We start from the raw sequence: 69,859 nt of genomic DNA, 5'->3' as shown, positions 1-69,859 counted from the left end.
AAAAAGCTTTGATCTTTATATTGGATTTTGATTATTGAACACCAATGAATGTGTTGCCTTTTGTTCATGATCCTTTTTTGGGTGTATTTGTTTCTCCGTTGCTTTTTATGGTCTTCTTTATTGGACGGTTTGCTTTTACAGTCTTTTTTTTTTTTTGGCTTCTGATGCAACTGTTGCCAGAAAAATAGGCTTTCTTGGTGCCCTGCCTTATGATTTTAGATGATTATCTGTTTGCTTGCCTTTTGGCTAGAAAAATAGGCATGTTATTGTTGCTTCCTTTCAGAATCATCATATGTATATCTTGCACAAACATGCCCACATATTCACTTGTTTGATGATGCAGTACATTTTGGAGACCCATTTTATGTTGTCACCATGGCCTCACACGTTTCAACAACAATGGAATTTAGAAAAAAAAGAAGATGTTTTATCCATGGATTGCATGATGTTGATCATGCATTGAATGCCTTCTGTTTACTCGTGAGTCATTCATTCTGTATGAATTGGACAACCAGATGTGTGTGGGGCATGTGATCCAATTTGGAGTTTCATTAAAAAGGGTTTGCTTTACCAGTAGATGATTCCAACTTGTTGTAGTGGTAAACATAATATAGATGGAGATGCCAGGTCATGAGTCTGTGTGTTGGCACATAAATGACATTATGTGCCTTGGTGTCTTTTGTACCTGTCTTTATCTTCATTTTGTTTCAAGGCTTTATTTGCATTGGCCTTGGTCAACTTTGACTCTTTCACTTTGCTTCCAATTGGAGAACCATGAGTGCTCAACATGTTATGCTAGCAATTAATAGGTTAAACATGGGAAAAATGGAACATAACCTGGAGCACCTAAATTGGATCTATGGTCCTGCATCGAAACAGATTTTACTATTACTGTAATCATTGGGGTTCAATGCGAGGCATATGGTTTAGCTAACAAAAGATGAAGGCAAAGATGCAGTGTCGCTGTCCTCTCCACCTTCCTATTGAGTGTTATATATATATGGATTACTGATGATTGCAATGTATGAGTATGATACTATGATTACTCTTAATAAATGAAAAGAGCTATGATTTATTAACCTCACAAACCTTCCAAATCATTTTACATTATTCTAAGCTCTTAACTTTTCATAAATTGGTGCAACAGGCTGAGGGAGTTCTGGTTGAGCAAAATATGTCCGCCTGTTATGCACTGACTGAGAACTTTCTTGACTGTATCGCAAATCATCTTTCTCTCATGCAAAATCAGAGGTATGCATGGCTTCCAAAATAATGCTTTTTGCTTTTATTGGCGGAGTAAAGTAGTAGACTATGAATACCATACATGTCTACTGATTGTATGCAGTTTGTTCAACTTTTAGTTTCTCCTGTTCTTATTTGTTTTATCTGTTTTTATAGGGAATGTCCTGAAGAATGCAAGGAAGCTGTTGCATCTGTGATATATGCTGCAGCAAGATTTTCTGATTTGCCAGAACTGCGTGACCTCAGAAACATATTTACTCAAAAGTATGGAGATTCCCTACAATCTTTTGTAAATAAAGAGGTAATAAGTCATAACTTGCTCTCTGAAGTCATACCTACGCTATAGGTTTGTTTCTGGTCTGATCCAATTAGTTGTTTATGCTTAGTTTGCGGATAAATTCAAGTCAAAGCCCCCTACAAAGGAGATGAAGGTACAATTAATGCATGACATAGCAAGAGAATACTCAATCGAATGGGACTCCAAGGCTCTGGAACAGAAGCTGTTTACTCCACCTCCAACAAACAAGGTAAGCATCAGTAAGATTTCACCTTCATGAAAAGATCTTGAAGAATGATCTTTTGAACCTGCAAATGTGCTTAGATGCCAACATTTTCCTAGTATCCTGCAAAATCCATGTTCTGAAATATGTATGACATTTGTGCAGGGGCAGCCTACGTATGGGTCTCCGTGTGACAGTGATGATGATATGTACAGATCACAGAAGAAGGATAACGCTCTTCTGAAGAGAAAAAATAAGGGTGATGGAGACAAACGGAGCTATGTAACTGATGATACTGCATCAGTAGGAAGTGATGATGAAGCAACAGATATGTCCCATGATGGCCGAATGACTGCTTCAAGTTCAGTAGGAAGTAGATCCGAGGATGAAGCAGAAAACAAGGTGCCCTCTTCCTATAAGTTCACTGCACCCCCTTACTACAAACCAAAGCCTCAGAAAAAAGAAAGTGTCTTTGAGGAACCCAGGAAGGTGAATGGTCATGCTGAACGAAGGTCAGTTAGGAGAACCTCGAAACCACCAGCAGGTGGTGACAATCATGGAAGTGATCCGAGGGATGAAGAAGAGAGGGTAATGGATGGGCTTTTGATGCATTACAGTCATAAACAGTCACCCTATGACTCAAGCAAGATGAAGGGAAATCTAAAACCTTGCTACAACCAGTCAGATGATAATACTAATGAATCCACAAGGCACAGAAGCAGCAGGTCTGAAAGAGCAGCATCTCTGCCACCACCAGAGCAATCAACTTCACCAGAGCCAACAAAAAGGCATGCTCGAGGCAATTCCTTACAACCAGATGCCCATGTGCACCCGAACCTACCGGAGTATGATGAATTGGCAGCCCGAATTGCAGCTCTTAGAGGAACATGATGGATTGATAGCTTGAATTGCAGCTCTTGAAAGGAACATAGAAGAAGGCTGACATTAGAAGTGTCTTGTAAAAATTTACTTAGGTGTATGTCCATTATCATATCATATCTACTATAGGGACTTCTAGTCCTTCATTAGCTTACTCATCACATTTGATTGTATACATCCTCAAAGTTCATGATTTGAACAAATTAGATATACATACACGTCACATTCAATTAATATACTTGGTTTTTTAGTTCATTATCATGGAATTAACCTTTGCTAATATCTAGTAGTCTGAATTATTAAAAAAAAAAAAAAAAAACTTAATACAAAAGAAGAAGAAAAGACTGTGTCACAAAAAACGCACCGTTTTGGATAGTACAAAATAAAATACACACCAAGCTTCTGAGAGTCCGAGGAACAGAACAACACTGGAATTACAATGGAAGAAGAGTCAGTGGAGACACGGGGGCAATCAGAGGTGGAGAAGGTGATGAGTGAAGTACACTTGGGGTGCCCACCTGGTTTCTCTGGCCCTCATATTTCCTACTTCACCTTCTCCATCCCACAACCTGGACCTGGTACGTAATCTCTCTAACCTTTGCTCTCTCTGTGTTTTGTGTTCATTGAAACATGCAAGCTCTAAGCCTCTAACACTGTCACTTATGAATAGGATTGATTGAGCCCAGAAGCTCCAATGACGTTTCCCAAGTTGAAGACGCAACTACTTCCATTTCCACACAGCAAAACATAAGTTTTGATGAGGATGGCGATCTCATTCTTCCTAGACGAAAAACCAGTAAGTTGTCATTCATACGTATTCATTCTGTTAGTGTTATTACTTTTGTAATGTTGTATTGCGTGTGCTTATGTTTTTGATCTTGAAGACTTGTATATGGGAGATGGGATTAAGAAACCAAACAAAGATAAGTGTCTATGAGAAACTAGCTAATTCAGCTAGAGGCTGTGAGTCCAACTAGCTAATATGTCTATGTCTTAGTTCACAAACCTCCATTAGACTTTAGAGTTCTGCAATTGCCAACGAGTATAGCTAAGGGATGGCAGCTATCAACATTTTCAATCATGATGAGGCTTACAAGTTACAGCTAAGGCATTATCTGTTTTTTTTTACAACAGCTCGATTTGTAATACATTACTAATACCTTTGTCAATGTAAGTTTATGGCCAAAGTGGAGGCGCTGTATTTCTGCATCCAAGACCTTACAAAACTTATCCAAACTTGCAGAAAACCTCCAATTCATACTCCTTTGCATTCTATAATCCCCTTCATCCCCCATCTTATTCATGGTAGTTGTCCACTTATAAGGTAGTATGGAGATTAGCAATGATCTAAGATTTACATTCCCAATTACGAGTATGCCTAACTAACTAGTTGCCAAATCCCTCTAGCTCTTTCACAATCTCACATAATAGGCTGTTTTCCAAAGACCAAGAGAAAAGATTGCAATATTATTTCAAGGTAAGGTGCCTCTTGAGTCATTGTCCATTAGTGAGAAATCTTCCCTTTCTTGAGTTATTGTTCATTAGTGATAAATCCTCCCTTATATGTTAACCACAGAAAAATCCATCAATTTAGGAGGGGTATTGAATCCAGAAGAAACTCCAGCATAAATTACCCACATGCATCACACCCCTCCAAGTGTTTGAATAGTCAGATTTAAACCTAAAATTATTGCTGAATGTAAACTCATCTTTCATATTATTTTCTTTCTATTATGCCCAAAGCCCTTATCCTTTTGGTGGAGTCTATAGCTATTTTTGCAAGAAGGCTTGGTTCATTTGAGCAGCAATTTTGTACAACTCTTCCATTCCAATATTTCAGTTTCTCTTCAGTAATGTTTAAAACCAAAGTTTTTCCTAAGGTGAGGGTAGTTTGGATAATTGCTCATTGAAAGGTCAACAATTGTGAGTTGTGACATGGGTGAGAGAAAAACACCTGCTTTTTGTCTTTCCGCTAATTGGTTATAATGTGTAAACATAGTTCTGAAATTGACAACCATTTGCTTTAGATTGTCCAGTTGCATTAACTGTATGGAAAAGGCCTTTGAGGGAGTCTAATATGAGTGAAGACAATCCAGTTGATTGTGTGGCCTTAGTGAAAGATAGATGTCTTTGGAGGGGATAAAAGGGATTGGTGCTGGGAAAATGTGAAGGGGGACGAGCTGGAGGTTTTTTAGAAAAGAGTTTGTTTTTGGGCAGCTCTATGGTCATCAGTTATTCTCAGAATTCATACATAGTTCATTCCATGCTATTCTTTAAAATTGGAATTCTGTTGGGGTGTAGCTATTTTGAGTTCTACTGCTGTTTGTTTGATGCTATTTTTCGATTTAGTCTAGAACTAGCTTTGCAATGTCAGTCGACATCCTGTCCTACTTTGATTGTCCTTTTAATCGAACTTTGATCTTATAAAAGATTCATAAGAAATTTCTGTTTTTGCTGCATCAAAAGTATTATGAGTCAACTTCTCAAGTTATAACACAGAGATATTAAGACAGGGGATCTCCAACCCTTATACCTGTTGCAGGCTTAAAAGCATCAGTCAATTTCTGATTGACAGTTTATGATGATCAACTTGTTTGGGAGGCCAATATCTTAAAGAACTCTTTCAATATAATCCCTGTTCCATCTGTCATAAGCTTTGGAGAGATCAATCTTCCTCACTATATAGTCTTGCTTACATTTTGAGATGTGAATTAACGCATCAGCTTCGGAGCAACAAGAATGTTAGCTGTAATATGAATACCAGGCACAGACTTAACCTGGTTAGGACTTAATAAGCCACATAGTAACTTCCTGAGCCTAGCAACTATACTCTGTGAGACAATGTATATAGTGGGAAACACAAGCTTGCAGGTCTGAATTGGACCATCGATTGGGAGCTCTCATGTTAAAGATAATCAATCTTCCTCAATCACTAGCCATTGATATGACTATAATGCTGTGCATTAATCTAGGATCAGTTTTGCTATTGTTTTAAATGTAGTTATTACAGCATTGCAAAACTGATGCTGTTTCTCCTATATATTGTAAACATTGTAAATGTACAAATCAATGAATTACAATTTCTACATGGTATCAGTAGTCTAAGGTGTCAGATTTACCTCCTGTGTTTTTCCTGTGTCTTCTTCCTCCTTCCCTATCTCCATGGCCTCTTCCTCGTCCAACCCTCCCTCCCAAAACACTGCTCAGTTCACCAAACTTAGAGAAACCAATTATCTTGTATGGCTTCGTCAGCTAAAACCATATCTTCATGGTGCGAAACTCTGGGGATATATAGATGGGTCTATCCCTGAACCTTCTGCCACCAAAACACAACCTGCTAGTGAAGGCACACCTGCCACAACCATTCCCAATCCTGAGCATGAAACCTGGTTCACTACTGACCAGCAAATCGTTAGCATCCTCACCACTTCCCTTTCTGAAAATGTGGCGCGTCTCACCATTGGCTTTGATACATCAAAAGGGATATGGGACTGCCTCACCCGCCATTTCTCCCAAAAATCTGTTGCCAGTGCCACAAGCCTCAAACTTCAACTCTTTGATCTTCAAAAAGGTTCTCAATCTGTTGATGAATACCTCCAACAAGCCAAGTCCATTGCTGATTCCCTAGCCTCTATTAATCAACCCGTCTCTGATGCTGATCTGGTTGTGGCCACACTTCATGGACTTGGACCAGATTACCTGATGCTTCGTACTGCCCTTGCTCAGTCTTCCTCTCTTCCAGATTTCTCTGACCTCCGAGCCCAATCAATCTTCCTCAATCACTAGCCATTGATATGACTATAATGCTGTGCATTAATCTAGGATCAGTTTTGCTATTGTTACAAATATAGATAGCTGTAGCCTATACTGCTGTGCATCAATCTAGGATCAGTTTTGATATTGTTTTAAATGTAGTTATTACAGCATTGCAAAACTGATGCTGTTTCTCCTATATATTGTAAACATTGTAAATGTACAAATCAATGAATTACAATTTCTACATCTCAAATGCAGTCAGGGTATAGTGTAAACCATATGGAATACTGTGAATATGAGAAATATCCACCACCAAATTAGAGTTATACTGAGCGCATCTTGACCACTGAATTTGATTGAAACAAACTAGGTACCCATCAACGCCTTGGGCTTTGAGTGCGCCAATATTAGATTAACTGTTCTTCACATCTATCATTAGGTCTTCCAAACAGCTACCACTATTGTAGCTAGGTTGTCAATTTCAACAATATCCTTACTCATGATTATTTTCAGCCCATCTATTCAGTCTCTTCTCCTTGTAATAACTTGTGTAAGATTAGCATATTTATATTCCTTCTCCCTCTTGTAACCATTTCAATATGGACTCTTGATGCCGAGATAGATTCCTGATCTGAAACTTAATTAAATTCCTTGTTAGGCTCATTTCCAGTTGAGGGAGAAAAGGGTTAGGATCCTTCCTGAGAGTGGCCTTCTAAGTTCCTAGAGGTCTGGCAAGGAACTTACTCTTTCTTCTGCTTAAGTTGACCAAAAATCAATTCCATTCGTGCTGTTTCAGAGCTATTATTTTTTGAGTCAATAGCTTGATTAAAGCCATGGGATTTAGATAATGCATAACCTTCCAAGTACTCCTGAGTCTAAAAAATATTAATGAAGTCTTTATGCCATACAGCTCCAAGTCTAAAAGGTCTCACTTGAGGACTAGGATTATGCTTAGAAGTTCAGCAGATTTTAATAAAGGTAGTGATTTGATTATGTTGTAGTACGATTCTTAATGCCCATCTCCTTCTCAAAGTTATTCTAGGTGGAATCAAGTTGGTTACTAGGCTAGTCTAGTCTCTTTTTTTCTTTTTTCTTTTTTTTCTCTGAGCTACCTATCTGTTGGCAGTTGGTGCTTCAATTTTGACTCCATTCTCAAGTTCGTGGAAGCCTTTTACTTGAAGCTCAAGTCCAACCTTAATCATAGTTGATAAGACCTCATTGTTAACAAACTCAGCATTTCCATAATTATGACTAGAGGTTGGAGTATACTTGGTCTCAGATTGGCTCCCTACATCTGTGTTTTCCAAAATATCATTTAGTTCCAAAATATCATTTAGTGCCTTCCCATTAGTTATATTCACAGTTCTCCTTGAACTATCACTAGCTTTCTCCCTAGTTGTCATCTTCTCCTTTTTTTTATTTATTTTTTATTCTGTGTTTTGGCCCTAACCAAAACCAGCATAAGACCCTTTTTTTTTTTAGGTTATTTCAGTGCTGTTCTCTTAGTTTTGACAATTTTTTCCACGAGATTGTGCAGAATTATCTAATCAAAGCTATAGCGTGACCATCCAGCATAGTATCACATCAACACTACCAAGTGTTGGTTTGCAGGTAACACTGGTTCTTGTTGTTGTAATTGGTTTCACCTTTTCAGTTGTAGTTTATTTAAGGATTCTTACATACTCGTTTTCCCCCTCAGGTGTGGAGAGCAGAACTTGTCTTATCTGATTTTTTATTGCATAAGATGTTTACATCATCTGAGCTTGATGGAGTTGTATCACTAGAACTTGGTGCTGGTACAGGTACATTGATCAATATTTGCTGTCCTTACTTAATATAAGAACGGTGTATCTCTCTGAAGAACAAACTGAACTTATTTGATTACATGTGGTCTGGCATTGACCGTACACTATAGTTAAATCAGTGGGTTAATCAATATTCCATTAGTGCTCATTCCATTATTTTTTCTAGATATATAGAGATTGTCTGTACCAAATCTAATGTTAGAGTACTAACATGAGCCATACAAATTTTCAATTGTGGATCAAATTCAAATGTTTGTAGACATATGAGGAAAGTAAGTGCCCTTTTCAAGAACCATATTTAGGGTTGGAAAATGCTCTATTCCTAAAGATGCGTGTTTCATAACATACCTTCTTTTTGTGGAGTCAATACTGCAAAGTACAGAGTCATTCAAAATTGTATCGACAATTTTTTTGTGACATTACATTCTCTTTACCAGGGTTGGTGGGTATACTACTAGCACGTGTTGCTAAAACAGTGTTTATAACAGGTACAATGGTTACAACTGGATATTTATAAGTTATGAATTCAATATTAATGGTTTCATATTGCAAGAGTTTGTCAGCAAGTTCCATGAATAGTTAGATTAGGTATCCAATTCAGATTTCTGATTATATAAGGATGCCCTCTGTATCAGACCATGGGAATGAGATCCTTGGCAACTGTGCTAAAAATGTTGGGCTTAATCCTGAACTCATCAGTCCTGGAACTACAGTCTATGTACGTGAACTTGATTGGATGAATCCCTGGCCCCCAAGATTAACCATAGAAGAATCCTCCTTGGGTAAAACTAAAAGGTGATAATTGCTTTGATTGTTTATAATTCTTCAGTTCTTTACAATTAACATATTTCCTAACATAATCTACTTGATTACATAAATAAGAATTTTGGATGTTGTCAGGTATTCTTGGACCTTTTCAGAAATTGAAATAGCCCATGAAGCTTCTTTGCTTGTAGCTGCAGATGTAATCTACAGTGATGACTTGACAGATGCATTTTTCAGCACTTTAGAGAGACTAATGTCTCTCGGTTCCGAAAAGGTGAGTTTGAGAATTTGTCCTTTTGTCTCTGATAATACCAGAAGTAAATTTTAAATAAAAAAATGGATACCTAAAGAGAGCTTAACTACATTCTATCTTGTTATTAATCTCTCGCCAGTTTAATAACTCATTTTTGTCCTCAGGTGTTATTCTTAGCTTTGGAAAAACGCTACAACTTTAGTCTTCATGATCTTGATGTTGTTGCAAATGGTTATTTACATTTCCGAAGTTATTTGCAGTCGGGAGGGGGTAAGCATACTCATGAAGAATGCTCATCACATAAGTTCGTTATTATTTCAGTGCATAATTTGTGTTTTTAATGGATAGTGCAGATTGTGAAGGCCTGAAATGTGGTCCAATGCCTTGCTTTGTAGGCAAATGCATAGACATTACAGAGATTCCGCAATATTTGAAAGAGTATGTCAGAGGAAGTGATGTTGAGATTTGGGAAATTAAGTATAGCAAAAGAAAATTCTAATGTCTTTTCTGTGAAGTGAGGCCGGGTTGATGTAAACTGAACTTTGAGGTTTTTTTTTTTTTTTTTTTTTTTTTTTAGCGCATTTTACATATGCTTTTCCAAAACAAAAATGGTACCCAACTTAGGCCTCCATTCGTTTTCTGTCACTCCTCAATCAAAAAATATCACGTGCTACGTGTATGACTAAATAAGGGATTTTATCCTTCTTTTTTTTTCAGAAGAGAAAAATCCATTAATAAATGTAATTAGGAATGATAACATATATTTTGAACTCTAGTCGAACAGAAGAATAACTCACATCCCCAATAATGTATCAGCGGTTACAACTGCCATGAGCCAAGGAGGTCATAACAATCTCTTCTTTACTTCTTCCTCATCGCCATCAATTCCAATTGAAGCATCCGGAGGTTTTGGAACAAGAAGCAATTTATATCAAGACAATCATGGTGACATGGTGGAGTGGTGGTGGTGGAGGGAGGGAGAGTGAAGAAGATAATTTTGGAGGAGGCAGCAGCTGTTGGGGATGGAGCCAGAGGAAGAATAAAAGGATTTTAGATGTTGGAAAATAAGAATAAAAAAGGAGAAATTTATTAGGTTATGATTGGAAATGTCCGGCAAAAAAAAAGATTAGAAATAATGAGTGGCCGAACATACGTGGTCAGCCAAATATTGTACTTTTTTCTTGATGGTTCATGTGATTAGAATGAACTCTAGCTACCTTTTGGTGAAGTATTTTGTGAGGAAAACTTATTAGTGAGATGTGATCCAAACTGTGGCTCCATCTAGAAATTTCTAATGGAGATGAATGATGCTCTTAAGGCTTTACTCTTTCTTTTTTTTGACGACCAACTCTTCGTAATTTGAAACGCTGCTTAATGGTGGTGCTTACCAACAATGATGATTATGTGACAACTCTGTTGCTACATTGTCATCATTCGGTGGAGCATCATTCAACAAGAATGCGAATTCTTATGAAAATAATCCCTATGGTCGACAATATGTCTTTCAATTCCTCAACCACTCACAATATAGATACCGACCACATATACATTGTTGGCAATTCCAACAAATTTGCTCAATTTGATGAGGTGACAAGAACTCAAAATGATTTCCAGCAGAGCGTTTTTGACCTTCTTAGAAATACTTGCCTCAGAATCTAAGAGAGAAGATATTACACTTCATAGGCTTAACAACAAGCTGTTCAAGGTAACTTGTTTGAAATTTCTCCGTATTCTTTTGTTATTTGTAAATGTTTAAGCTAACATGTTTATTTACTTGTTTTTGTATGAATGCATAGAGCAATTTCTATTTTATAGGTTCCATCCAGGAATTTTCAATGCAGATGAACGGTGCTCTTTAAGACTTCACTCGTTTGAAACAACATAAATTCAAGTACTTGATTTGGCACACAATATTTTTATCAAAGCTCTACACCATCGTTATAATCCAATTATGACAGCTAGGTATAAAAATTGGATGCCAAGGATTACCTCATCGAGGTTAAAAGCTTAGGATATCCAATTACAATCTTTATATACTCAGAACAATAATTTTTGCAAATTATAGTCATATTGGTGGATAATTGAGTCGGTTGAATTCGGTTCATAAAAATTTATTTATAGTTGATTGAGTTGTATCTTATGAAAAACGCACAAAAATATTTATGGTCTTATTGAGCGTGCCAAAAGATATTGCCTACAAAAATCATCTCGATCAAATAGCCAAAGATTTAAGAACAAACGTCCTTGATGATGACTTGCGAAGCAAAATTCTATAAGTTCGCATTGCAAACCATGTGTGAAATGATACTTAAATCATATGCTATTGTTGAATATAAGAAGATTTTTTTTTTTTCCTATTGTATGAGAGAACTTCTTTGCCACTTTGAAAAGTTGGATCAACACCCGCCCAAAAACAATAGAAAACTACAATGTTGTTATTGAGTGAGTACTTTAAACTTAATAAAGTACTCACCGGCCCAAGGATCAGCATCACCACCAATATTCGCCTTGGTTACAGAATCCTTCAATTGTACATGGGCCACTTGGTTTTAAAACAACTTAAATATGATTACAACAACAATTGATGATAAAATAACACTTCGAAAAGCTACTCTTCTTATCATGTTTCTGTTAGTTGCATGTTTCTTACTCATTAATGCAATGTAGCTTTGTTTCTGATTATCTAACAATTATTATTATTATAATTCATGAGTTTGATCTATGGAGCCGATGATTTGCTTTTCAATTCCTCAACCTCTCACAGTATGGACCCTAACCACATATACATTGTTGGCAATTCTGTTAAATTTGCTCACTTTGATGAGGTAACAAGATCTCAAAATGATCAATAACAGAACATCTTTGACCTTCTGAGAGCTTATTTGCCACAGAATCTGATAGAGGAGCTGTTACACTTCATTGACTTAACAATAAACTGTTTAAAGTAACTCCTCAGTATTATTTTGTCATTTGTAAATGCTTAAGTTAGCTAGCATAGTTACTCACTTGTTTTTCACTTTTTCTATGAATGCAAAGAGCAATTCTTATTCTATAGGCTCCATCCAGGAATTTCCAATGGAGATGAACGGTGCTCCTTACGGCTTCATTCATTTGAAACAGCAAACGTTCGAGCACTTTATCACACTCGTGCAAGACTTTGTGAATATTAGCTGGGCTGCTGTTGAGCATGCCAATGATCAAAGAACTAAGGTATGTCACATGGTGTTAATAAATTTCATTTATTTTTCAATAAATTATTACTAACTTAAGTATTGATAGATAATTACTGAAATGTGATGTTGTGTTCAAGGATAATGATGCTAACTCTCAAAATCGAATCATTAGTTATGTGGAAGTGGATGAGGAGCTAAACAATGCATGGCCTTTGTTTATGACACTCTGGTTTGATTGTTGCCTTGATGATGTGGTATGCTGCTCTACACAATCAATTTATCGAATTATGCAAGTAAAAGAATCCGAAGTATATATAGAGGACACCATTGATAGTATTGAAGTAGATCAACATGGCAAGATGGTAAACCCTTAATGAAAAGCAAAAATACGTATGGAATATAATAACTTGAATGATTTTTGCCAAAATAAAAAATATTTAAGAACAAACGTCCTATGGTATTGAATAAGTATATAATTTGCATTACAAACCACAAGTGAAATGATACTTAAATACTATAGTATTGTTGAACATAAGGCGATTTTTATGTTGCATAGGAGAATTTCTCTACCACTTTGAAAAATTGGATGAACACCCAGCTAAAAATAATAGAATACTTCAATGTTGTTATTGGATGACTACTTAAACTTAATAAATTTTTTTTTCTTACCTCACATGTAACTATGTGTTTTATACTAATACTTTACATGATGCAATGATATGATTGAAGAGGTTGAAGAATTTCACAACTATTCTAAAGTTGTGCATCAAATATTAATTCCGAGAGTATGTTTATTGTGGAAAACAATACACCTAGACAACCATATATGATAATACTTGGAAACGTGTTTAGTCTGCGCTTTGATGACATGTAACTGAATTACTACAAGAAGAACGATCATGAGTCGTTATGAAATGTTCTCCCAAAGTCATCTTAATGCTAATGACAATTGTTTTATTATGTAAAGCTCGAAAAGAGATGTAGTTGGTAAATATCTAATAATCTTGGTCAATTATTTATTCTTTATTATTGTTATTTGGTTAGTTTTTAAATTTTTTATCTTATTGCAACGAGTAATTTCAATTTTACCATTATCATTCAGTAAAAATGGATGTGGATAAAAAATGTAGTATACTGTTCTACATAATCAATTCATCAAATTACGTGAGTGAGAGAATCCAAAGTATAGAGAAGAGTATTGATAATATTGAAACAGATAAATAGGGTAAACGGGAAAAACCTTTATTGCAAGCAAGTGTACCTACGGAGTACGTAAAAATGAAGGTACAACAAAATATTTTACTCGAACATCAGGATTTCTAACTTTTTATAGAGATAATATTGGACATATGAGTAAAGTAAGTATGTTATCATTTATCAAACATTGCATTCTCTATTCATGGTGTTAAGTTGCTAACTATGTGCTCTTTTGGCATTCTAGGTCGATAAAAAATCTCCAGCAAAGAGTTATCAGGACTTTTGTAATGATTTTTATCGTATGTGACCAGAATTTATGTGCTTATTATTTGATGACTTTATTTGTTTGAATGTGTGGTCCTTGTATGCATTGCAAAGAGGTAAGGTTTAGCAATTTTATTTATGTTGCACCCTAAATGAAAACACATATATGTTATTTCAAAACTTATTGTATAGTTTATCTCAATATTTGATATTATCTAAATATTAGTAGTGTTTCCAGATGACGTTAATGAAATATCCATGTTTATAGGTTGGAGGTAGAAACGAATAGATGCAAAGATGGAGCTACACTACTAATGAATCGGAGTATGCATCAAGATTAGAGATGGTATCGCAATATATATCAAGAAATTGCACTTTAAGCTTAACTTTAAATTGATTAAGCCAACAACATAAAGTATTGGATTTTGTGGGATGATATTGGCTCTTGATAGGTGTGACTATGAAATGATTTGTATTTTGTATTTTCTACATTATCCTTTATTGTTTTTCTGAAATATTTTCATTTGAATTCACTTTTTTCAATTTCTCTAAGCTATCATATATATATATATATATATATATATATATATTTTTACTAAAAGTTGGGTGAAACTTAACATATATGGTTATTGAAAGAAACGGATGATCTAGATCTAGTTATGGTGAGGATTGTAGAAAAATAACAAGAGTTATATGTAAATAACAAGATCATTGTTCAACATGAATTAATAAAGGAAAATGATCATGTTCTTCCACAGAGATAGTTTGAACCACATCCATGCGTGTGTGAAATAGGCGGTTAGATTTTGAAATTATCATGTTCTTCCACAGAGATAGTTTGAACCACATCCATGAAATCAAAAAATGAGTGTCTTATAGGTGTAGAACAACACAAGGACAATTAACAGAAAATGAAGAAAGACAATAAGAGAATATGAATGGAGTACAAAAATAATTGTAAAATAAGTACCGGTCCCAATTCCAATAAACTTGGTCCCATTTCTGTCCAGTTCATCTCCGCCTCTCGATCTGAAAAGATTTTGAAATAAGTTAAAAATAAGGTGATAATAACAACAAGCTATGCAAATTATCATATTTTAAATTTTTGAATTTTACACGAATGCTTATGTAGTTCTTGTCAAGGATAGACTTAAAATATAAAAATTGCATCTACAAGATGACATCTATAAGATTGTTGGTAACAAGTGAAAAGATTCTTGTTAGTGAGGCCATGTCGAATTCTCAGCTCATCAAATAGAGCTTATTTTAAACAAGTGTCATATATAGAAGCAAAAAAAAATTGCTCTAATTTTGGAGGTTAAAAGAATGAGAAAAGAAATGATATGATTAAGAACGTGGTTTGTATTTAAGAGTATTATACATATCAAAGTTTTGGACAAGCACATGAATGAACATTCAAATAAAGACTTGACATGCATTCCACAAGTCTATGCCTAATAAGACAAGACTAGTACCATAAGTCTTGTACAATCTGTTTCTCATTCATATCAATCAATCATCGACGGAGAATGGAAAAATGTAGTGATATTCATAGACAAAATATATCAACCCACAATATGCGCCTCAGTAGAACTAAATGATCGAAACCAAGAGAAGCACATTAACAAAAGCAGTCGAACATACATGCCTTACATGAACCCACAATATACGCCTCGGTAGAACTGGATGACCAAACTAAAACCAAGAGGAGCTTAAAACCCAACATTAACAAAAGCAGTCGACTGTGCATGCCTTATATCTGCTCACAATATAAGCATCATTGGAACTAGAGGACCAAAACCAGGGATAAATAAAGCAGTCAGGGGAGGGAAGCTTAAAACCTACCAAAGAAATACTTATCGGGGGAGGGAAACTTAGAGTTTCTGTTCAACTGGTTAAGTTGCTCTTGTATACAGTAGATTGCCATTAGGCGCAAAGAAGTAACCCACTAACCCTTTAGCAGTATAGCCAACGGCTAGTACCCATTTTTCTGCTTTTGCAAAGCATATAGAATGATAGGGCCAAGCCGGTATCACAGGCAGTGAGTAGTCATCAATCTTGTTGTTTTCCATTTCCTCTTCCTCTTCCAATTCATATAAGGCTTGCCGATTAAATTCTCATTTTGCTTCTTCTATGAATTCCCATTCAGGTGGGGATTGATTGATTGACGTTGTAACAGTAGAAACAATCACTACAAGAGAAAATTGCAAAAGCGAAAAATTTCATTGTGACAAATTTTGAAACTTGACAAATACGAGGACATTTTAGTTGTCGCCCATAATCTTATCGGCGACAACCAGTTTGTCGCATGAGGTAGGTATTTGCGAGACATTGACAGTTGTCGCCCATATGACATTATGTGACACCTAATTCCTCACAAAATGTCAATTAGGTGACAATTTCTACCAATTGTCGGTTAATGTTCATGTGACAACTTTAGCTTCCTCGCAAAAGATTAATTGGGTGACGACTTATGTGGATTGTTGCTTAATATTTATGTGACAACTAGATTTTTGTTGCTGAAGACTGATTTAGTGACCACTTCTGTGAGTTGTCGATTAATGTTTATGTGACAACCTTAACTTCCTCGCTGAAAATCAATTTAGCGATAACTTTAACGGGTTGTCGCTTAATTTTAATGTGACAATTTGAATTTTCTCACTTAAAACTAATTAGGCGACGACTTTTACTAGTTGTCAATTAATGTTTATGTGACAACTTTAATTTTCTCGCAAAAGACCAATTAGGCGATGACTTCTATCAATTGTTGGTTAATGTTTGTGTGACAACTTTAACTTCCTCGCAAAAAATTAAGTAGGCAATGACTTCTGCGGATTGTCACTTGATGTTTATGTGACAATTAGGTTTTCATTGCTAAAGATTAATTTAGCAACAACTCTTGTGAGTTATTGGTTAATGTTTATGTAACAACCTAAATTTCTTCGCAAAAGACCAATTTAACGATAACTTTTGCGGGTTGTCACTTAATGTTTATGTGAGAACTAAAACATCCTCGCCGAAGACCAATTAGGCGACGACTTTTGTAAGTTGTTGGTTAATCTTTATGGGACAATTATAATTTTCTCGCAACAGACCAATTAGGCGACAACTTTTATGAGTTGTCGGTTAATATTTATGTGACAACTTTAACTTATTTGAAAAGACAAATTAGGTGACGACCTAAACAGGTTGCCGCTTAATATTTACGTGGCAACTTAAACTTTCTTGTCGGATGAGACTTTTAGGTACAAGTTTCTAACATGTGAAACTTTTAGGTTTTTATTAATTGTTATTATTTTTTCTTGGTACATTATTATGTTCCTTTTTGTTTAGGCTAACACCCATTTAATTGGCTGAAATTAATTGTTTTAGATGGGTGGCCAAGATTCATTTAATATTAGGGTTATTAAAAGTCTTTAGTGGGTTAGATTTAGGGGAAGAGAGGGGAAAATGAGAGAATAAGAAATGGGGGCTGGTGAAGATGAAGGAGGGATAATTGACAACATATTGACAAATTATATTAATCATTTGTGGACTGTCCAGATCAAGAAAAAAGCTGAAATCGCCGAGTCCTCTCGTCATTCCCTGTGCCTCTAGATCAATAAGCCGAATGCAAGAAGAAAAAAAAAAGAAAAAAAAAGAAAGGAGAACGTACTTATAGCCGTGCGAGGAGATAATATCAGACGAGTATGAAAAGGGTGAAAGAAGACTCATCATGTCACCTTAGTGAATGTTAAGAGTTGACGCTAATGTACGTATATGTAAATTGTTCTAATCTAAAACTTATGGTTCTATATGTTCTTCTTATTGTCATGACTGTCACTTTGGATTTGAGGCTCTAGTATTATTTTTTCAATCTTTAAGTTTTGGGGTGCTGCATTATGTTTCTCAGTTTTCGAATGGGTATTTCATGATGTTTCCTTTTCTTTGGGTCTTTGTTGTTCTGGTGGTATCAATTACACACACACACACACTTGGTTTGCATTATTCAAATGGATGATTGGTGTGCTTGTTTTGTCTTAGATTGCATCTTATTAATTTGGGCATTGATTGAATTTTTGGAGGTCTCTAAATTACACTAGGTCTTTTGGTATTGTTTCTTTTGGACCCACTAAACTTTCTTAGCACTTGGCACCTAGCAGACTATCATTGCTGCTAATATTAAGTACTATTTGGAGGGCTGCCATAGAGCTTTAATTCTGCCAATGCATGGTAGTGTTCATATAGTTTCCTTGGTGATTGAAAATCTATTTGATTATCTGTGTTTGACTAGTGAATGAATTCGAGAGCCAAAGAAGTTCACAACAAGCTTTTTCTCTTCAACTAGAAAGGTATGTTGGTTTACATGCTGGGAGCAAGTCTTGATTCTTTTGGTCCTATTCTTTCAGAGATGCATCATTATATATGAATATGGTTTTTTAGTATGTCATGAAGATTGACTTATTTGTACTTTATAATATGAGGAGTAGACATTTCATTATCTCTCTTTGCATCTCTTAAGTTCTATGCCTTTTGTAATGCTTTAGGAGTTATGCAATGATATTGGAGGATTGACTACTATTTATTGTCAAGTATACTCGGTAATAGGATCCCTTAGCGTTAACCATATGGTGTGATATTTCTCAAGTACAGAGAATATATATTGCTAATGTATTTCATTTGTAACCTTCTATTTAGTATTTCTGTATGTATCTGCTTAAAACTTTGTGGTCTGCTTTATCCTTTTCAAATGTTGTTGTCATCAGGCTGGTGGTAGTGTACGTTCAAATGGACGAGTATAGGGTTGCCTTGGAACACTAATCCAATTGCATATAAGACACAAACACATATATTGCACTCACATACAAAGATGCATGTATAATTATAGAGAAACAAATACGTTGATTCTTGGAACAAGATGAATACCTGCTGGAACTGATGAAGCCATCTCAAATACAGATCTTCTGTACTTCTCTTTGTGTGTTGTCTATCTATGGGGCAAGAACTGGATTAGCTCGTATCAAAGAGAGTACAGGGACCTAGTATTTATAGTGAAAACATCCTAATACAATGCCCTCCCATAAAGGATAATTGTAATCACAATAATGTCTATAATCACTATGATATATGTATTTCGACATCTTAGTGTTTGATTCAAGCTATTTAGGTTTCCCAATATATTCATTTGATTCATATAATAAATATATTTAACAGGGAATATGAATTACTTAATATCTCTAATTACTTGCTCTATTGGTAACAGTTGTAATTGTTCAATTTCAACTTACATGAAACCCATATATAAGTAGTAGTAGAATACGTACAATAGTAACCAAGCGGCGCAGACAACTCCTTCCATGACTGTTTTGCAGAATCATAGCACTCAATGGCCAGAGATGGAAGCATACCTTGAAAGTAATATGGCAGAAAACTCATTATGTATACCTTGTCATCTGATGGTGGCCAAAGCTTTGGCATTGATCTTTGGTTCTTTTGGTTTTGGAAAACTAGGAGCAGCAGAGATTTTTCTGTTGGAAGAATCCAACACAAAAACATCACAATTGAAGGCATCAGAGGGCTCAAGTTCATTGTCAGAATTAAGAACTTCTTCCCACCAATAGTATCTAGCTCTTTCACTCTTTCGAGTCATTTCTCCCCCAACCATGTACAATTTATTCGAATCTTTCAAAAAAAAAAACACACATTCCATGGGGGAGTTTCTCCTTCTGAAAATCTGCCACTAGTTCCAACTTAGGAGATTCCTTTTCCTCATTGAGCTTGTTAGGATTTACCCGGTTAATATATTCCTTAAATTGCAAGTACTACAAATAGTTTTCGACCTTCTCTCCCATGCTGAGTCACCCCTAATCAACCTATCACACAGTTAAGTAGAATAATGACACAACCATGTGCATACCAAAACCCAAGAAACAAATCCCTAACCCTAACCCAAACTAGGACTTAGAATACAAAGAGCAAATTAGAATCAAACGCTATCGTAGTTGACGAGCATGAACTACATATAAATTCAATCTCGACGGGAATTCCAGCTGAATGAATTGTACCAACAAGAACAAAAAAAAGTAAGAAGCAATTTTTAAAGGGTCTAATGGTTTCCTGGACCGACCAGTTTCCCCACTGAAAGCTTTGTGGAGATTAAGATGGTTTTGCTCTGCCTTTTGGGTTGCCGCTGAAGTCCCATTTCTCTTTAATATATACTAGGAAATATGGCTTCACCGACTGTATCTCATTTGTCTCATAATTCCATATTTACTTGAAATATTTTCGATAGATATATATTGTTGCACTTGAATTTGGGACCTTGAGTGCATTTTTCGTTGTCAAAATTGAGGATGTAGATATTTTTCTTTTAGAGAGAAAATGTCAATTCCGATTAGATTAAGAGGAATTCACTACATTAACACAAAAACTGAAAATGCCAAAACTTGAAATGTGGTAGTTTATTAATACCTCCACTACATTAACACAATAATTGAAGACCGAAAGTAGAGCTCCGCATTAAGGAGACTGGTGCTTGAACCTAACTTCAATTGTAGGGAGATTGAATTCAATTCTGAGATACACATGCCAGTTAAGAAAAACGAAATCACCTACACATTATAGTCAACAACAAAGAAAATTCAACAAAATCTAAACTCAGAACTGTACATTACCTATCGATTCGGTTCTTGAGCCTCAACAAAAATTTCTCATGATCCTCCTCAGTAACTCCCACTAGCCTCTCAATATCAAGTCTTTCTTTTCTTGCAGCCCAAGGTGATGCACATTGACTTCATTGGCATGGCCTTAGAGTAGTAGTGAGCAACCCTTTTTTCAAATGAATGAAGGTAGGACCTCTCTGCATAGCTGCCCATTTGAGAGCTTCCTCATCGTCCTATCCACATGAGGATGCTGAGAAAACCGCCCTGCCATTGTCAGTCCAAAACAAACCGCTTCTTGTGAAATTAAGACCGGCTTTTTTAAGGTATAGGAGTTAAGGGGACCCACATCAAGAACCTTGTTTGAACAGAACAAGTAACAAAGAGTATAAGGTCTTCTCCAACTCAAAGGGTTAAAGGGCCGAATGACTAAAATTGGACCAAATTCATGTCCAACCCAAATAATTAAGGGTTAAATGACCATTTTTTAGGGCTAAAGTGCAAGATTAAGGGCTAAATATATCCCTTCATTTAGCCCTATAGCTCTTAAAAAAAATTGGATCAGAAAGTGGGGAGGCCCACTTCATGTGATAAATTTTGCATGCATGTGTGAGTGTACAAAGTATGAAATCAATGGTCCATATTAATGGCATCTCATAATCTGATGGCTATAAATGGCCAGATGACGTCAGCAACGGCTAGTTGTGCTAACGTCATCTAGCTATTTTTTTCTTTTTCTTTTACTACACTATAAATATATGGAAAATGCTTGAGACACCAAATATTTATACCAAAATTGAGTACCAAATGATGTGGCATACACCATCTCATCAATATTATTCTCTAAATTTCAATGACATGGATTTATTTATTTTCAATTTAAAAATACAATGTTTTTGAGAAAATATTTTGTATATATCAAAACCCTAATGTTTTACAAAAATCAAAACAATTACAAATATAATTACAATGCTTCTCGTGAAGAGCAACCAATCGGCGGCTTCATCTTGCTCAAACGGGGAAAAAGATGAAGAATAAAACAGATAGGGAGACCATTAATGTGGGCCCCCGAAAATTTTGTTTAATTTTTAGAATGATTTGTCCAAGAAAGTGTTTTGTAAACCAACAACCTAAACTCAAAAGGCCTTGCGGTTTCGGGTTGATGAGCTATCGAGATGCCATTCGTGACATGTCGATTCCTCATTGGCTCGGAGTCGCGGCGCTGTGGGACCCCCTCTCGGGTCACCACAGTAAAGTGGTATCAGAGCTCTAGGTTCCGAAATACTTTTGAAATCGTTTTTGCAAAACTAGCAACCCTTCTCATATTTTTTCAAGAGTCGAATTTGGTTGGGCAAAACGCTCGAATTTCTTGGACATTTTAAAGTATGTTGGTAAAAATATGTTTTGACGTCCCTCCTTTATTTTATTCTTCCCGGAGGATACCCTATTGCCTTATTTCGCTTGCAAATATTTTTCATTGAAGCTACTTCCGAGTCGTTAAAAGAATTTCCAATGGATTTAAAAAGCAAAGATACATTTGAGGTTCCTTGAAAAAAAAAAAATTTGTTTGTTTCCTTGTGGTGCTTTAAAGTTTGGTTTAACTTTTAAAATTGTCAATGCCGTCATGATGCCACTCGACCACAAACGCTCCAAAGGTAGTAAGTATGAAAATTGGATAAAGTGTTGGGTAAATTATTAGGGGATTGAGCATTAAGGAGTTAACGAGGTTATATTGGGTGAGTTGATACTCGGAGAAGTAAGTTCGAGATGAAGTTGAAAGGAATGTTTGTGTACCCCCATGCTAGTGTTATAAAGTAAATTTTATTGATGGATTAAAGTTGTTGTACTACATATATTGTTGCACGTATTGAAAAATATAGAGTGTTGTGTGGAGCAAAGTGAAAACTTGAGTAAAAAGTGAGATAATGACCCCTATATAGTCATTTGGATCAGTGGTGTTCGTATTTTCGCTCAATTTCCTCTTCTTTCTTCCGAGTGATGGCCCGACTGCAGCGGTTCCTCATCGATGCTCTACGAAAGAAGGTGTGAATTTCGAGTAAGGTAGACACCTCGCTCTCAAGTGTTTCCCAAGTAGTGGACTAATGGGGAAACTTGTAATGGCAACACAAACATGAAATTAAGTATTGCTTGAGCTTGGCATCTCCCCAATCTTGTTGTTAATTGGTGGAACGATATGAAGCTTTGTTGCTTTGGAAAATCCAAGGTTGTGTTGTTGTGTTGACAATATTATTTTGTTGGGAAACACAAGAAATTGAGGAGAGACTAGTAGAGTTACATAAACTATTCTTGGGTTGCCATTGGTCCGCAGAGAGTTGAGAAATTGTGTTCCCTATAATCAGAGAAATAGTTGGGAAAATAAATGATTGCGGAACCAGCAACGTACTTGGAAATGTTAGGATGCTTTGAGTTCACAAGGTCACAACCTTGTACTGGTATTTAGTAGGATCACTAGTAACGTTTCTAAGAGTGGTCAAGAAAGGATCTTTAAAGGTTATAACTTTAGCAGCCAGTTTTCTTTACTTCAAGGAGTATTTGAAAATTCGAAAGTTGATTTAATGCCTTATTCCACAGGGGTGTGGAGGAAGGCGATCAACGTAACATGTAGCCTTACATGTTGTGGCTTCGCCATCAGGAAAAGGGAAAAGTCGAGAAAGCTTGAACACAAATACTTACGCGCGATTGGCGAGTTCATGAGTCTATTATTGGGACAACTGTTCCAAAGGTTACATTACCTTAAGGGATCAAAGTTCGAACTAGTTACCTCTTGATGACAATGGTTAGCGTGGACGAGCCTAAAGCTTCAGTTCGATACCTTGGTATGGAATTTGTCTGAAGAGGTACACCATAATGAGGAACTTGAGTACGAACCTTTGTAGACTCGATCGAACTAAGAATTCACACGTCAACAGTAGCTCTCCCGGATCGATGTATCTCCTAATTTTGCTTGGGGAGAAATCCACTACACCCGGGGTTCGAGGCATGACAAGGTAAAAGACGAGTACGAGTGCGAGCTCGAGAATCGAGACGACAAATTACGCATTTACCCTATGCGTTCACTTTTGAGACAAAGTATTCGTAACATTTCTTCCACACCAGGAGTTTACATTAACTATTTTACATTCTTGCCCCTTACTACAAAAGTTGATTTTCGTCTCTTGCATTACTCAAAATGTTTTCCTCATAAGTCAAGAGACTACACCTTAAACAATCGAGTTTTCCTTACTAAAGTGTTTTGTAAACCAACAACCTAAACTCAAAAGGCCTTGCGGTTTCGGGTTGATAAGCTATCGAGATGCCATTCGTGACATGTCGATTCCTCATTGGCTCGGAGTCGCGGCGCTGTGGGACCCCCTCTCGGGTCACCACAATTAATTCTGGTCCAATTCTTTATTTGAAGTCTATTGTCCATCAACATTCTCAATTCATGGACAAGCTAGTTGAGCTCATCCCTATTAGGTTCTATTTATCCAATGACGACGTGGATAAGCCATGGTTTCAAGGCCTCGATCAGCAACCCTGCAAAAGCTTCATCTAAGAAGGAAACAAAGAAAGACATTAAGAAATTAAGCACGTAAAGATCAATTGGATCCGAAGAAGTCTCCTGACTCTCTTCTACAATAACCCTTGATTTGCTAAAGCAAAGTTTGGAAAATTAGAAGGATGAGAGTATGATAGTGGTGAAATGGAGACTAAACCTGTTTTGCTTGGTCTAGAAGGTGATGACAGGTTAATGGCATATGAAGAAATTGCAGTGACATATCATCAAGAATTTCTTGTGCTTTTCCATTCAAGCAAAATCATGGATCAATCTACTTGTTTCATTCAAAACTCAAACATCAAAGACCCATGCAGTTATAATCTCTCATGTACGTGGTTTTCATTATTATTAATTGCTTTTGTTCTAATATTCTTATCTGGGCATCATGGTTGCAGAGAGCCAGACTGCTTAAACAACTGCATCTATCATTTTCTGAATTAATTAGGTATTTTGTTTAATTGTGATTTTATTTAATATAAGTTTCTTAAATCTTAAAAAACATGAAATTTATTTTATATCCAACAAGGAAATCCATGTCTACAGAAATTCTGAAAAACTGATGATATGGCATGTGCCATGTCATTTGGTAAGTAATTTTGGTACAAAGTTTTGGGATCCCTAGCACTACTCTAAATATATATCATCTCAAACTTATTTTTTCACATCTTCCTTATACTTCCTCATACGTATATCTCTATTCTCAATCTTCAATTACTATAAGTAAGAATCTGATAAAAAATAAGCTCATATATATATATATATATATATATATATATATATATATATATATATATTCAAAACTTTAAAATATATTTTAGGGCTATTTATTTAATCTTGACGGGGTGGAGACGGTTGATATTACTTTGATAAATAGTAAAAAAATCATGACTAAAATTTAGCTCAAGGACTATTTTTAGCATTGTGGGTTGGAGATGGCCTAAGCCCCCCTTACATCACAAACTGCTATCATCAAATACAATGCTTTGAATCCATGATGCACTCCAAGGGGTCACATATGTGACCTAAGCATTAGTGGTTTACCCATCTTTCCCTCCTAACCTAGTGATTTTGTTCATGTAATTTCAATGTATATCAGGTCATTAATGATTAACATGTCAGTTTTATTCCAATTTACGTTTTATTGATTATTTTCCTAACTAATTTACAACGCATTACATTTTACCAAAAATTTATGATTAATCATGACAGTCTTCATGTGTGAAAAACAGTAAAAAGCAAAATCAAAGATAAAAAAAAGAAGAAGAATTTTATAGTTTTTTCTTTTCTTTTCTCTTTTTGGTCTAAAAATGGGTGTGGGAGAACCTTACCGACCCAAAAAAAAGAACCTTTGTGGATTGCCGTAGTGGGGAACAAATTCTGCAACAACTTGCACCGTAACGTCATAACAAAATCTGAAAAAAGTGAAAAAGAAAAAGTGCTACACTGAACAAAGTGACACTAAGTACACAGTACGGCAGTAATTTTATTCCCTGCCATATTTGAATCATGCAGTAATAATTATTCCCTACTTCAGGTCCTCTATTCCTTATAGCTCATTCTGCAGAAGCAGTAGCCCAATCAGAGCAATCCACGTTCCACGTTCAATCTGTAGTTGTCCTCCTATTGGTCATAATTAAGAAGAGTTAGTGCTGCACTGCAGTCCATGGTTTGGTCTTTGCTAACTTTAGGTACATAGTTAATTGGAATCATGGGACTCCCTTCACATTTTTACTCTTTCCTTTTTATGGTAACAAAACTACTACAGCAGATAGATGATCGTCTGACGTCTTCAAACAACTTGTAATTAATATTTCATTGTCTCTTTTAATTAAAGTTTAACAACTATTGTTTACCAAAAAAAAAAAAAAACCACCTATATTTGTCTGTCTGTTTTACTGTTTTAATTTAACTTGAATGTAAAGTATAATAATTATGAATAGTAGATTAATAATAGATTCTTAATTAAAGATAGAGTGCTATGATTCTTTAGCCACCTGGTCATTAAATATCATTGCCATTTCATCGAGTCTTACCAATGTTTAGTTTGTTTCAGTCCCATTGATGGTGAGCCGTGGGGAAACTAATCATCAGCCTTGCTCATATGGTTTAGTGCCGATTTGATTCTTGGATTAAAATTTGCAGGTCTCTAATTGTGTAATTCTCTCTGTCTATTCCAACGATGCTTATTCGATTATGCTCTCAAGTGACCTAAGCTTTCCGGAGTTGTGCCAAGCTACTTTTCAATCACATTGGCGAATCTGCTTGGATGTGTTTGGCGGCTCGTCCTATTCTTCAGAACATATCTTGGTATTATGATCAGAGATGTGGCCAATGGGGTGGTCGATAATGAAATTCAGGCAATATAGTTTCAACATGTGGCAATTTTGTCACATGTTGTCCTTTCTTTCCTTGGAGGGTTTGCTACCTGGTTTGATTACGTTGGGCTGTTAGTCTATATGTTTAACTTGTTCTGTTTGATCTTTGTTATGTTTATCTTGTTCTGTTTATTTGTATCTTGTAATCTTATTCGTAAAACTTTGTTTTTTGAATAATAATTATCCTTCTACAGTAAAAAAAAAAAAAAAAAAAAAGAATTCCACAAATGGTCACTCAACTATGACTCATTTGACACTTTGGTCACTCAAGTTTTAAATATATCACTTTGGTCACTCAACTATTACACTGTCAATCACTTTAGTCACACAATGTGCATTTTATCTCACTTCTCCCAAATCTCAATCATTCTAATACATATTTCTCAATTTTTCATAATTGGTTGGACGAAAATATCATTAATATTGTGGCAAATAATTTTTTTTAATGAAAAAAATTAACAAAGTGACTAAAGTGAATAACAGAGTTAAAGTTGAGTGACTAAAGTGATATATTTAAAATGTGAGTAACTAAAGTGTCGAATAGGTAAAAGTTGAGTGACCATTTGTGATATTCTCTAAAAAAAAAAAAAACAAGTTCTAGCTTTTTTAAATTTCAAATTCTTGAAAAAAAATTTAAATTATAAAAAATACTATGAATAGTGAGTTTGAATGGGAAATGCTAGCCTAACAAGTACTATACAGACGTATAATAAGAAACAATTTTTATATTTTGAGTTTTGGTAGTTTGTGGGCAATCCTTAGCCTTGGACAGTTTTGGGCTTACTAGTTGACTTTCTAGACTCTCCTTATTTTAGGGTCGTGCTGGTAATTTCCAAACCCACTCACGCATCCCCAAAAGTCCTGAGAAACTTCAATCCTTGGCATTGAATTTCCCACCAAAACAAATTTCAGAGTAAAAAATAATATAATAGCCCAAACGACAGCGTTTTCGCTTTCCTGAGAGTCGAATCCTCCACAGTGGCAGTGTGTCACCGATTTGATTATTCCTCCCAAAAGAAGAGAAGACGACAGAACAGAGTCGAAAGCAAAAAGCTTCTCTTTCTCTTTCTCTTTCTCGAGGCTTCAATTCTAAGCTGAACTAATTAAGCTCGCATCTTCTTCTTCTTCTTCCTTTTAATTCCTCATCCAAATCCTCAATTCAATTCCCAGCTGAGATGGGGTGCACCCAATCGAAGATCGAGAACGAAGAAGCCGTCTCGCGGTGCAAGGATCGGAAGCTGTTCATGAAGGAAGCCGTGTCGTTTCGCAACGCCTTCGCCGCCGCTCACTCCTCTTACGCTATCTACTTGAAGAACACTGGGGCCGCGTTGAGCGACTACGCCCAAGGCGAGGTGGCCTCGCACCGGCCCCAGCTCGCACAGGCCCTCCTCCAGCCCAATTTGGTTGCGGGGGCTACGTTTGACTCTTCTTTTCCTCCTCCGCCTCCGCCGCTTCCGAATTTCCCCGCCGCGCCGCTCCAGCGGGCTGCCAGCATGCCCGAGATCAAGCCCGACCCCAAGGCCCGGTCCAAGCCCAAGCCGATGATTATCGAGGAGGAGGACGAGGATGAGGAGATGGAGAATAGCGAGAGCTTGAGGGTGAGGACCAGGAGCAAGAGCAACAGAGGGGTTGTGCAGAACAACGAAGAAGAAGAAGAAGAAGAAGACGAATTTCCCGACGGACAGCCTCCGCCGTCGCCGTCGCCGCCTCCGCCTCGGTCGGTGGAGAGCCAGACGGTGCCGCCTCTGCCGCTGCATCACGACTCGCCTTACGATTACTTCTTCTCCGTCGACATGCCGGCTCCCTCGCTGGCGGTGCCGGCGGAGCCCAGCTTGGGGAAGGAGGAGATTCCGAAGAAGGTGTTCGACGAAAGGCCCAAGAGAGTGGAGAGGGTGGAAGAGCCAGTGGTGGAGCTGAAGAGGAGTCCGAAATTGGAGGAAGAGGTGGTGGTGACGGTGCCGGCCCCGCCGCCGCCGGTGGTGGTGGTGGAGCCGGCTGGGAAGACCGTGAAGAAGGTGGTGAAGCCGGGGGGCCCAAAAGTTGTTGTTAACTTGTTGGAGGTATTTGCGAAGATCGATGACCATTTTCTCAAGGCCTCGGAGAGTGCCCATGAGGTTTCCAAGATGTTGGAGGCCACCCGGCTCCACTATCACTCTAATTTTGCTGATAATCGTGGTAAGCAATATCAATGAATCAATTCCATTCCTTTAAATCTGATGTTGATTTTCGTAGATTGGAATGACTCGGATATTTGCTTTACATTTACTCTTTACAGGGCATATTGACCACTCTGCTAGAGTGATGCGTGTTATTACATGGAATCGCTCTTTTAAAGGAATTCCGAATTTTGATGATGGCGGCAAGGATGACTTCGACTCAGAAGAGCACGAAACTCATGCCACGGTCTTGGATAAATTGCTGGCTTGGGAGAAAAAGCTATATGATGAAGTCAAGGTACTTAAAACACTCGATCATTTTCATTTTTGCGGCCATTGACATAGGAAGATAGTGAGAACAGGCAGAATGGTTCTGTATCCAAGCTATTTTAGAAAGGATGTGTTAGAAAGCTTGCTTTTGCGTTTACTATTTAAGCCTATTGCCTCTTCTGAAATTGGAAGTCTGGTTTACTGCATTGTTCCGGACAACTTGTGAGACTGTCTCCGTAATTGTTTGCTCTTGTTGATTGCGGTCACTTATTATACTGGTGTCAATGTCACTTATTATACTGGTGTCAATGTCATACACAGCAACCTCATATTACAGAACTAGCTTAGATATACCAGTTTGACATTTCAAACAGGATAAAACTCATGTTAGATCCTGTTTGTTGATGTGAACTTGAGTTCATCTGCAGATTACATTAGGAATATGATAGTTCAATGTGTTTATGTTTTACTGGATTTGCATTTTCAGAATAAGCTTCAGCTTAGCGTGTTATTTATTTTACTATAAATCAGTTGTATACTCGATCTTATTTGGGGTTGACTATTGTTGGATAGGCAGGTGAGCTCATGAAATTTGAGTACCAAAAGAAGGTCGCCTCGCTGAACAAGCTAAAGAAACGGAGTACTAACTCAGAAGCATTGGAGAAATCAAAAGCAGCAGTGAGTCATCTGCATACAAGATACATAGTTGACATGCAGTCCATGGACTCAACAGTATCAGAGATAAACTCTTTACGGGACGACCAGTTATATCCAAAACTTGTTCAGCTTGTTGCAGGGTGAGTTTGCAGTGTACTCATATTTGACATTCTTTGGCTGTGATTTTGTCTGGTTGGAGCTTTTTATCTTTGCACCTGATAATTACATTTCTTGATGAGCAATTTCAAGCAGGTTATTCTAAGTCAATAGAGCAAATTGAATTTGATAACATAGAATGAGATTCTATTAATTTTAGTTGCTTAGGTACTTTTGGCTGATCAAGGCTTTGGTAGATAGTTTAATGGGTCTTAAAGTGAGTTGTGGGTAGTTGGTGGGGAGGGTGAGGTAGAGGTTTAGGTCCTAGGTTCTGAGTATTAATAAATGAGTTGTAGACTTGTAGATTTTGCTAGGAGGTCTTTTCACCCAGATGCTTCAGTTTTTGGATGCATTTTGCAGAGACAGGGTGCTTAATATTATTGTTCTGAAAAGAAAATTAAAGAAAAAAGGCGAGAATTGGCTTTTTAAATGGAACTGACTAGCCATTGTGTGCCATATAGAGTAGTTTGAAAATAATAAGTTGTAGGTAGACATTGGAAGGAGGTCTTCTTCCTAGATGATTCGGTAGTTACTGGATAGGTTTGCAGAAAATTGTGCCAAAAGTAGTTTGTGAAAAGAAGGAAGAATTGGCATCTTTATTTTGCTCTGGAATTCAACTAGCTGTGTGTGCCATTTAGAGATGTTGAGTTGCATAGAAGTCAATTATATATATAGTCACTCGAGATTTTAATTCTTCAATTCTTACTTTCTGTGGGAACAGAACATGGAATATGCTTAGCAGCTTAGGGTGGTAGTGGATTTCAACACTGAACTGTCCAACTGTGCTTGTGAAATTTGGATCCTTAATACTTCAAAATTATATGGCTAACCTATTCAAACACAAAATTTTAAAGTGCTAATAAATGTGTTATGGATTGCAGGATGGCTACCATGTGGGAAGCCATGCGATATCACCACGAGAGCCAGTCAAAGATTGCGACTGCCCTCAGGTCTTTTGACATCTCCCAATGTCCCAAGTATACAACTGACCACCATCATGAGCGCACTTTCCAATTGTGGTATGTGGTGCAAGAGTGGCATTCACAGTTTGTGAAGCTTGTGAGTAACCAGAAGGACTATGTAAAGGCCCTGAGGAATTGGTTGAAACTTAATCTCATCCCTATTGAGAGCAACCTTAAGGAGAAAGTTTCTTCTCCACCAAGAATTCAGAATCCTCCTATTCAGGGCCTACTCCTTGAGTGGAACGATCATCTAGAGAAACTTCCAGATGATGTTGCGAGAACTGCCATACACAACTTTGCTGGTGTAATACATACTATAATGCTGAAGCAGGAGGAAGAAATGAAAATGAAGGAAAAATGTGAAGATTCCCGGAAAGAACTTGACCGCAAGCAGAGGCAATTTGAAGATTGGTACCATAAATATATGAATAAGAACATACCGGACGAAGCAGATCAGGAGAGACCAGAAAGCATTGCTCGCAGTGATGTTGTTGCAGAAAAGCAGTTTAATGTGGAAACAGTCAAGAAGAGGTTAGAAGACGAGGATGAAGCCTATGCAAGACTGTGCCTTCAGGTGAGAGAGAAGTCTATAACAAGTCTTAAAACTGGCTTGCCAGAACTCTTTAGGGCATTGTCGGATTTCGCTTTTTCTTGTTCAGAAATGTACAAACACTTGAGGTCCAGATCAGCCCACCATCAAAGTGAGAGCTCAGCAAGACAATAAAGCTTATATGTATAATTTCATCATTGATTTTGTTCTTGCTGATGAGTGTTATTTGTATCAGTCTCTTGTAAAAAGCTTGTGCATTAATTTCAGATATGGGACATGCCCTTAAAGTCGTACAGATAAAGTTGTTCTTCAATAGATTGAATGGAATCAAACAAAAAAAAAAGAAAAGAAAATTAGATTGAATTGCAAGCTTTCTCTTTGCCTAGTTCATTTGATTTTTCCTTAAATGAGACTATACCTGTTCCATGTAGAAAGTAGTTATATGAACTATGGACCATTTGAATTTGGAATAAACTGTTTCTCAATGCTCCTTCAATACCTACCATGGACATGGACATCTAAAGAAGCCTATTCTTCTAGTCAGTAAAGGTATATCTACTGCCATTACCTTTCTGTGACCTATGTATTCTCTTGTAGCCTTTACTTTGGTGATGCTGGGGATCTACAAGGGTAGGTTGTAGATAAGGAAATAGACCAAAGATAAAGTGTAAATCAATTAGATACCTTTCTTCCCTACATAGAAAGCTACAAAAGTCCAGTCAGTAGGTCGAATCTGCAAACAGACCAAATTGGCAAATAGCTTTACAAATTTGTTACTGGAGGCCATGGAATACGAATATTATAGACTGTGAGGAATTTTTTTTTTTTTTTTTTTTTTTTTGGGCCAATGAGAAACTTCTCTAGCATATTTTGCTTGACTGATAAGTCTGATATAAACACAATTAAGTTGATAAGTCATTCACAAGTCTTCTTAACATAGAAGCTTGGATTAGAAAGTGAATGTAAAACCCAAAGCTGGTAAATAGCTGATGAACTTTTCATTCCAAATTTAGGCCATATAGACTTCAGTTAGGGTGTTGCAGTCTTCACAGTCGAGTCCTTTTTCTTGAACAAATCTCCCTACAAGCTTTATACCTAGATATGCTGTATAAACACCACTTCCTACTAACAATATTCTTACCAGAAGGAAGATCTTCCACCATGTATTCAGAGATTGTAAGGCCTAAATTTCTTCAATCATGGCATTTTCCCACTGAGAATTAGCAGAAGCAGCTTATAAGCATCTTGGTTCCTTATCTGTAATCCAGTGTTTAGCCCTTGTCGCGGTGGAATGAGTATTGGATGCATTTATAGAATGAATATAACCAGTATATGCTGATTTTGAGCATCACCAGAAAGCTCATTTTAACTGTCAGTACAAGGTAAAAGCACTTGCAACTAGGCAAAGTGCCAGGAGGAGCAAGATAAGAGTTTATACTGTTCTGAGAATGCCTGGTAGAGATAGAAATAGAATCGGATGCATTAATATGAAGATTAAGTGGTGAAGAAGAAGAATCATGTGTAACTGTTTTTTTTTTTCTTCCTTTGGGAGTATGAGGGAAAGTAATTAGTGAATGGTACCTTCTTCAACATGAAAATCAACACAAAGGCTTTACTATTGTATTCCCGACTCTTATCTGTTTGGAGAGTAGAGGAGGCAATTGATTTGCAACAAAGTTGTAGAATTGCACAAACATAGAGTAAACATCTGATTCATTTTTCAAAGGAAACAAGCACAGGAACTGGTACAATCATCAATAAAAGTAACATAGTGCCTTCATCCTTCCACTGAGAGTCTGAGAGGCATGGGGCTGGACCCCATATTCAGTATCGATCGTATGAAACGAGTCCAATGACACTATGGATAGATGAACTCTCATAAACTGGCTAGTACTTACTTGCCACTAAGACAAGAGGAACGCAAATGAATAGAGTGATCAAAAGAAAATGACACCTACAACAAAGACAAAATTCTAAATGGAACTTCATTAGTGGAATGACTAAATTATGGTGTCATGTAGAAGGACATCTTGATAGCTTGGGAATGAAAAGCAGTGGAGAGAAGTATGTTTCAATGGTTAAGTTTGTGGTGATTTAACTACGATCGGATAAAACCCCACTGCCACTATTTTCCTGATGCAGCACTCTTTTGGCTGGCTTGTCCTGCAGAATAAGTTCAATGTTATCAAGGAAAATGAAGCCATTTATCTCTGCAAAATTTTAGAGGTAGCAACTTTGTGGAGAGCTGTGGAGCATGAAGAACTTTAAGTTGCAACGGATGCAAAGGAGGAGTAATAGTGCCAATTACTGCCAATATGGTTTAAGAACTAAACCTGCTCCATTGCCAATAGTAATCTTCTGACGATAATGAATAGTGCTGCCAATATGTTTAATAACTAAACCTATACCATTGCCAAAAGTAATCTTCCCCTCAGGTTCAAAAGGAGCAGCAAGTGGCAAATTATTAATATTGGCATTCATATGGTGACAGGCACCAGTATCTCTAATCCACACATCTTCATGAGCAAAGGCATGATGAGAGGACCGGGCTCTGAAGTACTTTCTGAAGTTTGAGCAGTCATAGCAATAAGATTAGCAGGAGGTTCAGATACTTGACACGCATAATTGCCTCTGTGAGAGCAGTGCAAGATGCATGGCCTTTCTTCCTACAAATCTGAGCCTCAACGATGAATGTAGAAGGATAATGGCAGGGATGTCATTTATGTAATAGCAGTTGACTTCATTATGCCATTTCTTACCACTAATTTGACGCTCAGGAGAGGAATTCATGTTCATTCTTCCATTCCTACTGGTCATTTTTCTTATTAGAACCATTGCAGACTTGCAGTTGCCTCTGGCTCCATTATATCCACAATCTACCGTTATATAATCTTCCTCTTCCATTAAAATGCTGACTTGATCGATAACCACCATGAGACTGTTTTTCTCCATTTTATCCTCCAGAATAGTACCGTAATATTGTAACCAGTAGAGGTGTGATTGGGAGCTCCTGAGTTGGCATTACAGGCTGTTAATAGTTATCAACTTATCAGAATCTTTCTCTCCAGCAAGCAACTGAGATCTAAATCTTTTCATCAGAATAGGAGTCTGTGGTTCCATTTACCGTTTTGATACAACGTTAGTGCCACAACATATTTTCCTCATCTGAGATAGACACACCAGTAGCACTCAACCGACTTAATCCCATGCTTCTGCAACAACATCTCTCACCAAATTTAAATACTCTAAATATGTGATAATTAATGAATCAATCATACTCAGCAACAGATGAATATCATTCCGAAACAAAAACATAGTCTGACGATAATGAATAGTTTTTCACGAACAGCGGAAAATCATTTAAATTCTACAAAACACATTAGACTGAAATTCCATAATAGTTTTTCAATGAAAGTTTTACCAAACTTCGAATGCTACAAAACACATTTCCTGTTTTAATATAAAGCACAGAGCTAAACCATTTTCTATCAAATTGTGCAAGCCACAAAAGAGGAACCTAAATCAGTGTCTGCTACAGATGAAAGGTAGAGACTAAAGTCAAAACCAGATGAAAACAATTGGGACTAATTAAGCATAAGCAAGGTTTCCACTCTTTCTACATGCACATCTTACATTCTTAGAACAATAAAGAGTAAGAAAAATTTGTTTCATTCTTGTGATTGATGCATGTAGACAAATATCAGGAAAGTGGGTGAAATATAATAACCTGTGCGTTAATACAAACCTTCTGTTCTCTACCCTCTGAAATTTAAAAACCGCACACTGGCCTCTCCATATCTATATGTCATGTAGAAAGAATGGACCAAACCTTCCTTGTTTTAGTTCCAATTGTTTCCATTTGGTTTGAATTTGTAGTATCATCAATTAATTTGTGATAGGCACTTTCCTCTTTTCTAGCTTGTACCATTTGAAACAATGCAATTTTAGTTTCTTTTTTCTTGCATTCAGTATAATTTGTTTTGCAAGTAACCGGTGAACATTTCATTCCGAAATTAGGCAATACACAGACTTATTCAATCAGGATGTGTGGTCTTCATAGTCAAGTCCTTCTGACTGAATTCCTGGTCAACTAAATGAGCTTTATAATAGTATGAAGCCATGCATCAGGATTCTTATTGACTTTATAAACCCTCTAGCCACTAACAACATTCTTACCAGAAGACTTGAAGGAAGAGGAACTAAACACCATGTACCGGGAGCTTGTAAGGCCTGAGTTTCTTCAATCATGGCATTTTGCCACTGAGAATTAGCAGAATCAGCCTGAAAGGATCTTGGTTCTATGTAATCATGAATCTCAGTATTACAAGTAAAACCACAGGGAAAAGGAAACTCATCAGAGAGTTTGTTCGTCATACTGCTTGAAAAACAGCAGTAATCTTCAAAAAGCTTCTTATCTGTAATCCAATGTTTAGACCTTGTCACCATGGAATGAGTATTGGATGCATTTATAGAATGAATATAATCAGGACGCTCATTTGAATTTTCAGAACAAGGTAAAAGCACTTGCAGCTGATCTTCATTATTAATGACAGCAAGGTGCCAGGTGGAGCAGCAGAAGAGTTTATAGTATTCTGAGAATGCTTAGTAGAGATAGAAATAGAATCTGATGCATTAATATGAAGACCAAAGAAGAAGAATGATGAAACCTACCCGGTTGTCCTCCTGAAATCCAGTGCAATAAGCCACTGAGGATCATAAAGCATGCCAGCCTTTGTTTCTTCTGGATTCCTAGTTTGTTCAGGTTTCCTTGGTTTGATGATGAGGTTCCGGATATTGTGGTCTTCCTAGTCAAGTCCTTTTTCTTGACTGACTTCCTGGGCGACTAACTGAGCTTTATACCTATGTGTGCTACCATGAAGATTCTTATTAATTTTACAAACCCAATCGCTACAAACAATACTCTTACAAACACCCTATACCTGGAGCTTTTAAGGCCACAGAGAATTAGGAGAAGAAGCCTAAAGGATTTTGGTTCTATGTAATCACGAATATCAGTGATACAAATAAAACCACGGTGTAAACGACACCTGCGACAAAGACAGCATTCTCAATTAAACTTCTTTAATGGGATGACTAAACGATGGTGCCACAAGGAATTCTTGATAACTTGGACAAGAAAAGCAGTTGGAGAAGTATATTTCAAAGGTGAAGTCTATGGTGTTCTGACCGATATTGGATAAACCCCTCTGCTACTTCTTTCCTGATGCAGCACCTTTTAGGTTGCCTGGTCCTGCAGAATAAGTTCAACATTATCCCTACAAATGAAGGAATTTATCTCTACAAATTTTATAAGAGGCAGCAAGTCTGTAGTGATCTGTGGAGCATGAAGAACTTCTTTTAAGTTGCAATGGATGCAAAGGAGGACTAATAGTGCCAATTACTGCCAATATGGTTTAAGAACTAAACCTGCTCCATTGCTAATAGTACCCTAAACCCTAAATACAAAGGGAAACTGTTATGTACAGAATATATATACTTTAAATAGAAGATTTGCTAGATGAATTTCCTAACACTGTTAAATCCTAAAACTGTCTTCTTCTTTTTCCTAGTAGTATTCCTGGTCATCGTCATCCCCATAGTATTTCCTCTTCCTAGTAGTACTCCTCCTAGTCATCATCATCCGCATAATCATCCGCAAAGAAGTATGAGGTGTGCCCATCATACACAGCAGCATTCAGAGCCTCCTTGTAGCCATCGATGATGGCTAAAAGGAGGTCCTCTATAGGTACAAGATTTGTACATGTTGTATTGGCATTCCCATACAAAGCACTGAAGAAGCCTACAAACTGGTCTCAGAGAATTTCAGGTAAATGCATCTCATGCATAAGCATTGGGAGTCAGTCCTACGTTTTAGGGAGTTCGATTTTTAGAAAAGTATCTTTCGGTTTTTAAATATTACTTTACAAAGATATTTCCAACTGTTAAAATCGTGCTATTGAAGTCCTAATCGTTTTATGATTTGTTTTTTTTTTTTTTAAAACCCCACCCCATTCCCACCCTTGATGGGGCTCGAACTCCTGACCTCTTATGATTTGTTTATTTTAATTGTGGATATCTTTTATTAAAAGACCGTTCCTATTAGGAGTCCAATTAGGGTTAAAGTCGTGATTGTTGAGGATTTGTTTTCTCCTCAATATATTCAGAAAAGTAGTGTTCGTTTTGATACGACTTAGACGCAAGAATAATTGTTCTTCTTGTTTGCTTAGAAGGAGTCACATAGGAGTATTGAAACACTTGTTCCGTGTCAAAGTGTCTCATTGATTATTCATTCATATTCATTGGTTCTCTCGAGATCAGTAGAGAAGGTGTTGATCCAAGAAGAGCGATAATTGAAGATCGTTTAAGTGGTTCAAGACAAACACCTCTTTAGTTAGTCTAGAGATTGTAGCCGAGAGGAGTGCTATTTGTTTTTGTAAAGAAACATATTCTTCACTATTAGTGGATTGATCTTATTTTGGGTTATCAAGAGTAAGAGCCCTGCAGTGTTTTTAATCTCAAATTTGAGGTTTTCATTGCGTAACCAAAGTTTTGTGTCTTGTGTGATTTTTGGTTTCTGCCCAGTAAGGATTGCAATGTATCTATCAATTTCCAATACCCAGAAACACGTTCATCCTATTATTTTCATCCTTTGCAAAAACCTTCTTCTTGGACTCTTGCTGTTTAATGAACTCAAGTGCAGTGCGCAGCTTTTCCTCTTTCAAGGTAAGGAGAACCTTGGGGTTCTTCAGTGAACGGATGACCTGGTGATCCTGCAAAGTTTCAATCATAGTCAGATCAGCCAGAGCGCCCAGGAGCTAATCAGTCAACTTAGCCTTGAGCACATCACCATGCGGGATGCAGACTGGGACTTGAAGAAGCCCCTGAACAAACTGACCTGCGACTCCAGCCATCAGAATGATAATCTGTGAAAGACGATAAAGAGAAGGTGACTACGAAAACAAAAATAAACTGGAATGAAGTGAAACGTTACGCTGAATTTACCTTCTCGCCAGCTTCAACAATAGAAATCACCTCCTCTGTAGTGGGCAGTGTAGAAAAAAGATTAAAACCCTAAAATAAAGTTTTCATAAAAAAGAAATTCTCATAAATTCAAACCCTAGGAAAGCTTACGTTTACAGCAGTAGTGAACACCTCGAACTCTTTCTTACACTCGGCCATTGATGAATAGCTGAAGAAATTGAAATTGGATGAAAGCTTACATTTATAAAATGAATGAACAAGACGAATAACTCGTAATTTCCTCAATTCCTCTTTCTCATTTCTGATCCTAGCAGCATATACCCCAATTGTTAAGGGCAGCGAACCCGAAACGACTAATGTGACACGTGGCGACATATATAAGGCTAATTCCTACCGCCCTTTCTTGACTTTCCACTTCTACCCTTTTTCTATTCTTGTCAATGACCACTCCATCCTTTATTCTTCTTGTATTTACAATCACCCTTTCTTGCTTTTTCGATTCTATCCTTGCTTTATTCTTCTTAATGACCATTATAACCTTGCTTGTTCTTGTATTTACTATCGCCATTTATTGATTTTCCGGTTCTATCCTTGCATTACTCTTCTCACTGACCACTCAGCACTCCATCCTTTCATCTTCTTGAACGCATCCACATTTTTTTGCCAGTCACGTGGTGTTAGCGATGTGACTATTTATTGATTTTTGTTTATGTAATTAAATTGTTGTGTTTTTTTGTCCCCCCCCGACTGAAAATGAAATTGTTGGTTTGGGAAAACTATAAAGACAGTTTCCGTACGTTTGTTTGTTTGTTTGTTGTTGTTTTTTTTTTTTTTTTGGAATAAAGAGCTGGTGCAGTTGCTCTCAAACTTTGATTAATGAATCTGTCGAATACAATGAGGAATTGTGATTTCTATAATCAGATAAAAAGGATGCAGCTAAATAGATGACGTGAAGGGTTCCAAACCCCTTTCAAAAAAAAAAAAAAAAAAAAAAAAAACAGCGTTATTTTGGCCATCCAAATGATATAACTAGTACAAAGAGCAATACTAGAAGGGTGGTGCTATTGTCTTCCAAAAAAAAAGAAGGGTGGTGCTATTCACACACTCATTTTCTCTATTCACACACCCCGTCTATTTTTCTAGTACTTTAATTCAATTTATTTTTACAAATTACCTTAACTACCCTCTCTTGCAATTTATTCACACACCCCCTCTATTTTTCTTGTTCTTATACATCAATACATCTAAAACTAGCACAGTAGTATGTACTTATATATGCGATGAGGTATCCAGAAAAAAAAAAATCAATGCGTCAACGGCTTCAAAATTATCAATTAACTCAAGTCAAAGCCATGATTAACACGCTGCCCATACCAAAATCAAACTAAGACGAATAGAACGCACAAATTTAAAGCTCCTTGATCTACCAAATCGCTGAGGAATTGACCAAGAGCAATGGATTGAAATACACCAAATAATTTGAGTTAGAATCTTACCGGGAATGATGGATTCAAAGGGGCTCGAATGATCACTAAATTCATATTTTTCTTTCATGTCTCCATTGCAAATCAGATGTAAAATTTTCTCCAAAGATGGGTCTAAAATTGCTTGCTCTGCCATAATTGAACTTCAAAGCATCACATTAGAGAGATGGAATGACTATGCTAGAAAAGTTTTTGATGGAAAAGAAACGAAGGAAATCACAAAAAGTCCTCGTTTGCGAGAAAATAAGGGTTTAGAATTTGGTGATGATTCACTTGCAAAACAGAAAAAAAAAAAAAAAAAATCAGAATTGCAAGGGAGGGTAGTTAAGGTAATTTGTAAAAATAAATTGAATTAAAGTAATAAAAAAAATAGAAGGAGTGTGTGAATAGAGAAAATGGGTGTGTGAATAGCACCATCCTACTAGAAATGTATTTTGCATTTGGGTCATTCTTACAAGCTAGAAAGTCTAACAAGAAAGAAATTTGGCATCTGGATCTTGCGAGAGAGACCATGTTAAAGAGAGAAATTTGTCCTAACCAAAAGTACAAGGATATGAGTACAGATGACCTAATGGCAGTGGTCCATTTTTACTGTTTTTTTAATCCTCTCTGCTTTCTTCTCTTCTCGATGTTTATGTTCTCTTCAATGTGGGACTTCTTACTTGTTGGAGCCAATGAATTTGGCAAAGCCAGCATTATGTATGTGGGTGTGATCTTTGCTTAGTTGTTTAAGTTAAAATTTGGAAAAGGATTGGAACAAATGATCCATTTTATATACCAAGTGTCGTTTGCTCATATTTCTTGACTCCATCATTAGTCTCAACCATTCTTGTGGTTGAGTAGAAATCGAATTAGATCTTACCCGCTACTCTCACTTGGTTGCAGGCGAACAATGGTTTGAGAAATTGTGTTTCTGATCTAATATGCATCATATTTCCATCGCACTTGAAGGCTTGTGGGCTTTCTGGGTTCATTTCTCTCGTCAATGGAGGATAATATTTACTGTCCAACATAATTTGGGCACATATTAACTCAAGGTAAGAGACCAATAAAGCTCTCACATATTAACGAAGGATTGTTGGTGACAGATTTCGTCTCTCCCCATATCCCTCTCTCCTAAAATCTGACATTGATTGTTGGTCTGTTTAATTTTTTTTTGATAGACAATTGGAAAGACGAAAATGCTCCTCACATGCTAACTAAATTAACGGAGAAATTGGATGAAATGTCTAAAAGTTAACGGTAGGGGCTAAATCGGCAACAATTAGTAAAGTGAGAGTGTAAATAATCAAAATTAAAATGTCATGGGGTAAATCAACAATCATGGTATAAGTTAGGGGGTAATTTGGCTATTTTGCCTATACAAAAAAAAAAAATTAACATGACATTTCCTTTAATATTAATAACCCTAAACAAAGATATTAATTTCAGTTCTGTTCCAAGCACATAGTGTGCGTCGGAAGATATGATAGCCATTTGAAAATGTGGTTTTCATGTTTCTCTTGTGGTCCATTTTTAGTACAAGTTATATAACAATAGAAGCATCCGTATTCCTAATACAGAAGGTTGGTTCCTTCATTTTTGTTTCATTTCCAAAGAAACAGCGCGCGAAGTACTCTCTTGAATTAATAGTCATACTGCACAATGAATTACGTCACTGAGTTTTTGAATAAAAAAATTTCTATGCACCGTCATTTTTTTAAATAAAAAAAGTGCATTTAACATTAGCATTACCCTCAGAGAAGAACTCTACAGAAAGTAAGAGACAGTTAACTGCGCGGCCAATTACCTAGGTACCATTTTGGCCTTTCTGGTTTCTGATTCAAATGCTTTCTTTAACATCAGTCACCTTGGATATATAGTCAAGGCAACATGGATATATTCTGTAACATTTGCAAGAATATACAGATTAAATTTGCATGATGTAGCATTATCATCACTCATATACAAATAGGAAAATTTGTTCTTTAACTTTGAACAATTTTAAGTCATAACATCCTTGATTCCTGTGAGCAATTTGTTGAGACTCCGTATTACACTTGGAAGAAACCAACCTCCAGCTGAACCACCAAGAGGCAAAAAAGGATCATTCGACAAACACTTGCCCAAATATATGTAAGAACAGGTAGTCACCCCAAGCAACAAAATGATTTTCTTCTTCTATCTCGTGTTTCTAGAGTCATTCCAATAGGCTTTGATGGGCAAGCTCTTGCTAATCTCTTTGCTGCACAGATGAAAGCTAAATGTCTAAGCATTGCATACATATCCAAATTCTAAAACCGACTCTTATAGTAGGAACAAACAAAAGATCAAATTTTGGATGCACAGTTCATATGACATGACTGTTTAATTGTACTTTGAATTGCACTAAACTAGAATTACAGACCAGAAGTCTGAGGTCTGTAACAATCAGATTTCCCGGTGAACGGCATACTGCAAGTACTGATGCAATTAAACCATATAATTCTTCCTCATATTATATTTGAAGTTTTACCTATTTCGTGGAAAAGTTCATTAATATTCTGCGAGGTTTTGGCTGAAGTTTCCATGTAAAACATCCCATTATCTTGAGCAAATTGCTCCCCTTCCTGCCGTACAATTTCAAGAAAATATGAAAAACACAAACAAGTCCCAATCCTTCAGAGAGCAGACTTTTTAATGTGGTATTAGGATCTGATAGCTAACATAATTGCAATTTCCAAATAAGCTCTTCTTCCTAAAATACTCGTGCAAATGTAAAAAGGAGATAAGAGGAGAATATTAACAGAATGTTGCAAATACCTCATTGTCCACCTCCCTTTTTGCCTCCAAGTCAGACTTATTTGCAACCAATGCCATCACCAAATTTAAATTCCCTAAAAATGTTATAAGTAATGAATCCATCATGATTAACGACAGATGACAATCATTCCAAGACAAACACATGATTTGACAATATAGAATCATTTCTCAAGAAGAGCTGAAAAATCATTTGAATGCAAGAACACACTACTTACAAAACAAAAGGGGACTCAACAAAAATATGTACACAAGAAAAGAGCTAAATTGTGTTGTTTCATATTGTACAAGCCAGAGAAGAGGAGTAAGCAAAATTAGTGTTTGCCATTAAGGATACAGACTACATTTAAAAACTAAAATGGTCACAAATCTTCTGAAACTTATGTGAGATTGGGAATTAAACACGCACAAGCAAGGTTTCGTCCACTCTTAATACAAGACATATAGACATGGAAACAATTGGAACACACAAGTATTGTCTATGACCTATTTGATATATTTGCAGAATACACTGAGGTCAGTCTTAACAAAAGGACTGGATATGGGGTTATAAACTTTTTCTATTGGGCAGATTATGTAGTTGATTATCATGATATGGTAAAGACAACACAAGATAAGAGAGAAGGAAAATCATACTAAACAATCTGGTTCTCTATACTTGAACAGAAATAAGAACAAGAAATACATGATAAGAATACTTGTTCCAATTTTGATGCCCTTACCTTGCCTCTGCAATTCTTGAACCCATTTTTTGGCTCGAGTAAATGTATCCTGGTGCCAATACACATACTAATAAGAGAATAGTACTTAATTGGCATATAGTATAACTTAGTATCAAATTGAAAATGCATGATATAACCCCCTTAAATCACATTTTATAGCATACATAAATCAGGAGTCAGGAAGGATAGAACTGGAAGTTGCATTCATCCTGAGACAATATATAGTGCCCTAGTATTAATTTATCCTGAATAACCAGAACTAGACAAAGGGGAAGCCAGTTTACTGTTGTTGAATTTCAGGAGTAGACAACACAAAGCTTGCACTGACAGGTATATAACGAACTGATTGGCCAACTCAACAAGAATGGAAAGCCTGTTTTTTTGCTTCTTTTTTTTTTTTGCCAAGAATGGAAAGCTTTATTAATATATAGCAGCAGTTTACTGATTAAATCACTTGCCATAGTCATTTCTATATCACTAGCAACATATACTTTTGTTCTTATATCAAAGAAAATCTTGTTCTAGGATGTGCCCCCCTTGTGATTATTAAGTAACTGCATAAATTGCATCGCTGGAACTTATAATTTTGAAATGCAACTTTGTTCTCCTAAATAAAAGGAGAAGTTGCAACCAAATAATCCATTAAACTAGGGAAGTGTATGTTAAAAAAAAAAAAAAAGTGCTAGGAAATGTATTTTAATTTATGCATAGCTGCAACTTGCAATACATATGAACACAGGAAGTTTGATTTTATGGTACCGTGCTTGAGATGTCATAGACGACTACAGCTGCTGCTGCACCGCGATAGTACATAGGAGCCAAGCTATGGTATCGTTCTTGTCCTGCTGTGTCCCATATATCAAATTTCACAGTGGCTTCACTTAAAGATAGTATCTGAGTGAAAAAAGCTGCTCCTATGGTTGGCTCCTGCATAAAAGCATACAAAAAGTTTCTCAATGTGAAACACATAACTAACGAGAAAACTGATTTTGTGGGAATGATAAGCAATTAACATGAACCTGGTGATCAAAAAACTGGCCTTTGACAAATCTAAGTACCAAACTTGTTTTCCCAGTTCCCATGTCTCCTAGAAGCACCTGTAAGAAAAGCATTCAAGAAAAACAGAAATGAGCTGTCCCACTATTAAGGTTTTGGGCTGCATAACATATGCCAATAAGAACTATATGCTTGAAACTTCATTGTAACCAATATTCTGCATTCTGCTACAAGTTCTTTGCAAGTATTGCTCTTATCAGTGAAACACATATCAACTCATTTGATAGAATTAAAAAAATCATGTTCTTTTATTTTGGTAGACAGTCATAATGTCATTAATATAACCAATAATCATGAGATGATCAAAAGAAATCTTCCAACTTTCTCGAGCAAAATGCAGTAGTACATCAGCTCCCACAAAACTACTGAATGGTCTAGAGAATGCCACCCCCTCCGCAATTAGTTTTCTGAGGCAACTCCATTAGCAATTATGATACCATTGATTGACCAAACACAGCTTCAAAATGAAGAATATCTGGCGGTATTTAAATTTTTGTATCCTTAACCAATAGATGTAATGTTTAACAGTTTAATTAGTGATGAAGCTGATTGAGCATTGCATAACTTCATTTGGAAACTGATAGGGACAATCATATTGAATTGGCTCACTGCTCCATATAAAATTATAAATCATGAATGGGCAATTTCAAAATTGTTGGATGATCTCAGCTCCTCTCTGGAGTTTCATTAACCTCTTTTGAATATATAAATGGATATGCACAATTTACATCAACTTTTGTATTCTGGGTATGCAATAGGGTTCTTTTCTGAACAAATTATGCTTAGAAATCAACAAAGCAATCCACCCTGTAGCAAATGTGCTTTGATACTCGAAGAATTCTTGTATAAAATTTCATGAGAGTCTCTACACTGATTCTCTTAATAAATATACCATGTGTTGGGCTAGACAGAACAAAAACAATAACTACTACTAGTACTTTGATGATTGTATCAGAAGGGAACACAGGGGAAATAAGCCAAGACATGAATAAGATAGAAGATAAAGAACGATCAAGTTTGAAAACACAAGTAATGAATTGAAATAAGAAAAGGGTAAGACATACCCACCAATTTGGCTTGTATGATCTTGTTTCCAGGTCTTGCCATTCTCACTTGCTTTGATCAAACTTCCAGAAAGGAGAGAGCTTTACAGAGGTAAAGAGATGAAAGTAGTTTGAAGAAATTGACAAACAGAGGAAGTCTGTGTTCTTTTGCATAGCAAAAGGATGGAAAAAGAAGGCACTCCATCCCCAGTTGACTGTTAGTTCGGTTGACCAGTAGTTTTGTTTCTGTGGGGACTTCTCAAATCTCAAGACTGACAAAGCAAAGCATTTTGGGCCCTTATATATATAAATATTATACGACTCCTGTTGGATAATATGGGACCTGCTAATTTCAGGTGTCTCCATATCCATGAATCCATGATTAATGTGCAGAAGATCTGGGGGATTCATGTTAGAGCAAGTTTACCCGTTTGGTTATCGGGTCATTTACTATTCACTGCTTTTTAGTGTATATTTTCATTCTCTGGGTCACGAAATACACTGTACCCGTGACCCAGGGCACGAGATACACTGTGCAGGTCACCATGGTGACTCAGAACACTGTACAGGGTGACCCAGGGCACGAAATACACTGTGCTCGTGACCCAGATGGTGAAATTAACACTAAAAAGTAGTGAATAGTAGGTGGCCTGGTGACCCAACGGGTGAACTTGCTCTTATATGATGCTATTCCAATACTGATGTTAATTTTGTTCTTCAACTAAGAAGGATAGCATCCACAATTTAGGTCTTACAATTATTTGACCAAAGTTGGTGGTGATTTTTCAAGAGCATGTTACTGTCCTTTTAGAATCTACACATATCAACGTACCAACTACCAAGTACCAACTTGTACACCATTTGTGTCAATCAACCCAAAACTTGTAGATACACCATTCCAAAACTTTCAAATTCTTAACCAATTGTGTCGATCTTTTTTACCATAAATTTCACGCTATTTATTTACTTTCTTTAGAGGAAAAATAAAATTTAAAAACAAAAAGTACAATACTACGAGGTACGACTTGTAGCGACGACCCACTTGTCTAGACATAAATGTGCATCCTTGATTGAAAATTTTGTTTTTTGAATTTTTTGTTTGTTTATTTAAGTAAATAAATTCTACTTCTATATGTTCATCAACCTCCATGCACAATTACATAAGCTAAATCTCAAAAGGAAGGAAAAAAAAAAAAGGAGGTCGACTATCGAGATGAAGATAGTTATGGAATAGTTTGTTTAATTTGATGAAAAACTCATTTGTTATAGACTTACACATTATTCTTAAAAAGTGAGATCTCAAATCAATTAAAAATTTAAAATTCCTAGTCGAAAAAAAAAAAAACAATATATTCGACAGTTTAGGCTTACACATCAATATATGCTTATTGTAATCAAGAGTTTAGCCTCAATGTCCTCCCCTATATTTTACAGTTTCATTAATTGAGGTTTGAGGACAGCCACACCAACCCTTTATTCATTAAAAAAAAAAAATCAATTAAAAATTTGAATACAATCTATCGTTTTAACCTTCATGACCGAGAAATAGAAGCTAACTCACTCTCGGGAGCGAGACTAAAAAATGAAATGAAAGAAAATAATAGAGCATCATGACCTAATCCATCCATCTTGTTCGAACAACCACAGAAGTATCTCGTACTTCTTCTAATGATGAAATCATCAATCATGAAGGAATATCTTAAAAGTAATAATATATGAAATAACCACGAAGCAACCAGCATCCAAACAAAAACCTCAATAGAGCAACCAAACAAAACCCCAAACCCATACACGAAGCAGCTCCATCCCTACTCCTAGTTCCACTACCACAGACCACATGGCTCCCTCCAAAACCCAACCACCACCACCAGAGCACCACCCCTACATCCCATTACCCCACGACCAAAGCGACAACGTTCTACCATCTTCTTACTCCTCCCAGCTCCCTCAACGCAGCACAACCATTCTTCTCACTCTTCTCCTCCTCCTCCTATCTTCCTCCCTCTACGTCTTCTGGCCCTCCGATCCCTCCCTCAAGATCGTACGGCTCAAGCTGAAGAGAGTCCACGTGCACACCCGGCCGCGCGTTACCATCGACCTGTGCATGGCAGTGAGGATCAAGGTCCGGAACGGCGACGTTTACTCGATGGACTACGATGCGCTGGAGGTCGGGGTTGGCTACAGAGGGAAGAGGCTGGGCCAGGTGAGGTTCCAGCAGGGACACGTGAGGGCTTTTGGGTCATCTTACGTTGACGCTGAGGTGGAGTTCAATGGGGTCGGAGTGTTTTCCGACGTGGTGCTCCTCCTGGAGGACTTGGCCAAGGGAGCCGTACCGTTTGACACTGTTACGGAGGTCCGGGGGAAGCTCGGCGTCCTAGTCTTCCACTTCCCTTTGCAGGTACGTACGTAATTATATTGCTTTGCTTTCACTAGTGTTGAAGTGACACTTTTTCTTTTCTTCTCTTTTTTATTCAAAACGATATTATTCATCATTGATAGGCAAACGGGTAAAATTGTTCCATAGCAACAACCACCACTTCAACAAAATTAGGAAATACAATCAACTCATTTAACCATGGAGGTCCAACTCCTTACAATACCATGATTGTTTCATCTTCAAGGCTGACCGTGATAAACTATGAGTAATTTGGTTTCCCTTCTTCCGAACATGTTAAAAAGTTAACAATTTTGTTCCCTTTAATTGTATTAGTCTACAAACTTAGCAATTTAGCAAATAATTACAGTACGTGCTACTACGTAAAGTATTTATTTCATTACTACTCACAAATAAGGCTAATTAATTTATTTTGAGATCCCTGCTCTAGTAGTAGTAACCAACCCTCAATAACACATTGCTTAGTTTTTACATCAAGATTTGAAGTTTCAAGTTGATTGATTAGGGTTAAAGACTTAGAAGTGATACTGTTATATTTTGGCTATTGAAACTTGGCAGGCAAGAGTATCGTGTGAAGTTTTGGTAAACATGGTGAATCAAACAATTTTTCGTCACAAATGTTATGAGGTGAGCCACAGTAAACTTACGCGCACATATTTCATTGGATGTCATAGCTCGACAAAGCTATGAAGCTATGGAGATAAATCAATCTTATGCTATGTTTTGATTTTCTTTTGCTTTGCCAGTGAGGAATTTGGGCACCTGCGCATTGTTTCAGTATAGAGGTGGTTGCTATATGTGCCATGTAAATTATACCCTTATAGTACCCGCTTTTCGTTTTAGGTATGGAAAGGGTAAAAGGCTTTGGGGGTGTGAAATTTGCAACATGCACACACTGTCGATCATATTGTATATATTCGTCTCTTAATTTGTATCATCATTTCGAAGGTCTACTTGTATGTACCATATATACTTTTTTATTACCCCGACTTTCCTTACATGGAATGCCTCGAGCAACAATGTGCCAAAGTGCATTGAACAAGAGCCAAGAGCCAGATTATCAGAACGAAAATATTAACTATAGACGAAGGGCCGGCCTGTTGGAAAATTAAGGCGCTTGTGTGCAAATGCAAACAAAAACCAGTTTTGCATATAGCTAATGGTATGTTTGGATGGTGTGTCAAACCCGCAAACTAATAGAAACGAGTTGAATATGGATCGTAACAAAAAAGGAAGCCAAAACATGGAGTTTACTTTTGCCAAAAGGGTAAAGTTCTGATCAAATATTGGAGGCTTTAATTAAGAACTGTGCTTAGTTCTACATCTATTGATCAAGTACTATATACATTTGAATTTTCTTTTGAGGAAGAAGAAAACCTAGCCAAGATAAGTTTGTTCCAGGTGCATCGACTCAACAAATCATTCTAAGTAAGATTGTTTTCTACTTTTCTTTACTCGAGTTAGAAGATCCAAAACGTAGCTAGGAAGATGCATTTTATTATTACAGACTAGCTTCTAATTAGATATGGTGCACTCCGTTCGTTTCTTGATCGATCAGACCAATATCACATAAAATTAATACATGGCGCACGGCAGATATATATATATATATATATATATATTTTTTTTTACAAATATAGGACTGTTAACCTCAGATGATCGTTGATCTCTCAGGGTCTGTCTGTGTCATTTAGAGACGCATTAAGCTAAGGAAGAGAGACAAATGAAAACCCAATTAGAGTCCTTACCCTTTGGAATCAGTGCTTGGAAATCCTCAACTTCATCCTCATCAACTTTTTTAGGGACCACTCAGTGGATGTGTTCAGTCAAACTTAAATGTGTCATAAGAAGCCGGACATAACTGATCGAGTAGTTCTCCTCCTTCTCCAAGCCGTTCCGCATGCTGCTGCCATGAACAATGAGTTGCTGCATAGCTCAACATCTCCACCCACACACTTATTATCAATTTCCACCGCTCAGGAATTTCCTTTAATACCCTGGCAACCCTAATTGCTTCACCTAGCACAGACTAGTGTCCATCAATTCTGCAATGTTCATCGGGAAACAGAAGCAACGTACTGCAAGCTTCACTCTCATCCCTCTTAATTCTTATTAGTAGTTGGAGATATCTAAGGGCCACTCTGCGCGTATGTTGAATCCTCAAGTCACTAATCCCATTAGGCCGGCAGCATGGTTGGATGCAATATGACAAGATAGAACATATATATAATCAGACAATGCTTTGCTATCTTCACGTACGTGATGATGATATTTTATCCTTCAGATCATCATGGTTGCAGAGATGAGTGGCAATGTGCCACACAAGAAGGCTGTGGTCAAATTCTTTCTGCAGTGTTTGTTTCAAGAATTCATAATGAACACTATGTTGCAAAGTAAGTGAATGAAGACCTCTCTCATTCAATAAACTCCTCAGATACCCAAAGTCAAATGAATGGAATCCATACCTTATTTGCATGAGTTGGAGATGCGAGTGAATCCGTTTCTTTAACTTATCATCGACAGGGGCAAAGGTCATATTCCGGTACTTCCCGAGGTAATTATAATATGTATCATAGAGCTCATGATTAATCTTGGCCTTCACAAAACCCAGACAAAAGCCTATTGGGTTCAGCTGTGGGATGAACATTTTTTTTCTATCATTACACCAATCACGATTGCTTGCACAATTTGCACCTGACCACCGAGCAATAAGACGATAAATGGAACAGTAGCGCTTGTTTTCCTGGTTCTTGGACAGCTGGAGCATTGTCCAATTGGAAAAAACATGCATGTGTCAACGCCCCATGCGTATCAAGCACAATAGCTCCAACCAGAAGTATGAAAGTTATGATCCCATCAATTGTAAGCTTAATTTTTGAATAAGGGTCCCTATTGAGTATTGACCACAACCACGAAGGCCACTAACGCAGAAATAGAGCACAACAAGCTAATGGAGCGCAAAACCGGGCCCCAAGAAGATTGCATCAGGTTTGCCTTGGTGTAGAGAATATCATACATGAAGCCAAGCTCAACTTCTATTAGTTTGAAGTCCTCAACAGGTTACTTGCCCCATATTGTGAAGGAGCTATAGGCATCACTTTTGAACTTGAACGATATGTTTGCAATGACAAACTTGAACAAAAACCGAACAATTTTTCCGCTTCATGAAGATATTTTGCCTCTTGGATGTAAGTACAGAATGAGTATATATTTCCCAATTAATGGAAATGAGTCAATGTGTCAACAACTTTAGGAATCAGTATTAGGAGTGCAAGCTGGTTCGCATCCTAAAATAGGATTGTAGTATAACTCGAATCTTAATTGAAACTGCAGATCGATCTCAATATCTCTAATGATGTTATGACTTTCTTGAATTACCAAACCATCAACAAAAACTAAAACATCACAAACAAACACCAAATCTGTTGACGCAGTACTAAAACCCTTAGAAAAGGGAAACAACTGCGGGCACTATGCTTGTAACAAATCCACTAAAGAAATCAGTACATAAAGAACTTACAAACACTCAATCTTTCGTAGGTTCTCATACTCAGCTAGCCATATGCTTGCATTGAGAGAGCACTGTTCTTCAGCTTCCCTTGTCCTCATATCTCTCTAGAAATGCACTGAGCTTAAATTTTCTTTGAGAATGTCTTTGTAAGCTGTTCCATGTCTAGCTTCCAAAGGATTGTCAAATCCAGAAAACCATACCTTTAAAACACCATCTGTGTATGTCTTCATGTGTGTTGCATACATGCCTTTGTGCCTTGAGATGATTGATGACTATGTGGAGAGTTGTGCCATCTGAAGATTGACGAAGGAGGTTCATATCCATCATTCAGAATCAATAGCAAAGCAGAGACAGAGCTGCCTTCTAGATTGGGTCCAGGAAGATTGAGTGTTTGTAAGTTCTTTATGTACTGATTTCTTTAGTGGATTTGTTACAAGCATAGTGCCCGCAGTTGTTTCCCTTTTCTAAGGGTTTTACTGCGTCAACTGTAATACCCGGTTGTTTCTTTAATCAAAGCAAACAGTGTGCTTTACTTTCATGATTCGATTACTTTAACTTTAATGATTATGCTGGGTTAATTGTTTGTATTGATCGACATTGCCGACACTCTCTCTCTCCCTCACTCACACTCTCCCTCTCTCCCACTCACACTCTCACTCTCTCTATCAGCCGAACCCAGCAAGAAAAACAGAGCAACCATTCACCTGCCGACCTCTCTCTCCTCAGGCCACCTCAAGACGTCGGACCACCTCCAGTAGCTTCGCCTAGACCTTGCGCAGCCGCCGGTGGCATCCTTGCGCCGCAACATGAACTGTAGTGACGGCGGAGGACCTGGCTCCGTTTGAGCCGATTTCGAATCAATCTCAATATCTTGAGCTACAAGCCACCAATACTCTTGATTCTTGGCTCATATGATTCGCATCAACTTTCTGAACAAGCACCAAGAAGAACCAGACCTGAATCGACCATTTTCACGTTCGTCGGAGCTCGACCGGTTTTTGATCGAAAATCAAAACCTTTCGATCGTGATATCTCGAGTTGTAGTGCATCGTTTTGATTGATTCTTGAACCAGTGGGTTTGCCTTGATGTTCTTAACAACTCTCTAGAAGGAATCGAGGCCTGAAATTGAAGTTTTTACGTCGAAATCTTGGCTCGCCGGTTTCTGCATTTCTTCGCCGGTTTCTGGAAAATTTCCGGCCACCTTCAACTGTTCTAGGTAATTTCCAACCACTTCCTTTCGTTTTTAGACTTCATGCTAGTTATGAAAGTTGTTAAGCATGATGAGAGGAAGAGGAGCAGCCTGGCCCCGACACCATTGGCGGTGGTCGGCGGCGGCTCTGCCACTAACTCCGGCGGCCCTTTCCGGCCACCTCCGGGGATCAAAAATATGGTTTCTGTACATTTTCAGATTCTATATTTCAATACGATCATTTTGATATATTATACGCAATTTTTGGATATCGTATGATTAAGTTATGAATTTTTAAGTTTCGATCGATTTCGATCGTTAGATTTGTGATATGTGAAGTTAGGACCGTCAGATGGACTTGTAGTTTTGATATGATGATCTTATGACTGTCCCAGTGACTTTGTGTGGTCATGGGTGAAGATCCGACCGTTGGATCTTCGTATAAATGCAAAACAGTGATTAGGGAGGCGATTCGTGAGAATCCGTCCGTCGGATTTTCGTATAAATTTGTGAAGATGTTAGTAAGGACGATTCAGGAAGATCCGACCGTTGGATCTTCGTGATGATTTTTGGAGGGTGATCCTAAAGGCGATCCGTGAGGATCCGACCGTTGGATCATCATTTAATTTCGATCCGACCGTTGGATTGTCGTTTGAGTATGTTTTTGAGCTATTGGCTAAGTTAAGGTCATGTGTGATTAGGTGATTGACGGTCTCCCTTGGGTGAGCGGTTTCGGTGTGTATTGTGTTGAATTGAAGACGCAGCGGGAATATCGAGGTGAGTAAATCGCACATGGTTCATTCACGAACCGAAATTCGGTGATTTTATTTAATTGAGAAATTGTGGAAATTGTTTTATGAAAATAAATATTTGTTTTAAATTATATGGACTTGATCGACTACGGTCCATAGGTAAGTAAAATGTATTTAAACTATAAAAATGAATTTCTAGATTTTATTGCATGTGAACTATAGTTGGTATTAGTGGTCACTCTTGTGTGGGTGACTACGTATATATATATTTACGTGGAATATATATTGGATGGTGTGATTTACTGAGTTATATTTTGAGCATTACCCTTTGGAATATGTGATTTATCTTAGATGTTGTGTTGTCTATGATAATGGGTAATTGAGTAAAGTGCGATAGTTGAGTCGTTGAGATGAATTAAATGAGGAGTCGAGTGAATTGAGAAAGCAGTCATTCGTAAGGTGAACCTTGGCCCAGGTGACACTTTACGATACAGTTAGAGCTCTAGTCTGTCTGCCATCATACTGCTTGGGGGATAAACGAGTTATCATATGCCCTTGGGTATGACATGACATACTGAATGGGGTGATTAATATAATTAATCATAAGCCTGTAAGTATGATATACTGAATGGGGTGATTAATCTATTTAATCATAAGCCTGTAAGTATAATATACTGCATGGGATGATTTATATAAATAAATCATAAGCCTGTGAGTATATATTGAGTAAACAGTTGTTTGTTTTTGAGTAGTCATGTTGAGATGTGAGTTGATTGATGCTTGAAGTGACGTTGTACACTTCAATTATTATGCAAAGAAAATACTTGAGTTAAATTTATGCTTGAGTCGATTTGGTTACTTTAAATCGTGCAATCCTTTCATTTACTCATACGAGCTGTCAAAAGCTTACCGGGTTTGTGTTGTTGCAATCCCGGTACACTATTCAAATTGTGTAGCGGGTAATCCTACAGGTCAGGAGAATCAGGACGGTGATCGTGCGGGTTAGAGAATTTGTTTTAGTTTTACAGCAATTGTAATTGTGAGGTGAGTTATGCTCATTTGAGCCTTACAATATAATTTGGTGAGAGTGTGCTGTAATAAACAAATTTGAGATTTGGTTTATGTAATATCGAGCGATGTGAGGTGTGGTTGTTTTGAGAAAAAAATTCAGGTTGTATTTATGTGAGTTGTATTAATTCATGTTTCGGATTTGGATTTGTTATTCAAAATCCGGGGCGTGACAGTTTGGTATCAGAGCGTAAGGTACATATTTGGTGATAATCAATACTTCCCGAGTGATGGCCCGTCTGCAGCGGATCCCCATCATATACTCTTCGGTATTGGTATAATCATTGGGTATGTCTTAGTATGGGGTCTAGACAGCGTGTATGTCCGTAGGACGGTAGAGTTGCCTTCTAAGTTCGCATTAGAATAAGTTTAGTTTCCGCGAGTTGTGATCTTCAAGGAATGGAAACCTCCGGATTTAACTCTGATGAGTCAGTGAGGATTGTTTATGGAAATGAGTTTCCTTTTGTATGTAGAAGTGTTTGGTTGAAGGCATGGTGTGGACCTATGCTCGTATCTGATGTGGATACGAGTATTAATTGATAGTAATTTTGCCTTCTTAAGTTGGACATACAGATGCATTTGAATAGATTCTAGACTCATGTGGAGTTGTGAGTAGTGTTGCGGTTAGGGAAGAAATTATTGTGGTTAATTCTTCCATGTGCTTGTAAGTTGTTGAGCAGAGTTTGAGGTGCGAGAACGGAGTTTGATCTCGTGTTTGAGTGATTGAGACGAACGACTATATATTTGAGTTCTCTCCGAGTACCTAAAATCTTAAGGGCTATTTGAAGTGGGACTAGTGGTAGTTTTAGTATTTCTAAATTTAAATCGAGATCCGAGGAACATGTTTTGTATACGTGGTTGATGTTGCGAGCATCATTTTGATTGATATTTTGCGTTTCACAAAGACAACTGGATTGGAAATTCTCCGTTTGGACACCTTGGTCTGTTGACCTGACTATGACTTGTGGACATAGTTTTATTTAAGTGAAGGAAATTGATTTTGTGAACTAGTTTTCTTAAGTTTTGGATCGTAGTATGGAGTTGGACTGAAGTGAATTTGAGGTTGTTTGTGTTTTAAGTTTAAGTAGGCGGGACACTTAAAGTTTTGAAATGGAGTTTGATCTTGGTCGGTAAATAATGGGGAGATTTAGAGTCAACTCTCTGTAAATGTTATTAGATGAGGGTGTGTTTCTGTGGTGATGGATTTTAGGAGAAATGGTTAAGTGCAATTTTGGGTATTGATTGTAGTGACATTGTTGGGTATCCATAGTGGTTCAAGTGAATTACTATGCGATATGGAGTTTGATTCGGTTTCTAAATCGTAAATTCATAGGGTATGAATTGTGGTAAGTTTAATGGAGCAATTAATAGAGGAAATGGTTGAGATTTTATAAGATTTGTAAGAGTAACTCTAAAGACGTGGGTTTTTCCTAGCTAACTCAGGATGTGTTTAGCTTTATAAATCCCTAATCCTATCGATGAAATTGTTTGTGTTTGGTTTGACTCAGAGGATACTAGCTAGACCTCGATGCGACTTAATTGATTGTTGGATTCTTTTTGAGTGATTGTTTTTATTGCATCATTATGAAAGATGTGTGCAGTAGAGTTGTTTATGGTTTTGAAAATAGTATTGGGTGACCAAGGTTCGATCCTTGGTGTTGTTGTTGGTTAAACAAAAAGAAAAGAAAACATGCACACCATCTTATTGATTTAATATTACAAAAAGGAAATTGGAACTACGCTATACTAAGCCTAATCAGTAGCTCCGGATGGGTTGAGGCTGAGCTCAAGAGAAACTGGAGATCCACGGTTGTAACCGCCTGCGCCACCGAAATAGTAATCATATGCGCTACCTTCCTCGGAAGTAGTCTTCGGGTTACCATAGACGTCCTCGCCATGCACGGGGAACAGAGGAAGAGTTTCAAACTCCTGGCGAACTCCTCCTCGTTGTTCCATGGAAGATTGTCCTCCTGTTGTGCCAAAAGAGTTGTACTGGTATTAGTATTGAAGGGTGAGGAAGATTATGAAACAAAATTTAAGTAAATAAATCCTTCATTACCAGTAGAATAGGTGGAACCAAAGTTGAGATCAATGGATCTACCATCATCAGTAGAACTAGTGGACCCAAAATTGATGTCAATGGATCCACCAGCTGGCCCAAAATTGATGTCGATGGATCCACCAGCACCAGTAGAACCAGTGGACCCAAAATTGAGATCAATGGATCCACCAGTACCAAGAGAACTAGTTTCCATGGGCACTGGAGCAGCCTGATTACACCTATTCATCTGCTTCTCTCGAGCCCTGACGTTCTGGAACCAAAAGTAAATGTTCTTACCCTCAACATGTCCATACTGGTTCAGCTGGAGGCAGATCTCGTGAATGTGCTCTGTAGTTGGGCACTTAAATCCCTTGACGTAGTAAAGATCCTTGAGGATTCTTATTTGTTCTGGAGTAGGAATCCACCTGGTACGGCTTCGCCAGAAATCCATGTTGGCACTACTTCCAGCTGCTTGGGTGTTTCCTCCCTCCTCTGTTGGTTGCTGTTGTTGTGGTTCCATTTGTTGCGGGGTTTGGAGCTCCATTAGTTGCAGAGTTCGTGGCTCTTGGGTCATGGAGTGAGAGGATGTGAAAATCGAGGAATACATGGTTTAGTGTTTGAGGGAGATTTTGTTAGAAGGATTGGAGTTGTTGAACTGGTGATTGGAGATCTGAGATTCTCAGAGGAAAGATGAGATCGAATCTTCAAATGGAAGAAAAGATCTGAGAAAGAAGGATTGAAGATTTGGAGGAAAAGATTGAAGATCTGAAAGTTCAGAGGAAAGATGGGATTGAATCAACTAGATGGGAGAGAAGATCAGAAGAGAAGGATCGAAATTGATGAAGAAAGGATTTGAGAAGAGAAAGGCTGAAGAGTTGAGAGAGAAAGACTTGAGCTCGGAAGAAAATTTCTTTTCTTTTGGAGTGAACAGTTTTTCTCCAGAATGCACCTATTTATAGAACAAGGTGAGCAGATCTCCACCGTTGGATGAACGATCTCAGAATTTGAATCCACGCGTTGGATTAAAGTCGCCCCGAAACCCGGAAAAGCTGTTGGCGCGTGTTGAGCGTGTAAGGGGACAGGCCGAACCTCGAGACGCTGTGGCAGACAGCTTTAGCCGAAAGTGATTTGCTTTCCGTAAATCACGGAAGAGACGTGTCGTGGCACGTGGAGTGTACCGACAGTTTGTTGTTATTCTATCGCTTATGATAGAATAAATAAAAGAAGTTGCATGGATAGTAACGAGAGCAGCTGGTGCTCTAGTGGTTGAAGAGCAAGGCTCTTGTACAAGAGGTCAGAGGTTCGAACCTTGCCTCTCGTTTATTTTTATTATGTTCGCTTATGACATAATAAGTATAACATTTGTACACATTATATTAAGCACAGCTTGTGCTCCAGTGGCTGGGGACAAAAGTTTTGTGCAGCAGGTTGAGGTTTCGAACCTTGCCTTCCCCGTTATTTTATTTATGTCGCTTATGACATAATAAATATAACACGTGGGCATATATTAATGAAGGCAGCTCTTGCTTCAGTGGTTGGGAGCAAAACCTTCGTGTTCGAGGTCGGGAGTTCGAACCTTACCTCCTACAAATATTTTTGGATTTCGTATATGCTTGATATACGGATGCATATACGGTATGTACGGTATACATACGTATATACGGTTTGTACGGTATGCATACGTATATACGGTTTGTACGGTATGCATACGTATATACGGTTTTGTACGGTATACATATGTATATACGGTCTATACGGTATGCATACATATATACGGTATACCTACGGTATGTACAATTTCATACCGTAGTCGAGCTGAAAGTTGGTGGGCCGATTGGTAGGCCCAAATAGTAAGCCCAATTGTTCGGCCCGATTGGTAGGCCCAAATAGTAAGCCCAATTGTTCGGCCCGATTGGTAGGCCCAAATAGTAAGCCCAATTGTTCGGCCCGAATGGTAGGCCCAAATGTTAAACCCAATTTGGTTCGGGCCGGTTCGAAATGTGGATGGTTCGGTTTCTTCGGCCCAATTGACCAGCCCTAATGCTTAGCCCAAGGATTGAGCAAGCCCAAGTCATCATCACTGGGTGACATATTTTATTGGCGTGCTTTTGGGGATGATTTGTTTTGAGTGATGCATCTCTATTGTTGTGTAGAATAGTGCATGCTTAAGTTTTACTATAGAGATTTACCGTGATGCTAATGGAGTAGCGAAACGCTTTGTGGGAGTCTTTACTGTGCTTGTATGCCAGTACAGAGTGATGATCTATGTGAGGATCTATGAGATAATCTCTGTGAAGATCTAAGTGATGATCTATGTGATGATCCACGTGATGATTTTGTGTAATTGATGTGGAGTGATGTTGAGCAGTTGTTTTGAGAATTTACATCGTGATGAAAGGATTTAGTGGCCATAGGAATGTATTTTTATACAAAGGGCTGTGGCTTTGTAGATTACTACAGTTTTGGGAAAGATGGAGATTCGATGGTTAGGTTAACCGTAATCGAGAGCAATTAACTTGCGCCTAAATTTCGGGACGAAATTCCTTTAAGGGGGGTAGATTGTAATACCCGGTTGTTTCTTTAATCAAAGCAAACAGTGTGCTTTACTTTCATGATTCGATTACTTTAACTTTAATGATTATGCTGGGTTAATTGTTTGTATTGATCGACATTGCCGACACTCTCTCTCTCCCTCACTCACACTCTCCCTCTCTCCCACTCACACTCTCACTCTCTCTATCAGCCGAACCCAGCAAGAAAAACAGAGCAACCATTCACCTGCCGACCTCTCTCTCCTCAGGCCACCTCAAGACGTCGGACCACCTCCAGTAGCTTCGCCTAGACCTTGCGCAGCCGCCGGTGGCATCCTTGCGCCGCAACATGAACTGTAGTGACGGCGGAGGACCTGGCTCCGTTTGAGCCGATTTCGAATCAATCTCAATATCTTGAGCTACAAGCCACCAATACTCTTGATTCTTGGCTCATATGATTCGCATCAACTTTCTGAACAAGCACCAAGAAGAACCAGACCTGAATCGACCATTTTCACGTTCGTCGGAGCTCGACCGGTTTTTGATCGAAAATCAAAACCTTTCGATCGTGATATCTCGAGTTGTAGTGCATCGTTTTGATTGATTCTTGAACCAGTGGGTTTGCCTTGATGTTCTTAACAACTCTCTAGAAGGAATCGAGGCCTGAAATTGAAGTTTTTACGTCGAAATCTTGGCTCGCCGGTTTCTGCATTTCTTCGCCGGTTTCTGGAAAATTTCCGGCCACCTTCAACTGTTCTAGGTAATTTCCAACCACTTCCTTTCGTTTTTAGACTTCATGCTAGTTATGAAAGTTGTTAAGCATGATGAGAGGAAGAGGAGCAGCCTGGCCCCGACACCATTGGCGGTGGTCGGCGGCGGCTCTGCCACTAACTCCGGCGGCCCTTTCCGGCCACCTCCGGGGATCAAAAATATGGTTTCTGTACATTTTCAGATTCTATATTTCAATACGATCATTTTGATATATTATACGCAATTTTTGGATATCGTATGATTAAGTTATGAATTTTTAAGTTTCGATCGATTTCGATCGTTAGATTTGTGATATGTGAAGTTAGGACCGTCAGATGGACTTGTAGTTTTGATATGATGATCTTATGACTGTCCCAGTGACTTTGTGTGGTCATGGGTGAAGATCCGACCGTTGGATCTTCGTATAAATGCAAAACAGTGATTAGGGAGGCGATTCGTGAGAATCCGTCCGTCGGATTTTCGTATAAATTTGTGAAGATGTTAGTAAGGACGATTCAGGAAGATCCGACCGTTGGATCTTCGTGATGATTTTTGGAGGGTGATCCTAAAGGCGATCCGTGAGGATCCGACCGTTGGATCATCATTTAATTTCGATCCGACCGTTGGATTGTCGTTTGAGTATGTTTTTGAGCTATTGGCTAAGTTAAGGTCATGTGTGATTAGGTGATTGACGGTCTCCCTTGGGTGAGCGGTTTCGGTGTGTATTGTGTTGAATTGAAGACGCAGCGGGAATATCGAGGTGAGTAAATCGCACATGGTTCATTCACGAACCGAAATTCGGTGATTTTATTTAATTGAGAAATTGTGGAAATTGTTTTATGAAAATAAATATTTGTTTTAAATTATATGGACTTGATCGACTACGGTCCATAGGTAAGTAAAATGTATTTAAACTATAAAAATGAATTTCTAGATTTTATTGCATGTGAACTATAGTTGGTATTAGTGGTCACTCTTGTGTGGGTGACTACGTATATATATATTTACGTGGAATATATATTGGATGGTGTGATTTACTGAGTTATATTTTGAGCATTACCCTTTGGAATATGTGATTTATCTTAGATGTTGTGTTGTCTATGATAATGGGTAATTGAGTAAAGTGCGATAGTTGAGTCGTTGAGATGAATTAAATGAGGAGTCGAGTGAATTGAGAAAGCAGTCATTCGTAAGGTGAACCTTGGCCCAGGTGACACTTTACGATACAGTTAGAGCTCTAGTCTGTCTGCCATCATACTGCTTGGGGGATAAACGAGTTATCATATGCCCTTGGGTATGACATGACATACTGAATGGGGTGATTAATATAATTAATCATAAGCCTGTAAGTATGATATACTGAATGGGGTGATTAATCTATTTAATCATAAGCCTGTAAGTATAATATACTGCATGGGATGATTTATATAAATAAATCATAAGCCTGTGAGTATATATTGAGTAAACAGTTGTTTGTTTTTGAGTAGTCATGTTGAGATGTGAGTTGATTGATGCTTGAAGTGACGTTGTACACTTCAATTATTATGCAAAGAAAATACTTGAGTTAAATTTATGCTTGAGTCGATTTGGTTACTTTAAATCGTGCAATCCTTTCATTTACTCATACGAGCTGTCAAAAGCTTACCGGGTTTGTGTTGTTGCAATCCCGGTACACTATTCAAATTGTGTAGCGGGTAATCCTACAGGTCAGGAGAATCAGGACGGTGATCGTGCGGGTTAGAGAATTTGTTTTAGTTTTACAGCAATTGTAATTGTGAGGTGAGTTATGCTCATTTGAGCCTTACAATATAATTTGGTGAGAGTGTGCTGTAATAAACAAATTTGAGATTTGGTTTATGTAATATCGAGCGATGTGAGGTGTGGTTGTTTTGAGAAAAAAATTCAGGTTGTATTTATGTGAGTTGTATTAATTCATGTTTCGGATTTGGATTTGTTATTCAAAATCCGGGGCGTGACAGTTTGGTATCAGAGCGTAAGGTACATATTTGGTGATAATCAATACTTCCCGAGTGATGGCCCGTCTGCAGCGGATCCCCATCATATACTCTTCGGTATTGGTATAATCATTGGGTATGTCTTAGTATGGGGTCTAGACAGCGTGTATGTCCGTAGGACGGTAGAGTTGCCTTCTAAGTTCGCATTAGAATAAGTTTAGTTTCCGCGAGTTGTGATCTTCAAGGAATGGAAACCTCCGGATTTAACTCTGATGAGTCAGTGAGGATTGTTTATGGAAATGAGTTTCCTTTTGTATGTAGAAGTGTTTGGTTGAAGGCATGGTGTGGACCTATGCTCGTATCTGATGTGGATACGAGTATTAATTGATAGTAATTTTGCCTTCTTAAGTTGGACATACAGATGATGTTATGACTTTCTTGAATTACCAAACCATCAACAAAAACTAAAACATCACAAACAAACACCAAATCTGTTGACGCAGTACTAAAACCCTTAGAAAAGGGAAACAACTGCGGGCACTATGCTTGTAACAAATCCACTAAAGAAATCAGTACATAAAGAACTTACAAACACTCAATCTTTCGTAGGTTCTCATACTCAGCTAGCCATATGCTTGCATTGAGAGAGCACTGTTCTTCAGCTTCCCTTGTCCTCATATCTCTCTAGAAATGCACTGAGCTTAAATTTTCTTTGAGAATGTCTTTGTAAGCTGTTCCATGTCTAGCTTCCAAAGGATTGTCAAATCCAGAAAACCATACCTTTAAAACACCATCTGTGTATGTCTTCATGTGTGTTGCATACATGCCTTTGTGCCTTGAGATGATTGATGACTATGTGGAGAGTTGTGCCATCTGAAGATTGACGAAGGAGGTTCATATCCATCATTCAGAATCAATAGCAAAGCAGAGACAGAGCTGCCTTCTAGATTGGGTCCAGGAAGATTGAGTGTTTGTAAGTTCTTTATGTACTGATTTCTTTAGTGGATTTGTTACAAGCATAGTGCCCGCAGTTGTTTCCCTTTTCTAAGGGTTTTACTGCGTCAACAGATTTGGTGTTTGTGTGTGATGTTTTAGTTTCTGTTGATGGTTTGGTAATTCAGGAAAGTCATAACATCATTAGCTAGAGATATTGAGATCGATATGCAGTTTCAATTAGGATTCGAGTTATACTGCAATCCTATTTTAGGATGCGAACCAGCCTACACTCCTAAGACTGATTCCTAAAGTTGTTGACACATTGACTCATTTCCATTAGTTGGGAAATATATACCCATTTTGTACTTTCATTTGGTATCAGAGTGGGTCACTAAACGGACATAGTGAGATTGTTTGGGCTACATAGAATGGAAAGATCAAGTGATCGTTCTGCTGGGTCAACATATCATCCACCATTCCTTATGATAACGCCAACTATGCTGCTAGGAAGGCTAAAATGAAGGCATTTTTTTGGGCACAAGATGTAAGTATCTGGTCCATTGTTGAGAGTGGTTGGAAATATCCAAATAATTAGTAAAGACTATTGAGAGTACTTCAACTACTAATGTTAAAGTGCATAAACCAAGGAGTGAGTGGACTGCAGATGAGAAGATCAAAAGTACAAACAATCAAAGGGCCTTAAACTCCTTTTACACTGCCTTATCTTCGGAAAAGTTTCAGCTAATAATCTAATATCTCATTGTGAGTCTGCAAAGCAAGTTTGGGAGGTTCTTGAGATTACACATGAAGGTACTTCTACTGTCAAGGAGTCGAAACTTTAACAGCTTATGCAAAATTTTGAGAACATGAAGATGACTGATGATGAGTTATTTGATGACTTCTATGCTAAGCTCAGTGTGGTTGTCAATGGATGTTTCAACTTGGGAGATCCTATACTTGAGCATAGGATTGTCAAGAAGATACTCAGAGTTCTTCCTATGAAATATCATTCCAAGAAGACTGCAATTGAGGAGTCAAAAGATTGATATGAGGATAAGGGAAGCTGAAGAGCAGTGCTCTCTCAATGCAAGCATATGGCTAGCTGAGTATGAGAACCTACTTATATGGAAAGACTCGAGCTAAGGCTGACCGTGTATGTGTAATAAAGATAACTCATTTGTTTAAGATCAGCCACATTAAAAAAAACAAGATGAAGACAAGCTGCCAGGTCAACTTAGACACACAGAATTGAAACGCAAGTCTCATCCTAAACTAGGATAGATAAGAACCTTCAGTCCTAAAATAGCAAGCAGTATGAATTACCTGATGATGATGTGTTGAGGAGAGTAGGACTTGAAGATTTGAAATCTCCATATTTATGAAGTCCCAAGAGATGAACGATTCCTAGTTATAATGACTCTTGATTGTTGAGCTAGGAAATGCCAATTCTACAATATTTTGCACTAACACTGGAGGATTTTGTCGCTAATCTGTGAATCCAAACCCCCGTAACCTATATAACGAGGATCCTTATTCTCTTGGTTCAGGGAATTCCTTGACCAACGAGTTCCTAAACTGTCTGCCACTTGTAGTCCAAATAATCCATGTTCTCTCCCCACACTTGATTATTCTAGCAATAAGAACAGGAATAGCCACGAGTCCAAGGGCAGTGGTGCTGGTTGTAACTAAGAAGCAGACGTATGAAGCTATTAGACCTTGTAACGCTAGCGCAATCAGGTGTCTTAACCATAAATCATTATCATCCAATGAATAGGCAGTGATGGTATCCGGGCCACCAATGTGTAGGAGAAGGAAGGGACCCCAAAATGCCACGATTGCATATTTTGGTTCTGAAGATTTGGCTTGGAGTTCTCCACTCCTACTGAAAAGGGTGCTCAACGAAACAGATGCTACCCAATCTGCTAGCAAGTATGAGCACCAAACACCAACTGATAACCAGATGCTTGGCCTTCTCGTCCATCGGGTCCCGAATTGAACAAGGAGAAGCTATAGACCAAGGCTTGACAGAACCATTATGCGGAGCTCCCATTCATTCCAAAATGATCTTTCTATATCTGAAAATATTTTCAGCAACCTTGCCTTGATCTCCGTAAATATCACAACGGTGGCAACTGAAAATTCACAAATTTACACTAATGTTAACGAAGCTATATATAGAGGTACAAAAGATCCTAACATTACTTTCAGCCGTTCATACGGGCATTTCTTCGAACCCCATATGGGCACAATATTGATATTGTAAAAATTTCTAATTGAAAGGACTGCCACAACCTCAATTTCGATGGGGGAGGTGCATCGTTCTACTATTCTGCTTTTCTGGACTAACACATCACCGAGAGTTGGGCGTCTTCGACCAAATTATGCGGGTCTAAAATCTTCTTTGATGAACGGAGGTTTTGGACTAATAAAGGATTTGCAGGTGCTGATCGGCTCTGGCTGGAAGCTGGTGGCGGTGAAGCAGGGAGACTATGCATGGCGACGAAAAAATTCCTGCTCAGAGCTCAGCTGAGCACTCCAATCTGCAAGGGCGGTGGCGAGAGGCGTTGCACTCCAATCTGCAGGACGGCTGGCAAGAGGCTTTACACACCGATTGACCGGTATGCCGCTGAAGTTGGTTGTAGGTGAAAATCGGAGACACATACAGACGGTGGGATGCCCCTCTTCAGTTAAGGTGCCTAGAGTGATTTGGAAGCGAAAAGCAATTTGGGTGCGCAAAGCGTTTTGGGGTGCTATTTGGACTCAAATCTGGATTGGTCTAACAGGCCTAAAGAAAATGAGATTTCTGTTTAAGTAAAATAGATTCGAGAGAGAATTGTAGAGAGAGATGTGTATTATTATTGAGAATAGGAGCCCTATATATAGGGATTACAAAGTACTAGTTCTAATGTTACAAGGAATACCAATCCGTGTAGGATTGGGAAATCTAAAACATTCTCTCCTATTGCTACTCCTAGTTTGATAAGGCACACTAAATCGATATTCCTTCAACACTCCCCCTTGTGCCGCTTCAAACTTGGTGGTGACGCTTCATCCGTTGCCTCGTTAAAAACCTTGCCAGGTAACAAAACCCTGTGGGATAAAAATAACCCTGGTCGAAGGACAAAAAGAGCACAACACGTCCTTCACTCTTCGAGATCGAACATGTAAACATCATAACTCCCCCTGATGTCGATATCTCCCCCTGATTGCTACAATCGTGGGAGTTCGGATATCTTTCTCAATCCGATGCTCTTCACATGTTTCTCGAAGGTGGATTTAGGTAACGACTTAGTGAATAAGTCCGCTACATTATCCTCTGATCGGATTTGATTCACTTCAATCTTTAGAAGTGATTGTTGTTGCTGATTATAAAAGAACTTAGACGATATATGCTTGGTGTTGTCGCCTTTGATGAAACCTAACTTCATTTGTTCAATACAAGCTGCATTATCCTCATAAATGCATGTAGGTTCATCTGTGGTAGACTTCAAACCACAACTTCCTTGAATATGTCGAATCACAGACCTTAGCCATATACATTCACGAACGGCTTCATGTAGAGCAATAATCTCTGCATGATTCGAGGAAGTAGCAACAAGGGTCTGTTTTGTAGACCTCCAAGATATCGCAGTGCTTCCCATGGTAAAGACATAACCAGTTTGGGAGCGACCTTTGTGAGGGTCAGAGAGGTACCCTGCATCAGCAAATCCCATCAAAACATTGTTGTCGTTTTGATGGAGGGGAATAGGGTGAGGCCGGCCACCATGGGCGGCGGCGGCGCTGGAGGTGACAACATGGCCGACGGTCATGTTATGGACGGCGGCTCCATGCCTAATGGGGTCCGATCCCATTCTTCCGTCGTTCCTCGTCTCTCTGTAGGGATAAAATAGGCCCATATCAATCGTACCTCTTAGGTATCGAAAGATTGTCTTTACACCAATCCAATGGCGGCGTGTTGGCGCAGAGCTATGTCGAGCTAACAAGTTCACTGCGAATGAGATATCCGGTCTTGTGCATTGAGCTAAGTACAATAATGCGCCTATTGCACTCAAATAGGGCACTTCGGCCTCTAATGGTTCTTCGTCCTCATCCCTTGGACGAAACGGATCTTTTCCGGGCTCAAGACTACGACCGATCATGGGAGTACTCGCAGGCTTCGCTTTATCTTCATTAAAGCGCCTTAGGACCTTCTGAGTATATGCAGACTGATGGATCAAAATCCCATCACTACGGTGCTCGAGTTCTAAACCGAGACAAAACCGTGTTTTCCCAAGATCTTTCATCTCAAATTCGGATTTCAAGTATTTAGCAGTTTCCTTCAACTCATCTAGAGTTCCAATTAGGTTCATGTCATCGACATAAACTGCTACGATTGCAAATCCGGAACTTGTTCTCTTAATGAACACGCATGGGCATATTTCATTGTTAATATATCCCTTCCCAATCAAGTAGTCACTTAGACGGTTATACCACATCCGTTCGGATTGTTTTAATCCATATAGTGAGCGTTTTAATCTTATTGAAAACGCGCTCCGTGGTTTAGAGCCACTTGATTTGGGTAATTGAAGTCCATCTGGAACCTTCATATATATCTCTGAATCTAGATCCCCATAGAGATATGCTGTAACCACATCCATAAGCTGCATGTCAAGTTTTTCGGAAACTACCAAACTGACAAGGTAGCGGAACGTTATAACGTCCATTACGGGAGAATATGTCTCCTCGTAGTCGATTCCAGGGCGTTGTGAGAAACCTTGCGCCACAAGGCGGGCTTTATATCTTACTACCTCATTTTTCTCATTACGCTTTCTAACAAGACCCATTTATGGCCAACAGGCTTTACACTTGGGGGTGTCTGCGTTACAGGCCCAAATACCTGTCTCTTTGTTAGTGAATCCAATTCAACCTGGATCGCATCTTTCCATTTAGGCCAATCTGCTCTTCGTTGACATTCTTCAACAGAGCGAGGTTCGAGATCATCATATTCTATAATTCCTTTTGCAATATGATATGCAAATGCATCATCAATCGCCATAGAATTTCTATCCATTATCTCATGTACACTAGTGTAATTTATGGAGATCTCTCTATTCTCTGGAGTTGGTTCTGCCATTGGAGCGTCCCCCAATGATGTCTCTTGGACATAACCATAGTCCGGAATATTCTCATGAGATGGATTATTCACATCGATGATTAATGGATTATTGTGTGCCAAACTCGCTTTCTTTCTTGGGCGAGAATCCATCGAACCTATCACTACAAAAAATAATTGCAACGGCTACCCCCTTTGGCGTCGGCATCCGTTTGCCGTCGCAAAAAATTGACTTTTCGCTTCGGCAAAATCACGCCGTCGTAAAACTTGCGACTGAGTTGCTATGCCGTGGCGATGGGGTAGCCAAACTTTAATATTTATCTTCGGCGAACGTTTGCAGTCGCAAACTTCCAATACTTGGCGAGTCGCGTCTAAAATGCCGTCGCACTAGTTAACAACTATGAGCCCAATTCTCTTATTAAATCTATTTTCTCATCAAAAAACCCTAGCCTATTTCTCTCAATCCCTGTTCTCTATCGCATCCCTCTTTCTCTCTCTCTCTCTCTCTCTCTCTCTCTCTGTGTGTGTGTTCTCGATCTAACTGAACAAATTGAGCATCGCGGAACTTGGTGGCCACTGTGCTAATCTAGATCCAGGGCTTACTCGTTTTGGGTATTTCATTCATTTTGGCTTACTCTTCAGTCGTTCCTCTCCTTTCTCGTTGAATCTAATTCGACTCAGATGCTTCCAATTCAATGGCGGGGTCATTCATGCGAGTTTCTTTCTGTCCGAGTGAAATTCGTACAGAATTTCGATTCAACTCAGATGGTCTCTCTTCTCTGTTCTCGGAAAGCTCGCGTCTTGGGTCAGTTCTCAACTCTCTTTTTGCTTGGTTTCTGTTTTGGGCTTCTTGTTTTTTACTGGTAGATTCAATTTTATGTTGAGATTTTCAGTTATAATCTACTAGAAATTATCTGTGATTTAATTCATTGTGGACTGAAAGCTTTAGTCATTGCTTGTGTGAATTTGCTTCTTTCCAACATTTGGAAATTGATGAAGTTTCAGTTGGGTTTTCGAAACAGAAAGAGGAAGAAGTTGATAGAAATGGGAAATTGGAGAGAGCAATTGATGGGGTTTCAAAAGAGGAAAAGATAATAATTTCGAAAAACTTTGAACATAGAAATGGCAAATTGGAGGGACAGATTGATGGAATTTCAGTTGGTGTTTCAAAAAAGGAGGGGATGGTGATTTCAAAAGGCTTAATTGGGGCTGCTGTGGATGAAATTCTATTTGGGGATAGTGAAAATGATGAAAATGTGGAACCTTTTGTGTCTTCTGGTCGTGATTCTCAAGCTTCTACTCGGTTGCCTTGGGAGAGAGAAGGTGAATTGGGTAATGGGGAAGGTGGTAAGACAATAAAGAAGTGGAGTAATACGCTTTCGGCTGAGGCATCCCTTCTGGAGCATGAGTTGAAGAGGCTAAGGAATGTTTATTTGAGGATGCTGGAAAGGACTAAAGTCGGAGCTGCCGGTATCACACAGGGTTTGGTGGATGCTATACATGAGAAGTGGAAGGTGGATGAAGTGGTCAAGTTGAAGTTTGAGGAGCCACTCTCACTTAACATGAAAAGAACTCATGGCATTTTAGAGGTTGGTGTATGTACATTGTTATATATCTTACTCTCTTTCATCTATATCAATTGAATCGTTCTGATTATTTTAGTCTCAGCTGACTAGTATTGTCTGTATTCTTTTGAATTGGAGATGCAATAATGATGTTGATAATAGCTATGTTATATATTGTTAATAAGTTGTTCAAGAATTGAGTGTCCTGGTAACTTATTTAGGGTTATCTTCTATTCTGTGCCAGAGTAAAACTGGAGGTTTGGTTATATGGAGATCAGGCAGTTCAGTAGTGTTATACAGGGGAATATCATACAATCTTCTGTGTGTGAAGTCATATACCAAACATTTGGAGACTGTTGACCTATCTTTCCACTGGTTTGATTCATTTTTTCTTTCGAAGCTATAATTTCTGTTCAAGGAGCTCCAAAGATCTCCTCAGACCCGACTGCAATCGCACCGAGTATTTTCTCAGTGCAATTATCAATTACCATCTTTATAGGTAATATTATTTTCTCTAATTCTTCTTCTTCTTCTTCTGTGGGAACTATGGTTTTTCCTCTTTTCAGTTTTAGGGGTAAGTGAACACGTTGATAGATGAGAAACTTGATGTTAACTTTATATTTTTCATTATCAGAGAAACAAAAGTAAATCTACTCACCGAACTTATGAATCCATTAACAGATATTGAGGAGCGGCACGAATTGTTGCAGGGCTAGGTTTCCCAGGTATATCATATATATCTTGTAATAAACTAAAGGGATCACTATATTCCAGTTACAGATTCCATTTATTGTTTGGTGTCTGAAGCTTGGTAATTGTATTTTACCAGGAGAAGAGATTTGTAGATGCAAA

At 37.9% G+C, this 69,859-nt stretch overlaps 7 protein-coding genes and 2 long non-coding RNA genes across 14 annotated transcripts in view; 7 read left to right on the top strand and 2 right to left on the bottom strand.

Moving 5' to 3' along the window:
- The window catches only part of LOC133725204 (uncharacterized), a 3,734-nt gene extending 858 nt beyond the window's left edge, over nucleotides 1-2,876 (top strand). Inside the window, exons 3-6 of the mRNA XM_062152356.1 lie at nucleotides 1,148-1,251; nucleotides 1,399-1,543; nucleotides 1,629-1,769; nucleotides 1,908-2,876. Coding sequence (XP_062008340.1) covers nucleotides 1,148-1,251; nucleotides 1,399-1,543; nucleotides 1,629-1,769; nucleotides 1,908-2,633 — 1,116 coding nt within the window. The 3' untranslated portion in view covers nucleotides 2,634-2,876. The remainder of the gene's footprint in view (nucleotides 1-1,147; nucleotides 1,252-1,398; nucleotides 1,544-1,628; nucleotides 1,770-1,907) is intronic.
- Nucleotides 2,877-3,012: 136 nt separating this feature from the next.
- On the top strand, nucleotides 3,013-10,472 carry LOC133725205 (uncharacterized). Of its 3 annotated transcripts, XM_062152358.1 has the most exons (10): nucleotides 3,014-3,199; nucleotides 3,292-3,417; nucleotides 7,915-7,988; nucleotides 8,077-8,179; nucleotides 8,620-8,670; nucleotides 8,818-8,977; nucleotides 9,083-9,221; nucleotides 9,365-9,470; nucleotides 9,554-9,638; nucleotides 10,017-10,472. In XM_062152358.1, the coding sequence occupies exons 1-10, from the start codon at nucleotides 3,061-3,063 to the stop codon at nucleotides 10,048-10,050; spliced, it is 1,017 nt and encodes a 338-aa protein (XP_062008342.1). In that variant the 5' UTR covers nucleotides 3,014-3,060; the 3' UTR covers nucleotides 10,051-10,472. The 3 variants fall into 3 exon arrangements, with proteins under 3 accessions (XP_062008343.1, XP_062008342.1, XP_062008341.1); XM_062152357.1 differs by lacking the exon at nucleotides 10,017-10,472 and having other exon boundaries at nucleotides 9,554-9,740; XM_062152359.1 differs by lacking the exons at nucleotides 8,620-8,670; nucleotides 10,017-10,472 and having other exon boundaries at nucleotides 3,013-3,199; nucleotides 9,554-9,740.
- A 16,904-nt stretch (nucleotides 10,473-27,376) lies between these two features.
- On the top strand, nucleotides 27,377-31,520 carry LOC133725202 (nitrate regulatory gene2 protein-like). The gene is made up of 4 exons (XM_062152355.1): nucleotides 27,377-28,581; nucleotides 28,682-28,860; nucleotides 29,406-29,629; nucleotides 30,527-31,520. Exons 1-4 carry the CDS (start codon nucleotides 27,582-27,584, stop codon nucleotides 31,329-31,331), a joined length of 2,208 nt encoding a protein of 735 aa, XP_062008339.1. The 5' UTR covers nucleotides 27,377-27,581; the 3' UTR covers nucleotides 31,332-31,520.
- A 1,351-nt stretch (nucleotides 31,521-32,871) lies between these two features.
- Nucleotides 32,872-36,571, bottom strand: LOC133739714 (uncharacterized). Its single transcript, XM_062167504.1, has 3 exons — nucleotides 35,829-36,571; nucleotides 35,334-35,572; nucleotides 32,872-34,369 (listed from the first exon to the last, which is right to left on the bottom strand). The coding sequence occupies exons 1-3, from the start codon at nucleotides 35,872-35,874 to the stop codon at nucleotides 34,319-34,321; spliced, it is 336 nt and encodes a 111-aa protein (XP_062023488.1). The 5' UTR covers nucleotides 35,875-36,571; the 3' UTR covers nucleotides 32,872-34,318.
- Nucleotides 36,572-41,396: 4,825 nt separating this feature from the next.
- LOC133725199 (ras-related protein RHN1-like) lies at nucleotides 41,397-45,419 on the bottom strand. The gene is made up of 7 exons (XM_062152354.1): nucleotides 45,247-45,419; nucleotides 44,142-44,219; nucleotides 43,882-44,049; nucleotides 43,123-43,171; nucleotides 42,404-42,477; nucleotides 42,117-42,210; nucleotides 41,397-41,846 (listed from the first exon to the last, which is right to left on the bottom strand). Exons 1-7 carry the CDS (start codon nucleotides 45,283-45,285, stop codon nucleotides 41,752-41,754), a joined length of 597 nt encoding a protein of 198 aa, XP_062008338.1. The 5' UTR covers nucleotides 45,286-45,419; the 3' UTR covers nucleotides 41,397-41,751.
- Nucleotides 45,420-46,966: 1,547 nt separating this feature from the next.
- LOC133739705 (uncharacterized) lies at nucleotides 46,967-48,614 on the top strand. The gene is made up of 3 exons (XM_062167499.1): nucleotides 46,967-47,619; nucleotides 48,175-48,243; nucleotides 48,363-48,614. Exons 1-3 carry the CDS (start codon nucleotides 47,059-47,061, stop codon nucleotides 48,363-48,365), a joined length of 633 nt encoding a protein of 210 aa, XP_062023483.1. The 5' UTR covers nucleotides 46,967-47,058; the 3' UTR covers nucleotides 48,366-48,614.
- Nucleotides 48,615-51,662: 3,048 nt separating this feature from the next.
- LOC133725201 (uncharacterized) lies at nucleotides 51,663-54,298 on the top strand. Its single transcript, XR_009854315.1, has 3 exons — nucleotides 51,663-52,344; nucleotides 53,019-53,094; nucleotides 54,026-54,298. It is a non-coding gene; the product is annotated as an uncharacterized LOC133725201 (long non-coding RNA).
- A 4,489-nt stretch (nucleotides 54,299-58,787) lies between these two features.
- On the top strand, nucleotides 58,788-61,423 carry LOC133725200 (uncharacterized). Its single transcript, XR_009854314.1, has 3 exons — nucleotides 58,788-59,469; nucleotides 60,144-60,219; nucleotides 61,151-61,423. It is a non-coding gene; the product is annotated as an uncharacterized LOC133725200 (long non-coding RNA).
- Nucleotides 61,424-67,947: 6,524 nt separating this feature from the next.
- Nucleotides 67,948-69,859, top strand: part of LOC133725198 (CRM-domain containing factor CFM3A, chloroplastic/mitochondrial-like) — a 4,239-nt gene continuing 2,327 nt past the window's right edge. For 2 of the 4 annotated variants that reach the window (XR_009854312.1, XR_009854311.1), the window contains exons 1-5: nucleotides 67,952-68,247; nucleotides 68,465-69,031; nucleotides 69,252-69,506; nucleotides 69,689-69,732; nucleotides 69,837-69,859. The exon at nucleotides 69,837-69,859 is cut by the window's right edge and continues 54 nt beyond it. Coding sequence is in view for 1 of the 4 variants with exons in the window: in XM_062152353.1 (XP_062008337.1) it covers nucleotides 68,124-68,247; nucleotides 68,442-69,031; nucleotides 69,252-69,413 (876 nt within the window). In the remaining 3 variants the exon portion in view is untranslated. Of the gene's footprint in view, nucleotides 68,248-68,441; nucleotides 69,032-69,251; nucleotides 69,507-69,688; nucleotides 69,733-69,836 lie in introns of all 4 variants that reach the window. The other 2 variants (XR_009854313.1, XM_062152353.1) reach the window with 2 other exon arrangements.

The sequence above is a fragment of the Rosa rugosa genome, chromosome 1, assembly GCF_958449725.1.
Source record: "Rosa rugosa chromosome 1, drRosRugo1.1, whole genome shotgun sequence".
Classification (NCBI taxonomy): Eukaryota; Viridiplantae; Streptophyta; class Magnoliopsida; order Rosales; family Rosaceae; genus Rosa; species Rosa rugosa.
This window is presented reverse-complemented; position numbering and strand designations above follow the sequence as displayed.

What these genes read in the sequence shown, in the direction of transcription:
- LOC133725199 (XM_062152354.1), bottom strand. Translation starts at nt 45,285, where the DNA reads ATGGCAAGACCTGGAAACAAGATCATACAAGCCAAATTG. An exon ending in AGATCATACAAGCCAAATTG is followed by an intron (nt 44,220 to 45,246) that starts GTGGGTATGTCT and finishes CTTTTCTTACAG; the next exon opens with GTGCTTCTAGGAGACATGGG. An exon ending in TCAAGAATTGCAGAGGCAAG is followed by an intron (nt 42,478 to 43,122) that starts GTAAGGGCATCA and finishes TAACATTTTTAG; the next exon opens with GGAATTTAAATTTGGTGATG.
- LOC133725205 (XM_062152357.1), top strand. Translation starts at nt 3,061, where the DNA reads ATGGAAGAAGAGTCAGTGGAGACACGGGGGCAATCAGAGGTGGAGAAG. An exon ending in TCTTCCTAGACGAAAAACCA is followed by an intron (nt 3,418 to 7,914) that starts GTAAGTTGTCAT and finishes GAGATTGTGCAG; the next exon opens with AATTATCTAATCAAAGCTAT. An exon ending in TACCAAGTGTTGGTTTGCAG is followed by an intron (nt 7,989 to 8,076) that starts GTAACACTGGTT and finishes TTTCCCCCTCAG; the next exon opens with GTGTGGAGAGCAGAACTTGT.
- LOC133739705 (XM_062167499.1), top strand. Translation starts at nt 47,059, where the DNA reads ATGGCTCCCTCCAAAACCCAACCACCACCACCAGAGCACCACCCCTAC. An exon ending in TCTTCCACTTCCCTTTGCAG is followed by an intron (nt 47,620 to 48,174) that starts GTACGTACGTAA and finishes GAAACTTGGCAG; the next exon opens with GCAAGAGTATCGTGTGAAGT.
- LOC133725202 (XM_062152355.1), top strand. Translation starts at nt 27,582, where the DNA reads ATGGGGTGCACCCAATCGAAGATCGAGAACGAAGAAGCCGTCTCGCGG. An exon ending in AGCTATATGATGAAGTCAAG is followed by an intron (nt 28,861 to 29,405) that starts GTACTTAAAACA and finishes ATTGTTGGATAG; the next exon opens with GCAGGTGAGCTCATGAAATT. An exon ending in CTTGTTCAGCTTGTTGCAGG is followed by an intron (nt 29,630 to 30,526) that starts GTGAGTTTGCAG and finishes TATGGATTGCAG; the next exon opens with GATGGCTACCATGTGGGAAG.
- LOC133739714 (XM_062167504.1), bottom strand. Translation starts at nt 35,874, where the DNA reads ATGATCCTCAGTGGCTTATTGCACTGGATTTCAGGAGGACAACCGG. An exon ending in GATTTCAGGAGGACAACCGG is followed by an intron (nt 35,573 to 35,828) that starts GTAGGTTTCATC and finishes ATTGGATTACAG; the next exon opens with ATAAGAAGCTTTTTGAAGAT. An exon ending in CTCTTCCTTCAAGTCTTCTG is followed by an intron (nt 34,370 to 35,333) that starts GTAAGAATGTTG and finishes ATGTTGTTGCAG; the next exon opens with AAGCATGGGATTAAGTCGGT.